Source organism: Acomys minous (genome assembly GCF_964271855.1).
Source record: "Acomys minous genome assembly, chromosome: 2".
Taxonomy (NCBI): Eukaryota; Metazoa; Chordata; class Mammalia; order Rodentia; family Muridae; genus Acomys; species Acomys minous.
The window spans coordinates 136,286,931-136,359,019 of NC_140484.1; the positions used below are offsets into that span (position 1 = coordinate 136,286,931).

General features: G+C 40.2%; 5 protein-coding genes and 1 pseudogene across 7 annotated transcripts in view; 3 read left to right on the top strand and 3 right to left on the bottom strand.

Annotated features, from left to right (window-relative positions):
* LOC311580605 (vomeronasal type-2 receptor 116-like) overlaps positions 1 to 1,140 on the bottom strand; it is a gene marked incomplete at both ends in the record, with an annotated part of 15,005 nt that extends 13,865 nt beyond the window's left edge. The window contains one exon of the mRNA XM_084752265.1: positions 935 to 1,140. Within this exon, the coding sequence (XP_084608391.1) occupies positions 935 to 1,140 (206 nt within the window). The remainder of the gene's footprint in view (positions 1 to 934) is intronic.
* Positions 1,141 to 14,055: 12,915 nt separating this feature from the next.
* LOC311578595 (caprin-1-like) lies at positions 14,056 to 17,535 on the top strand (annotated as a pseudogene). The gene is made up of 2 exons: positions 14,056 to 14,152; positions 16,228 to 17,535. The product of its transcript is annotated as a caprin-1-like (transcript).
* Positions 17,536 to 23,675: 6,140 nt separating this feature from the next.
* Positions 23,676 to 24,632, bottom strand: LOC311581002 (olfactory receptor 52N2-like; the record flags this gene model as incomplete). Its single annotated transcript, XM_084752846.1, has 1 exon — positions 23,676 to 24,632. The coding sequence occupies one exon, from the start codon at positions 24,630 to 24,632 to the stop codon at positions 23,676 to 23,678; it is 957 nt and encodes a 318-aa protein (XP_084608972.1).
* Positions 24,633 to 39,959: 15,327 nt separating this feature from the next.
* LOC311580858 (olfactory receptor 52N1) lies at positions 39,960 to 40,925 on the bottom strand (the record flags this gene model as incomplete). The annotated part of the gene is made up of 1 exon (XM_084752645.1): positions 39,960 to 40,925. One exon carries the CDS (start codon positions 40,923 to 40,925, stop codon positions 39,960 to 39,962), a length of 966 nt encoding a protein of 321 aa, XP_084608771.1.
* Positions 40,926 to 50,508: 9,583 nt separating this feature from the next.
* On the top strand, positions 50,509 to 53,857 carry LOC311578601 (ubiquitin carboxyl-terminal hydrolase 17-like protein B; the record flags this gene model as incomplete). The annotated part of the gene is made up of 2 exons (XM_084748550.1): positions 50,509 to 50,536; positions 51,589 to 53,857. 2 exons carry the CDS (start codon positions 50,509 to 50,511, stop codon positions 53,067 to 53,069), a joined length of 1,509 nt encoding a protein of 502 aa, XP_084604676.1. The 3' UTR covers positions 53,070 to 53,857.
* Positions 53,858 to 66,367: 12,510 nt separating this feature from the next.
* Positions 66,368 to 70,043, top strand: LOC311580737 (ubiquitin carboxyl-terminal hydrolase 17-like protein B). 2 transcript variants are annotated; one of them, XM_084752408.1, is made up of 2 exons: positions 66,368 to 66,671; positions 67,777 to 70,043. In XM_084752408.1, exons 1-2 carry the CDS (start codon positions 66,644 to 66,646, stop codon positions 69,189 to 69,191), a joined length of 1,443 nt encoding a protein of 480 aa, XP_084608534.1. In that variant the 5' UTR covers positions 66,368 to 66,643; the 3' UTR covers positions 69,192 to 70,043. The 2 variants fall into 2 exon arrangements, with proteins under 2 accessions (XP_084608534.1, XP_084608533.1); XM_084752407.1 differs by having other exon boundaries at positions 66,370 to 66,671; positions 67,774 to 70,043.
* Positions 70,044 to 72,089: the final 2,046 nt, after the last annotated feature.

Here is a 72,089-nt window from a genome sequence, read left to right on the forward strand (position 1 = left end):
TAAATTTGAAATGAATATAATAGACGAAAAATAAGCAGCAATATGAGAATGAAAGTCTGAAACCAGTAAATGAGCTTCAGTCTGGGGAAATTCAGCTGAATTTGTAATTTTAGTATTCCTCTCTCAATTGTTAGCAGGTGCCACAGAGAACATCTTTTTATTATGTCATATGAAAATGAAAATATGAAGTCATTGCTTGAAGGGCACCCTCTTTTCTAACACATTAATGGATTCTCTGCTGGAATAGGTGATGTTTCATAAGTTTCTAACATAGAAATTTGAAAAGCATCCTAACATTGTTAATAAATGTGGTTATGCATATGAAACAGAATGTAAAGGAAAGGAAAAACAAAGTTCTCATCGTCAATAAACATAGTATTGCCATACCTACTTTTGGCTGTAGTAGTCATAGAAGAAACAATTTTGAAATTATGATATATGCATTATTCAAACAAAATTTGTTTATCTTTTTAATACTTGTAACTAAAAGGCAGGACAGTTATACCAGCATCAGATGTGCAGGAATTTGGCATACATGCTGAGGGAAGAAAACACTAGCAAACAAACAAATAGGCCAAAAATCCACTTATGATAGCCATTATTAAATAAGTAAAATATCCATGTTTGGTACTGTGTTTCACAGGGACATCACAGACACCATAAGGTAGTAATCTTTCTAGGAGTGAGGAAGATAATGTGAGTCACTGATTCAGCTTCTGTCTGGAAACTGTGACTAAAAAATTACAAACAAGATAACCCCTAAACCATTAGGAAAATGAATGGAAGGAAAATATAGAATAAATTTTAATTGTTCCTGGAAAAGATACAGCCACACAGTCAGTGGATAAATAGAATCATGGTCTACCTCTCATCCTGACTAGAATTCTTTATCTACCATGATAAAATAAAATATGTAAATGTAATATACACTTACTGCTTGTCTAGATTCCCACTGAAATGATCATTGTTCACATCACCATGTTTGGCATAAAGAGAAAAAAAACAATCAGTTTCTTCATCTGCTAGACCATCTTTTTTGTCTTTAATTCTCCAAAAGCTCTTGGGCTCAGTCAAACTACAGAAAAGAAAAGAAACCTTCAGAACTAAGAAGATGAAGATAAGAGAGAACATCATTTTCATGTCCCTAAGAAGGGAGCCTGACCAAAGTGCAGTCGGAAACCTAGTGATCAATTATGCAGGAACACATACAATTGACTCTTTTTTATTAATATAGCTCCTACTAAAGAGCACATGCACTTCTTGTTACCTTTCTGTTCCTTGTTGCCTCTGGAGGATGCTTAATCATTCTCTGGCCTGGGGCTCTGCATCTGAGTTCCTATGTCCAGGTGACAAATAAGTGGTAACAACTTTGTTTATTATTATCCTTCTCTTCCATATCCTTTATGACTACATCCATATCAGGACGTATTCCCATCCCAGACATGATTCTTTTTAGGACATTTTGCTTATAAGCTTAGTTTACTAAACCAGTTTTCTGCACTCCACATGAAAGACTTGACCTGGATTATATCAGATTTTCCAAAAGAGTGTGTAAATGAAAGTGTCAGAAACAGTTTTTTTCCTAGACACAGCTTTTTATTTTTACAGTTATACAGGAAATATGACCAGTAACATTTATGATAGGAAGTAGTATTTTGAAGTATTTGGTGTCCAGCATTCACAGACCATTCACTGTATGATTCATACATATCTGAGTGTGTGCTACGGCACACAATATCCTGGAGCTGCAAGTGTTACAAAGTCTATAATAATTCTGAGTCCAGAACTACTCACTATTTATTCCATATCCAGTCTAGAAACTAAACTGAATATTAGAGTCTAGCACGTAATCATGATCTCAGTTCCCAGAGATGCGTATTTTATGATTTGCCCTTTCTACATCTAAAGCAATGGTGTCCTATATTTTAATGTTTATATTTGAATAGTATGGTAGTTATGAATGGGCTCTGTAATGTATAATAATCTCTCTCTGTCTATTCAAATTTCCAGTAAAAAATGTTTGTAATTGTCACATTACATAAAATGTATTGTCAAGAAGATAGTGTACTTGGACTGACTTAGACATGAACTCTGATGCTCCATATTTGACCACTTCCCCTTGGTGGGGAGGCCTGCTGGCACTCAAAGAAAGAATAAGCAGGCTACCAAGATGATACTTGATAGCCTATGACCATACAGTGGGGAAGAAGGTCCCCCTAGGCCACAGACCTAAGGGAGGGGAATAGGGTGAAAGTGGGAGGGAGGGAGCTGGGGATACATAATTCTAGGCCTGCTGCTGCTGTCTTCCAGGTCCAGGACTACAGATGCCCACCTCTTTTTACCTGTATGAGCATGGGTCCCCAATTCCAGGAGTGCTCTGCTCCAGCAACCAGACCTCAGATTCTTCCTGCTTCCCTGAGTGTAGAGCCTAGATACTCGGGTCAGCATCCAAACCGCAATCCACAATAATATTGGTCCCCCAGTGGAGACCAGCTGAATGATACAGGATCCTGGGTCCAAGATGGTGGAGGCCAGCTGAATCTGATTGCCAGAAGCACAGTACCTACTTGGCTAGTAGGCAGCTGTGTAGCTGAATCCAAACCCAGCTTATGCTCCTGATTTGACTGATCTTCCAGACCTACATGGGACACAGCAAGCAGAGAGGTGAGCTGTTTGCAGGGCTCTACACCCATTGTCCACCATCCTAAGGAGTCTTACTGGGGCCTGAGCAACATTCAGCTTAGAGCCTGTCCCTTCTGATACCTGATCTGCCTGACCCACTTGGGATAAGGCCAGCAGAAGTGAGCTATACATGGGATTAGACCCACAAGTCCAGCTGCCATCATGAGAGGGCCCAGGCAACATTTTTCTTACTCTCAAACTGCCTGATCATTAGGGACCAGCAGGCATGCTAACACCAACAGCCAGGAGGGTAGAGGATGGCATAAGAACACAAGCAACAAAACACAGGGCTATATAATACCACCTAAAACCAGGATCCTAACACAGCAAGCAAGATTCTGTCACACCTCAAGCACAAGAAAACAATATTAAATCTGAAGCTATGAAAATGATACAGGCCTTAAAGGAGGAAAATACTTCCCTTAAAGAAATACAAGAATATGCAATCAGTAAGTTGAAGGAATTGAATAAATCACCTAAGAAATAGAAGTAAATACATTAAAAGGGGAGAAGGAAATGAACACAACTGTTCAAGCCCTACAAATGGAAAGAGAAGCAATAAAGAAAACATAATCTGAGGCAATAATGAGGATGGAAAGCCTAGGGAAGAGAACAGGAACTTCAAACACAAACATCACATACAAACTACAAGAGATGAAAGACAGGGTTTCAAGGGTAGAAGATAAAATTGAAGCAATTGATACATCAGTCCAAGCAAATGTTAATTGAAAAAGGTTCTGCCACAAGATCGCGGCAGCTGTGGCTGGCTTCAACAGCAGCAGCAGCGGCGGCAGCTGAGGCAGGCAGCTGGGAACAGCCACAGAGGTGATTGGCACAGTGACCAGAAGAACTGAACAAGGCTAGTGAAGGGCACCAGAAGCTACCACCCAACATCATAGATAGCAAGATGACTAAAGGACAGCGTAAGAACACAAACAACAAAACCCAAAACAACTCAACATCTCCAGATCCCACCTATCCCAAAGAAAGCAACCCTGTGAACTCAAACACAATCAAAATACAAGAAAATGACATCAAATCCTTAGTAATGAAGATGATAATGGAGGAAAAGAATAAGATCCATAACCAAATGCAGGAAGATGCAGCCAAACAGGTAGAAGACATAAAAGAGGCCTATAGAAAGGCAGTGGAAAAAATTCAGGAAAATACAACCAGATGAAGGAAATCAATAAACCAGCTCAAGATCTGAAGATGCAAATGGAAACAGTGATAAAAGCACACACAGAAGAAAAAGGAGAACTAGAGACCTTAGAGAAGAAAGTAAGCAACATAGAGGTGAGCTTATCTAACAGTTAAGCTCCAATCCAAGAAATGGAAGAATGAATCTCAGGACTAGAAGATAAAATCATAGAACTGGACGCAACCATCAAAGAAATTGCTAATCTGAAAAATTCCTGACACAAAATATTCAAGAAATCAAGGACACCATGACAAGATGAAACTTGAGAATAATAGGCATTGAGGAAAGAGAAGACACTGGACTCTAAGGCCCAGAAAATATCTTCAATAAAATGATAGAAGAAAATTTCCCCAATTTAAAGAAGGAGATGCATATAAACATACAAGAGGCCTACAGAACGCTAAATAGAATAGACCCAAAAAGAAAATCTTCCTGCCACATAATAAAAAAAACCACAAAATATACAGAACAAAAAAAAATATTAAAAGCAGCAAGAGAAAAAGGCCACCGCGTAACATACAATGGCAATCCTATCAGAATTACACCTGACTTGTCAGCAGAGACCATAAAAGCCAGAAGGGCCTAGACAGAGGTCCTACAAACCCTAAGAGACCACAGATGCCAGACTACACTACTATACTCAGCGAAACTATCAATAACCACCATGTGGTGTCACTTGAATTTTTGATCTTAGCCATTCTTAGCCATGGGTATAAAATGGAATTTCAGAGTGGTTTTGATTTGTGTTTCTCTGATGACCAATGGCGTTGAACATTTCTTTAAATGTTTCTCAGCCCTTCGGTATTCCTCTGTTGAGAATTCTCTGTTTAGTTCTGAGCCCCATTTCTCAATTGGGTTATTTGGTTTGGTGTTGTTTAATTTCTTGAGTTCTGTATATATTTTGGATATTAGATCTTTGTCAGATGTAGGGTTGGTGAAGATCTTTTCCCATTCTGTAGGCTGTCACTTTGTTCTGTTGACAGTGTCTCCTGCCTTATACAAGCTTCTCAGCCTCATGAGGTCCCATTTATTAGTTGTTGACCTTAAGGCTGGGCTGTTGGTGTTCTATTCAGGAAGTTGTCTTCTGTGCCAATGTGTCCCAGGCTCTGCCCCACTTTTTCTTCTAACCAATTTAGTGTCTCTGGTTTTATGTTGAGGTCTTTAATCCACTTGGACTTGAGTTTTGTGCATGGTGACAAATATGGGTCTAATTGCATTTTTCTACATGTAGACAACCAGTTAGACCACTACCATTTGTTGAAGATGCTATCCTTTTTCCATTGAATAGATTTGTCTTCTTTGTCAGAAATCAAGTGACCAAATGTGTGTGCATTCATTTCTGCGTCTTCAATATGATTCTATTGATCAACCAATCTATTGCTGTGCCAGTACGATGCTGTTTTACTGTTCCTCTATAGTACAACTTGAGATCGGGTATGGAGATTCCTCTGGAGGATCTTTTATTGTATAGGATTATTTTAGGCCTTTTGGGTTTTTGTTTTTCCATATGAAGTTGAGAATTGATCTTTCTTTTTTTTTTTTTTGATTAATAAATGATCTTTTTATTTCTTCTCCTAATGCAAGGTGGGTATTCTATAGTAAACACAACAGAAAGGATCTAAATATGTACAAAAAGTCAATTTTTTAATAATAAAGAGAAGGTAATTCTCAATACATGAAGAGAACAATTCTAGGTTCCTCATTAAGAGAGAGAGGTAAGGTCTCTTGATTCTCCTTTAATATTAAAGAGAGGGTAATTCTCAATAATATGAAGTGAGCAATTCTGGGTTTTTCATTAAGAGAGAGGTAAGGTCTCTTGATTCCATTAGTCAACACTTATTTGAAACACACCATGTTTCCAGCTCCACTAGAACATTAAAATGTATAAAACTCCACTTCTTTGGCCCAAAGTCAATATCCTTCAACCCATTATTGTGACCAATAGCTTGCTGGTCCTTACTACTTTACAGGATTCAGGGCACTTCTGAAACATTTGAGCGTAGGACCACAAAATGAGAGCCATTCATCAAAGTCCACGGCTCATGAGTTGTCATCATTTTCCTGCTTTGTCCTATTTTTTTTAATCAAGTGTCACAAATTCCTTCTTTTATTGTATTATTTAACCTATACTAATGAACAGACATGTCATGAGTCCAAGACACTAAGCATATTTCAGTTAGTGGGCTTCAACGTGGAATTTCACTCTATCTCCTCCCCTCTCACGTGTGTGAAATAAGGGGTTTCCCCAGTCACCAAAGTGGCTATGTGTCTGACAGGTACAGACATGGCACCACTAAGTGTAAAATCAGAGCTCAGGAGATTACAGATTTGGCATTTTTAATATGGTCATTCTAGAAAGTCTTCGACCAGTTCAGTACCTGAATTTGATTAGCTCTTTCCTCATAATACAAATTGGTAACTACAAGCATACTGAAATATTCTAACCAGATATAAATTAGATTTTTTTTTAGTTCCCTTAAAAATTCTCATTTATTGGTAAAAATTATTTCTGCTTATTAATAAGTTAACAGGAGTTATTTTGTTGCTTGTAGATTTTGAGACAGACTTTGCCTGTGTTGTCCAAGTTGGCTTTTAAACTAGTCTCAAATATCTCTTCAGCCTTTCAATAATTAAAGCCCAGGCTTGTGTCACTGTGCCTCGCTTACAGCTATTAATGTTTTCCAAATGCCTGTGATTTGGAAACTTACACAATTTGATAATTTATTCACAAAGATCCTTTTTTTTTTTTTTAACACTCGGAACATCTTCTTAGAGCAAGGTAGCTAATTTTCTTTTTTTTTTTCCTCCTTTATTAATTTATTCTTGTTACATCTCAATGGTTATCCCATCCCTTGTATCCTCCCATTCTTCCCTCCCTCCCAATTTCCCCTTATTTCCCTCCCCTATGGCTGTTCCTGAGGGGGATTACCTCCCCCTCTATATGCTCATAGGGTATCAAGTCTCTTCTTGGTAACTTGCTGTCCTTCCTCTGATTGCTACCAGGTCTCCCCGTCCAGGGGACGTGGTCAAAGGTGAGGCACCAGAGTATGTGAGAAAGTCATATCCCACTCTCCACCCTACTGTGGGGAGTGTTCTGTCCATTGGCTAGATCTGGGTAGGGGCTTAAGGTTTACCGCCTGTATTGTCCTTGGCTGGCGCCTTAGTTTGAGTGGGACCCCTGGGCCCAAATCTGCCTATCATAATGTTCTACTTGTAGGCTTCTAGGACCCTCTGGGTCCTTCTACTTTGCCTTTCTCCCATGATTCTCTCATCTAGAGTCCCACTAGAATGTTCTCTCCTCTGTCTCAGTTTCCTGGTAAGTGAAGGCTTTCGTGGGACATGCCCCTTGGGCTAATATGCAGATATAAGTGAGTATATACCATTTGAGTCTTTCTGCTTCTGGGTTAACTCACTCATTATGATCATTTCTAGCTCAATCCATTTATCCACAAATTTCGGGAATTCCTTGTTTTTAATAGCTGAATAGTATTCCATAGTGTATATGTACCACAGTTTCTTTATCCATTCTTCTATTGAGGGACACTTAGGCTGTTTCCATGCTCTGGCTATTATGAATAAGGCTGCTATGAACATGGTTGAGCAAATTTTCATGTTGTGTGCTGGAGCATCTTCTGGGTATATTCCAAGGAGTGGAATAGCTGGGTCTTGAGGAAGCCCTATTCCCATTTTTCTGAGATAGCACCAGATAGATTTCCAAAGTGGTTGTACTAGTTTGCATTCTCACCAGCAATGAAGGAGTGTTCCTCTCTCCCCACATCCTCGCCAGCATGTGGTGTCGCTTGAATTTTTGATCTTAGCCATCCTGATGGGTGTAAGATGGAATCTCAGCGTTGTTTTGATTTGCATTTCCCTGATGATTAAGGAGGTTGAGCATTTCTTTAAGTGTTTCTCAGCCATTTGGTATTCCTCTGTTGAGAATTCTCTGTTTAGTTCCATGCCCCATTTCTCGATTGGGTTATTTGGTTTGGTGGTATTTAATTTCTTGAGTTCTTTATATATTTTGGATATTAGACCTTTGTCAGATGTGGGGTTGGTGAAGATCTTTTCCCAGTCTGTAGGCTGTCGCTTTGTTCTCTTTACCGTGTCACCTGCCTTACAGAAGCTTCTCAGCCTCATGAGGTCCCATTTATTAATTGTTGACTTTAATGCCTGGGCTGTTGGTGTTCTGTTCAGGAAGTTGTCTCCTGGGCCAATATGTTCCAGGCTCTTCCCCACTTTTTCTTCTAAGTGATTTAGTGTCTCTGGTTTTATGTTGAGGTCTTTAATCCACTTGGATTTGAGTTTTGTACAAGGTGACAAATATGGGTCCAGTTGCATTTTTTTACACATAGACATCCAGTTAGACCAGCACCATTTGTTGAAGATGCTATCCCTTTTCCATCGAATGGATTTGGCTTCTTTGTCAAAAATCAAATGCCCATATGTGTGTGGATTCATATCTGGGTCTTCGATTCAATTCCACTGATCAACTGGCCTGTTGCTGTGCCAGTATCATGCTGTTTTAATTACTATTGCTTTATAGTACAGTTTGAGATCAGGTATGGAGACTCCTCCAGAGCACCTTTTATTGTACAAGATTGTTTTTAGCTATTCTGGGTTTTTTGTTTTTCCATATGAAGTTCAGAATTGAACTTTCAATGTCTTTAAAAAATTGTGTAGGTATTTTGATAGGGATTGCATTGAATCTGTAGATTGCTTTTGGTAGGATGGCCATTTTTATTATGTTAATTCTCCCTATCCATGAGCAAGGTAGATCCTTCCATCTTCTCATGTCATCTTCAATCTCTTTCTTTAGGATTTTGAAATTTTTTTCAAACAGGTCTTCACTTGCTTAGTAAGAGTAACTCCTAAGTACTTTATATTGCTTGTGGCTAGTGTGAAGGGTGTAGTTTTCCTAATTTCTTCCTCTGCAAGCTTATCATTTGTGTATAGGAAGGTTACAGACTTTTTTGAGTTAATTTTGTATCCAGCCAATTTGCTGAAGGTGTTTATCAGCTGTAGGAGTTCTCTGGTGGAATTTTGAGGGTCGCTTATGTAGACTATCATATCATCTGCAAATAGGGATAATTTGACTTCCTCCTTTCCCATTTGAATACCCTTGATCTCCTTATGTTGTCTTATTGCTCTGGCTAGAACTTTGAGTACTATATTGAAGAGACATGGAGAGAGTGGGCAGCCTTGCCTTGTTCCTGATTTTAGAGGAATTTCCTTAAGTATCTCACCATTTACTTTGATTTTGGCTATTGGCTTCCTATATATAGCCTTTATTATGTTGAGGAAAGTGCCTTGTATTCTCGATCTCTCTAAAACTTTAAACATGAATGGGTGTTGGATTTTATCAAATGCTTTCTCTGCATCCAAAGAGATGATCATGTGGTTTTTTATTTTCATTTTGTTTATGTGGTGGATTACATTGATGGATTTCCGTATATTAAACCATCCCTGCATGCCTGGAATGAAGCCTACTTGGTCATGATGAATGATATCTCTGATGTGCTCTTGTATTCGTTTTGCAAGTATTTTATTAAGTATTTTTGCATCGATGTTCATCAGAGAAATTGGTCTGAAATTCTCTTTCTTTGTTGAGTCTTTGTTAGGTTTAGGTATCAATGAGACTATGGCCTCATAGAATGAGTTTGGTAATGTTTCATCCCTTTCTATCTTTTGGAGTAGCTTGAAGAGTATCGGTATTAGCTCGCCCTTGAAGGTCTGGTAGAATTCTGCACTGAAGCCATCTGGCCCTGGGCTTTTTTTGGTTGGGAGACTATCAATGATTACTTCAATTTCTATAGGGGAAATGGGACTATTTAGCTTGTTTATCTGCTCGAGAATTGATCTTTCAATGCATTTAAAAAATTGTGTAGGTATTTTGATAAGGATTGCATTGTATCTATAAATTGCTTTTGGTAATATGGCCATTTTTACTATGTTAATTCTCCCCATCCAAGAACAAGGGAGTAACTTTCATCTTCTGGTGTCATCTTCAATATCTTTCTTCAGAGATTTGAAGTTTTTTTTTCAAACAAGTCCTTCACTTGCTTGACTAGTGTTACTCCTAGATATTTTATATTGCTTGTGACAATATTTTTTTTATCATTTTTTCCTTTATTAATTTATTCTTGTTACATCTCAATGGTTATCCCATCCCTTGTATCCTCCCATTCTTCCCTCCCTCCTCTTTTTCCCTTATTCCCCTCCCTTATGACTGTTCCTGAGGGGGATTACCTCCCCCTGTATATGCTCATAGGGTATCAAGTCTCTTCTTGGTAACCTGCTGTCCTTCCTCTGCATGCCACCAGGTCTTCCCCTCCAGGGGACATGGTCAAAGGTGAGGCACCAGAGAATGGTGTAGTTTTCCTAATTTCTTCCTCTCCATGATTGCCATTTGTATACAGGAAGGTTACTGACTTTTTTGAGTTAATGTTGTATCCAGCCAATTTGCTGATTGTGTTTATCAGCTGTAGGAGTTCTCTGGTGGAATTTGGGGGGTTACTTATGTTCCTATCATATCATCTGCAAATATGGATATTTTGATTTCCTCCTTTCCCATTTGGATCCTCTTGATCACCTTTTGTTGTCTTGTTGCTCTGGCTAAATTTCAAGAACTATGTTGAAGAGATATGGAGAAAGTGGGCAACCTTATCTGGTCCCCATTTTAGAAGAATTTCCTTGAGTATCTCTCCATTTAATTTTATGTTGGCTATTGGCTTGCTGTATATAGCCTTTAGTATGTTTAGGTATGTACCTTGTATTCCCAATATCTCTAAAACTTTAACATGAATAGGTGTTGGATTTTGTCAAATGCTTTCTCTGCATCTAAGGAGATGATCACGTGGATTTTTTTTTCTTTCAGTGTTTATATGGTGGATTACATTGATGGATTTCCATACATTAAACCACCCCTGCATGCCTGGAATAAAGCCTACCTGGTCATGGTGAGTGATATCTTTGATATATTCTTGTATTTATTTTGAAAGTATTTTATTGAGTATTTTGTGTCAATGTTCATAAGAGAAATTGGTCTAAAATTCTCTTTCTTCGTTGGGTCTTTATGAGGTTTAGGTATCAATGTGGCCCTGGCCTCATAGAATGAATTTGGTAATGTTCTATCCATTTCTATCTTTTGGAGTTGCTTGAAGAATATCAGTATTAGCTCTTCTTTGAGGGTCTGATAGAATTCTGTGCTGAAACCATATGGCCCTGGGAATTTTTTGGCTGGGAGACTATCAATGAGTGCTTCTATTTCTTTTTTAATATATATTTTATTAATTTGTTCATATTACATCTCAATTGTTATCCAATCCCTTGTATCCTCCCATTTCTCCCTCCCTCCTGCCCTACCCCTACTCCCCTCCTCTATAACTGTGACTGTGGAACCCCTACTCAGATCTGGCCAATGGACAGGACATTCTCCAAAGGTGAGTGGAGAGTGGGAATGGACTTTCACATGAACTCTGGTGCCCCATATTTGACCATGTCCCCTGGATGGGGAGGCCTGGTGTCACTCAGAAGAAGGCTACCTCGACTACTAATGGGGGTTGATGCTTTATACTCCACAATAAGAACAGGAAGATAACACAGCTTACAGATTGTAGACAAGTGACATGATGTGACTATTTTCCTTTTCCCCCTCCCAGACACGCAATGGTTCATGAAGAACTATGCCTCTTTGTTAATATCCTCACTGGCTTCCCAGGACAGATAGACAGCCACTACCTAAAGGATAAATTGCGTACAACCAAACCACTCATTTGGTGGATCACTTCTTGCCTTTCTCCTGATCCCCTATCCCACAGGCCAGGTCCCTGTGATATTTACAGATGGGGGTGGTGACTAAGAGCCACCTATGTGATGTATATTGAGAGAACATTGAATCTGAGTCACATTTTCCCTTTCCCAGATAAGTCACTCCAAATTAATAACAGTATGCTATCTTTCTGGTCTTAGCATGCCTAAAGGAACCACTTAATCTATATTCAGACAGCATTTATATGGTCAACCTACTCCCCTTGATTTCCAACTCCTATATCAGAATTGATGGTAACTCTCTTTCCCCACTATTAATAAAGGCTTCAAAAATACTTCAAACTAGAATATGTACCATTTTATTAGCCATATATAGTCACACTCATCCTTCCCCAGATACCTCTCTTACAGCAAGGCATTAGCTAGTTAGACTGACAAGAGTCAGACCTTTATTATGTGATCCCTAACTGCTAAAGACCATCACCTGACCCATATCAATGTAAAAGGGCTACTACAACTTACATTTCCAATTTCCTCCCCCAAAATACTTAAATGTACTCTCAAAACTTGTTCCTCTTGTGCTTCCTTAATATGTACCCTTGCTATACAACAATTGGGCCCTAACTCCAGAGGCTTTAATGCCAATGTCCTGAGGCAAATTGATGTAACCTATAGTCAATTATACATTAGACAAAAGTTTGTATTTGTTACCATAGATACCTATTCCCATTTCACCTGGGCCATGACACAGACTAATAAAAACTCAAAGAAATTAATTAATCATATGCTCCTCATTTTTCTATTATGGAGTCTCACTCCAAATTAAAACTGATAATTGGTTGGCTTCCAAAAGACACTAGTTCCAAAATTTTTGCAAAGCATGGAAGATAGTACACCACACTCATATACCTCACAATCCTCAGGGCCAAGCCATCATTGAAAGGGGACATCAAACACTTAAAAAGCAATTGATTAAACAGATATGTGGCTCCCTACCACCAAACACCCAATTAAACCTGGCATTGTTCATGTGTGATGTGTTAAATGTTTATGCTACCCAGGACAAACCTTCCATTGTCCATCACTGGATTCAGCAAACACATATGCCACCCATTCTGGTCAGGTGGAAGGAGCCACTTGATGTGTAAGGAGGGAGTCTGAACCCTTTGTAACAGTTAGAAAGGGGTATTCTTGTGTCTTTCCACAGAACAGTCTAGGCTTATTTGAGTTCCTGCCAGAAATGTCTGACATCTACACACCCACCAAGATGTCCTGGCTATTGCTGGCAGATCAAGAACAAAAATGGAAGAGGGAACACCACCACCAATGAAAAACAAGATCTCCTGGAAGGATATCCATTATCTGGTGGCTGCTGCTCAGGCCATGTGCCATGGCTTTCCCTTTCTCCTACTCTTATGGCTGTTATTGTTATTCTTTGCTCTTTACTCAGTAATTTCCTAGCCTCTTCCTAACCCTCCCTGTATCTACCCCTGGAGATTCTTTGCTAGGGAGGCATACAAAGGACACAACAAAATCATAGGACTGAACCCAGGACTGATCATTAGAGGAATGCCAAACCAACAAGCATTGAGATTTCTTTACACTCTTATTCTATATTCACGCCCCAAAGCCCTTCTTCTGCTTTCCTTACCAAAACACAGGTGACTGGCCTCCAAGGGGGCTCCACACATGGAGGTTGCAGATATTGGGGATGATTAATTGCACCCTCCAGCCATGATGGCACCAAGTTTGCCAACCTTAAAACTCATTTTCATCTTTGAAACGCTACCCTAATAGATTTGCTAAATACCCGCTAGCTCACCTACACATCTCTTGTCACCTTGTCCCTGCCTACGAGACATTACCACTCTTCAACAGGAAAATCAAACTTGCAAGGAATTCCAAACTACTCTATCCTGCCTACAGTACACCTGATAGACAGCTGGCATCCTTCCCCTAACCACCTACCCTAACTCCTCCCAATGTTCCTCCTGTGGCTACCTCTCTCAGCTGGTACTGGCAATCATTCCCATTGACATCTTACTTCATGAATCCTATCAATCTTTACCCACATGGAGGTTACAATACACTCCTCTCTATAACCTCCCCCTCTTCCTTTGTCTGTCAGGGCCCTTATCCAGATTCAACACTACATGTTCCCCTAACATCACTGACACCAAGCCAGTGTGTGCTAACCTCTCTGATCCTCTATGGTGCAGTAACACTACTGTTTCCTGCATTGAACCTCTTTTTCAGGGTTTCTGCACCCCTGTAATGATTGTTCTACTGGTTTTTATCACTATGAGCTTGAAGCTCTGGCTTCACATCTGGAAGGAGATTGAAAGAAAAGATATGTCTTCATCCCTTTGCTTGTCAGAATGGGTAGTGCTGCCTCACAAGGTATGATGAGAGCTGCTGGAGCAGCCTCCATCCAATCCCATCACCTGGCCATCAACTTCCAGGACAAACTCACCCTGGTGTCTCCACTATGGACTACCGAAAGTACCTTCAGTGACAGAAAAACCTCCCTAGTGTGGAACGTGCTCCAAAACTTTAGACTTAATGATTGCTGAAGTGGAAGGACTTGTATTGTGTTGTTGGATGAATTGCGTTTCTATGTTAACTAGTCTGGATATTTGGAACAGGGCATATAAATGCTCAAAGATCTCTACCGAGATCCCTGAGCATGCTATGTGCCTGACACCCCAACCCCATGGTACTCAAAACCTTTTTGTAGTTTGGCTTCTTTTCTTTGTTGGCCTCATACCGGTTATAGGAGCCCTGATTCTTCTGGAACCCTTCCTGGTCCACTTTTTAAAATGGCAGATAAGGAGCATTGCAAAAATCACTGCCAAACAGGTTCTTTCTCAGTATAAAAACGGAGGACCAAGATGACAGCCCTCCATTGTAAAATAAAACAGGGGGAGATGTTGGAAGACACTCCTATTAAGGTTTTATTCTACCATGTTTATGCAGTGTTCCCAGCTTGACACAAAATGAAGGACCCCTATCTCAGTGAGGCTTCCTCTTCTCCACCAGATCTTATCTGGAGATGACAACCCCATCCTCCACCTGGTGAATGTCACATTGTCCATGGCCAAATTTACAGGTTCAACTTCCTTTCTTTGGGCTGAGAATCTGCCCAGGAAGCACCTAGGATACTGGCTTGCCTCTTCATGTAAATGAGGCATTCCTAGCCCCTTAAGCTTCAGCCAATGATGTATACTCACCCTGGATATTATTACTCACTCACCCCAAACTATATAGCCTTTGTTCGACCTGTATAAAGTTGAGCCTGCTCACCAAAGCTGATCCTAAAAGTCAGTCATCCCACGGTGTTTATGGCTGTCCAAACTTTATGCCCCTCCTCATCTTGCCTCTCCCTTGTGCACCAGTGGTGAACGGCTCCCAAAAGAAGGGGACTGTTGTCTTTATTCTGTCTCTCTTTTTCAAAACTATAAAATATCTGTGAATATATATTTTTAATTTAAAATCTACACACATATGGATATACACATATGTAGTGCATGTTGAGATGTCTTGAGACTGAAATGTGAATAAATAAAATAAAAGACAGATACTTCTCTCAGAATTTTTTGTAGCCTACACCTGGGACAGGATATGTAATTTTGGTATAATTTTCTCCTGGTTTTTCCTGTACTTGAAGATTAAATAAATGCCAAAATTATCTCACAAGTTCCAAAGGATCTTATGTCTTCAACCACAGTCTTTTGTGACACTGAACTATCAAGTGAATACTCCGCAGGCTGGAGAACACTCAGCTCCCAAAGACCAGCTTTAGGATCAAACAAAAGAATGTCTTGGTGGTTCCATGGTAGGGAGAATTGAGCAGGCAGGGAACACCTGGCCAAGGAAACCAACTGTTAGCTATAGTAACTAATTGTCAAGGAAAGATTGAGGAATGGAAGATAAAAGACATACTGAGGACCAGGTGCAAACTAAAAGATCTCCTAGGACAAGAGAACTTTATTTTCCTTCTGCTGCCTTTTGTTACTCCTTTTGCCAACTTCAGTACTTTATTTAAAGTGAAGTTCAGGGTTTTTTTTTATTACAGATTACATCATTTTTCATCTTTTACAATCAATAGAGAATGTAAAAATCAACAGAACAAGAAAACAATCTAACAAAGAAATACAAACAATTCTGCATAACCTACAATAAAGGATATAGCAAAAAAAAAAAAAACTATTTTCAATCAATGATCAGCATGACATGATTTTTATTTCTTAAACAATATTCAGGATGTTTAACCATACATTTTCCAGGGATAAAGGCAATGTGTTTGCATGAGTGTCATAGCAACATAGCTTGACTCTAAATGTCCTTAACTCAGAAAAAAAACTTGACTTACTTCCAGTCCCAAACCAACAGGTGTGCCATCCAAGCATAGGCTAACTGCCAAGGGGTCCTCCATTATAAAATATCTATAAAGTATGATGTTCCGAGCCTACCTTCTACTACTTTCAAAGTAGATTCTAAAGAAACTAGTTTTACTTTTCTATAGCTAGCACTATCTAACCAAGTACTGTTTGTAAAAGTCCTTACTTTTTTTTCAGTTTCTGTTTTGTTTTGTTTTGTGTCAAACTACTTTGACAGCACTCAGAACCACCAAAATGGGCTATGAGGAGCAGAAGGAGGCAGCTTCAGCACCTGTGGGGGTAGACCAGGTAGCTGACGCTGAACTTGAACCAAGTGCAGAATACAAGGAACAAAGTGAGGTTGAATCAACAAAGTATGTCACTAGACAACTCACAGCAGAAATACAGTTCAGCAGTGGTGAGAAGGAGGAAGTGGATGAGACAGGGCCATTGAGATGGTTGAGGTGGTAAACTCACTCCAACAGCAACCTCAGGCTGCATCTCCCTCAGTACCAGAGCCCCGTTCTCCGACTCCAGTGGTTCAGTCAGATCCCCTTGTGAGATGACAGTAAGTCCAAGATCCTATGGCACATACACAGGGGCCTTATAATTTCATACAGGATTCAATGTTGGATTTTTGAAAACCAGACACTTGATCCTGCTGTTGTATCAGCACAACCTATGGACCCCACACAAAACATGAATCCGCCTCAGCTGGCTTGCCCTTGGGTTCATTCTGAATCTGGACTTGCCCAACCTAATCAAGTACCTGTACAACCAGAAGCCACACAGGTTTCTTTGGTTTCCTCCACAAGCGAAGGGCACACAGAGTTTCAACTTCTGTACCAGCCCTCTCATGCTACAGAGCAGCAGCCACAAAAGGAGCCAATTGATCAGATTCAGGCAACAATACCTTTAAATATAGACCAGACTGTAGGATCATCATCCCCTCCTGCTGCTTCTCAGCCTCAAGCGTTCCAGGATGGTACAAGTAAAACGTTGCATAACAGTGGAATCAAGGTAAATGCAGCTACATTCCAATCTCTGCAAGTGGCAGTGTTCAGTATGAATGCCCTAGTTCCTCTTGTTAATGAACAAGAGACCTTAAAACAGCAGAGTCAGTACCAGGCCAGTTATGACCAGAGTTTTTCCAGTCAGCCTCAGCAAGTGGAACAAACAGAGCTTCAACAAGACCAGGTACAAACAGTGGTTGGTACTTGTCATGGTTACCAGGTCCAGCCCCATCAACTGCCTGGTAGGAACCAGCAGAACACTGGGTTTCCATGTAGCACTCAGTCTTATTACAACAGTCATGGTATGTCCCGAGGAGGGTCTCACTGGGCCAGAGGCTTCATAAATGGATACAGGGGCCCTGACAATGGATTTGGAGGAGAATATGATGGTTACCACTCTTCATTCTTGAACATTCCAAACAGTGGTCACACACAGTTTCAGTACAGTGGGCCCTGGGACTATTCTGGCTATCAGTGGCATGGATATCAGTAGGCTTTCAAGTGAGGCTTTGGGTAGAGTGGACCATGGGGAGCCTCGCGAGGTCAGGTAGGGCCCCTAAGATCCAACAGAGGGATGGCGCAAATGAACACTCAGCAAATGAATTAATGTGACTCACAGGAATATGTTTACTTGCTAAAACTACACTGGCTAAAACATACTATGTTACCAGAAGAGTTGTCTATCTGTTCTCGCTTTCAGAAAACTTACTGTAAAGCGTCTGTTTTCATCCCCTAAAGACAGGACTACAATTGTCAGCTTTATATTACCTGGATACGGAAGGAAGCTATTTTTACTCTGCATCCTATCCTAAGCATAATTTTGAGCCTTGCACATGTTACTTAGATTTCTCACCCTTGCTTAGGAATAAAACACTATATACTTATGGGGTGATAATATCTCCATAGTCATTTGAAGTGGCTTGAAAAAAAAAAGCCAGTTTTGCATTTTGACACTGGATAAAATCCACGATCAGTCCTAGAATTATTCAATGGTACTTGGCAAAGTTAAAGCATTTTCCTTGAAAAGGTGGAAGGAGTGGAGTGTGGCTTGGCAGAAACAGCTGCATTTCAGAACTTTTCCCGTGACTGGAGCACTGACCAATTAGAAGCAAACCAAATTATGTGTGGGTCTTAATCACACAAGTGAGGCTGGTTGCCAGCCTTGACATAGCACTAATCATCTGGCCAAACAACTGTGATTAAAAACACACGTAAATTGCTCTTTAATAGTGGATACCATGTAAGACAAAGCCAAAATGCAAATTAGGCTTTGCTTGGCTCTTTTGGAAGATATGCATCAAAAACGGCGTATAATCTGGATGGGCTATTCAATGTGAACTATTTAGATACTTACAGTTTCTCTGAAAAAAAAAAAATGGCTTACACGAGGATTGGTCCTTTTGTCATTCCTCACGATAATGTGCTTTGTCATCACTAATTCTTGGATCTTGCTGTGTTGTTGCCTAAATTGGTAAAGGTACTGATGAAAATCTCTAATGGATGGATAATCATTACACTTTTGGTCACACGCTTTTCTCCTGCCGCCTTAAAGTTCTTAAAAGAAAAATGCATGCTGCTACTGCCCTTTGAAATTGTTCACTTTTGAAAAGCAGCAGTATGTGTTTTCAGTTGATTTCCCTGTTTGGGGGAAATGACAGGCAGTTTCCATTCTGATGGTATAAGCAAAACAAATAAAACATGTTTCAAAAAGTTGAAAAAAAAAGGCTAATGCTATGGTCTTATAGCTGCTGTGTTTATTGGGGGCTTTGATATGGTTTGTATCTCCTTGTCTTATGCCATGATCATCCATGCTGTGGTGAAGCTGTCTTCTGCAGATGCTCGACACAAAGCCTTCAGTACCTGCACATCACACATATGTTCTATTGTTATCACCTATGTCCCAGACTTCTTCAACTTTTTTACTCATCGTTTTGGGAGAACCTCTATACCCCATCACGTCCACATTACTATAGCCAACCTGTATCTGTTGCTGCCTCCCACATTGAATCCAATTGTGTATGGAGTAAAGACCAAGAAGGTCTCTGAAAGAGTGATCAAACTGTTTGTTAGACAAAAGATATTTGACTGAGAGGTAAATCTATGCTAACTAAGTTTGTGTTTACCAAAAATGTCCAGAAAATTTTCAAGGGAGAAAGGCATGAAGAATTCAAACTGTGAGCTCAGTAGAACATACAGGTGAATATTCTGTCATAAAATGCACAAAATGTTACAAAGGTTATTAGATCATTTGGTAGTATTACTTTTACTTTTTGAAGAACTTAAATTTAAAAGAACATATAGTAGACTGTTCACTAAAATGTGGCATATAACCACACTTTCCAAAAGAATATAGCTATATTTTGATCTTGTATCTATGTAAAGTCTATTACACATTGGAAAGACAGTGTAACCACTGGAGGGCTACATGTATAATCAACATTTGGGAGCTTGGAATGTCTTTATAAGCATAGATTTTGTTTTAAACTTGGTCACCTTTCAGCATGGAACATAAAAATCTTATGTACACATTGTCAATAGCAAAAAAATCCAGGGGGGAAGAATATTTTATAAACAATGGAATCACTGAATTTTGTCTGGTAGCTCTTTGTGGTGAGGGGACCCTCCCCCAGGGGCCCCAGTTTGCTTGACTAGTCCAACTCTATGACAGGCTTCAGGTTTTCACTCTGACTAACTAGGCCAAGTTTCTAACAATTGCTGGAAAACCACAACTCATGAACAGCTCATGTGCAGTCAGTCACCTTCAGGTCAAAATGACCAATTACTATGTTTTTATTACTTTATGGCCTAGGTAAAGAACACAGCTCACTCTATCTAATCAAATTAAAGACCAACTCCTGAGTAAGAGCGAGAACCTCAATGACTCAAAAAGTCCTCAGTAACCAAACAGCCGATCCTGAATCCCCTTGTACTCTGAGTCAATTCTGACCAATTAATTAAAACAAATCCCTCCAACTGTCTCTAAATTGAGTCTGCGTGCTCAGTTCAGGTTCGCCCTCTAGAGGAGAGAGGGGATCCTAGCATGCAAGAATAAAACCTCTCTTTGCTTTTGCGTACTGCTGTGGGGTCTTTCTTCAGCAGGTCTCCTGAACCCCAAATGTGGGAGTCACTTTTGGGGTAAAGTTAGAGTTAAAAGGAAGAAATGGTTTGTCACATGATTGTGCACAGTATGGGGCCTTTAAGAATCAGATGGCAGCCTCTTGACTTTTAAAATATTTCATATATTTATTTTTCTTTTCTTTTCTTTATTATTATTGTTTGTGTGGTGTGTACTAGTGTGCACATGCCACGACCCATGTGTGAAAGTCAGAGAACAACTTTCAGGAGTCTGTTCTCTCCTGCCACTGTGAGTTCCAGGGATGGAATTTAGTTTGTCAGGCTCACACAGCAAGCACTTCACACCCTGAGCCCTTTTGTTTGTCTCAAAACACTTATCGCATCACCAAAACCAGGGTTAGCACCAGGGACTTTTCAGCATTAATGCCAGAAACATTATGTTAGTAACCTTTTACATTTTCGGATATAGGGGTAAAGAGTCTAGCATATCTGACTCATTAAAATGCAAGATGCTGGAAGCACACAGCCACTGTAAAAGTCCCAGCTCTGCCAATTGACTTGTTGGTTGTTTTTATTAAATTATTTACCTCTTGCGATATCTTCGTGCCTCAGTTTGCCTAACTATAAAATGTGTGCAAATCATTATCACATTCAAATCTGTTTTTAGGACCAAAGGAATATATCTTTTAAATATATTCTGTAGAAAATATATGTTTGGGTGTTATTGTGGCTGTTGTAACACTGAAAGTCTTTGTGCGTTTTGAAAGACAATAATTTCGGTCCCCAGGAAAGCATGCACTGTCCCGAGGAAGCCCTGCGCCCAACAAGAACCTGTCAGGTACAATCAGAGCACTGGAGTAGGGAGCAGGAACTGGGTAACTGGATTTTTTAGAAATCGAAAACCGAGAAAGCTCCGGAGACTCAGAAAGATGAAGCGCAGACCCAAGAGGCAGAGGCCGTGGCAGAGATCTGAGCCATCAAAGACACTCTCTACTGGGTGGAAGATTAGGGTTAAGTGTTACTCTGAAAACTTTTAAACTCGAATGTGAAGGGCAGAGCTGGCTGTGTCTGGCGTCCTGTGAAAAGCCACACTGCAGGCTCTCCCTGGCAGGCCGTCTTCGTCACCACGGCTTTGTTCTTTCACGTTCTGAAACATCTATAACTGACAATGTTTCCTACCCTTATATTTGGACGCGTACTGCTTATTCGCTACTCCAGAAGAACTTACACACACTCGAGACTTATCTTACATCCCACATCCCCTGTAAATTCTTCACACTCCGTCTCTCATAAGTAACAATGATTATTTATTCGGTTTTAATTATAGTCTTCCCAAGACATCTCTGTCTCTACTAGAAGAAGAACTCAGTACAGTTTGTGTAATCATTTGCCTGTCAGGAAAGGGTATAGAGCCAGGCACAGAGAGGACATTAAAAAATGGTCGCTCATCAGGGAAGCTTCCTCTTGCAGTAGACGGGATTTAAGACAGAGACCGATAATTGGGCAATGCGCGGAGAGCGAACGAGTTTGGAGCACTCAGTCCTAAGTGGAAAGTCTTTAAGCAGGAAAATTTTTTTCCTGAAGGCTCAGAAATCTATGTAGAAGAGGAGGTAGGGAGATCGTAAGAGCCAGAGGAGGTGGATGAATCCAAGGAAACAGCATATTCTAGACACAACAGGACCGATACACATATGAACTCAAAAAGACTGTGAGGGCACGTAGAAGACTTGCACAGGTTCAAACCAGACAAAATTCAAACACTGAGAAGAGGAAGTAGACAGATTCTTCTAACTGTAACCAAAAGGCAAGTTGCAATTAATAACTCCTGGTAAAGAAAAATCAATTTTCTCCAATTGATTGTCACTGGGTGTATGAATCACACTCCAACTGTCCCATGGCAAAGAATGCCATAAAAATGGATTTTGTGTTTTTTGCGCATCTTTTGTTTGGGTGTATTTGGGTTTGGTTTTGTTGTTATTGTCACTGTTGTTAATTGGTTGGTTTTCTTTTTTTATTTTTTCTATTCTTTTCTTTTGAGAAAAAGAACACGAAGTCAAGTGGGCAGAGATGTATAAAGTATCTAGGAGGGGTTGGGAAAGGGGAAGAATATAGTCAAAATATATTCTCTGAAAAATATTTAAATAAGAATAAAACTATTTGGATTATACTACCCTGTGAGAAGCCAATGAAAGCTCATTCACAGAAAACTAATCCTCTACTGAGGAAAGATTTCTCATCAGACACTGGTGTTTAGAATGAATTTGAGTTGAAACTAACTCATAAATAATATAATAGTTTATTAAATGATTAGAATAGACCAGAAACCATATTATGTTACTTCTTTAAGAACTGACATTTAATTATTCAGATACATTTTATTGCTAATCTTCTTCCATATTTGAAAAAAGTATAAAGATGACATTTATAGACATACAGAAACTCATTAACATGACAATGCTTAATCCTTAGAAATCAAAGGTCTTAACCTTAAGACTAACTGAATCCAAAACCAATAAACCATTGTAGTACTTGTCTACTAAAATGTCCTTCTTTCAGACTGCATCTATTTTGAATCATCTCTTCCCTTTTAACCATATATGTTGTTTCATGTTTACCTCAACAGTGTGTCTATTCTCAGTGTCCTGTGTCATGGGATTACTTGACGTTTAGATCTGCCTCCCTCCAATTGAATCCAGTTTGTAGCTAATAGCATCTGTCAGTCATATTTAGTGTCTCAAGAATGAGTGAATAAGTGAAATAATATCAACTACCATAGTAATTTGATGATTTTTACCTCCTTAATAACACAATCACATCTCATAGATCCAATTTTCCTGAAGCTTAAAATTTGCAAATGTAGCTGTTTGTGGTGGTGCATGCCTTTAATCCCAGCACTCAGGAGGCAGAGGCAACCAGATTACTGTGAGTTCAAGGCCAGCCTGGTCTGCAAAGCAAGTCTAGGACAGCCAAGGCTACACAGAGAAACCCAGTCTCAAAACACTAAAACAAAACAAAACAAAACAAAAATTTAAAAATGTATGAAAGCATAGAACACTTGGACATTTAAAAATAGAAGGTAATTAAGAGTCTAACAAACAATTAAAATTTGGATAGTCCACAAAATATTAAAATATAGCTTGTCTTATAGATACTGCAGCATTGAACCCATGCTTTCTACATCAAACAACACACTTGGTTTAAGTAGATTTTGAACTTAATGGAGAGTACAAGACTGTCCCAAATTACTTCAAGTTTATCTTTAAACCCAGAACACTAGATTGACATTTAGCCTACATCCATAATCTTGTTACTATTCCACATATATAGATATTGTAAACAAAATATTTATAAGGAATGAGTATGTTGAATATTAACTTTTACTTTCTATACTTTGGCAGAATTTTCCTTATAATGACTATTTTATAATCTACAATTGCAACGATGTCAGAGATTTTACATGTTAGGTAACTTAAAACTATCTCACGTACCTTTCACGATTTTTTTCTACACTATTTTCCCCATCCCAAGCATTGTAACTGCTCTTAACGTGCATATGTTCTAGGTAATGCCCAATTTGTCTCCAAGTAAAAATTTGATTACACTTTCCCTAATCTGCTTGGTCTTGACTCCATAAACAATTGGGTTCATGGTTGGGGGCAGTAGCAGGTAGAGGTTGGCCACTATGATGTGGACGTGGTGGGGAATAGTGTGTCCTCCAAAACGATGAGTGAAGAAAGTGAAAAAGGCAGGCACATAAGTGATCACAATAGCACAGATGTGAGATGTACAGGTGCTGAAGGCTTTGTGACGAGCATCAGCAGAGGACAGACTCACCACTGCACGCAGTATCATAGTGTAAGACACGGAGATACAGCAAATGTCAAACACACCAATCAATAGAGCCACCATGAGGCCGTAGATTGCATTGACCTTGGCATTGCCACAGGATATCTTGGCCACAGACATGTGATCACAGTAAGTGTGGGGGATAAGGGCTCCTCTGCAATAGGGCAAGCGCTTGGTGAGCAGAGTGAATGGGAAGATGAGCATCACACTCCTCAAGAAAGTAGCAAGACCAGCCTTGGCAATGACAGGGTTGGTGAGGATGGTGGTATACCGTAGAGGATAGCAGATGGCTACATAGCGGTCCAGGGCCATGAGCATGAGCACACCAGACTCCATTCCAGTCAACATGTGCACAAAGAACATCTGGACAAGGCAGGAATTAAATCCAATCTCCTTGAGGTTGAACCAGAATATGCACAGCATATTGGGCACAGTGGTGGTGCACCAGGTGACATCAGTGAAGGAGAGTAAGGCCAGGAAGTAGTACATGGGCCGGTGCAGAGCTTCCTCATGGCCGATGAGGTAGATAAGCCCACAGTTGCCCACTACAGCAATCAGGTACATGAAGCAGAAAGGCAGAGAGATCCAGACATGTGCAGTTTCCAGCCCAGGAACACCGTTCAGGATAAAGAATTCTGGGGTCAGACTGGAGCTGTTGCCTCCAGACATAATGGCTGACAGGATGAGACCATTTTACATTCTTAAATAGTGTCAGTGTCTTGGGAAATAATATAAGTAAAAGATAAGCAAAGGGTTAGAAAATTAATAATATTACAATGAAAAGTCATTAAAATTTTTTTGCAAGATTCTATATAATTTCATAGTGTACTGCCACTTTTAATTTGACATGGTGTGTGATACTGGCCAGTTTATTAACCAATATATGGTTCAGCTTTCACTCGCAACAATGATATAATAAGTGCATCACACAGACTTAGGGGAGGGGAGGGGAATAGGGGGGAAGTGGGAGGAAGGGAGGAATGGGAGGATACATGGGATGGGCTAACAACTGAGATGTAATATGAATAAATTAATTAAAAAAATAAAAATAAAAAAATAAAAAAATAAAAATAAAAAAATAAAAACAATATATAGAAACAAAAAAAAATAAGTGCATCAATCTCAGGATGTTGACAAGATTATGGAAAAGTATAATTTTATACAATGTTCTAAGATCATTGATAATCAATATTGTATTGATATAAACAAGTTATTATTATTATTATTATTATTATTATTATTAATCCTATTATAAAAAGAAATGCTAGTGTCTATAGCATCCAAGCATTTGTTCCTGTGTTTTAAATAGAAAAAAATATAAAAATATCTTTAAATCTGGAACAAAATACAGAGGAACCTTATCAGATTTCCTAAGAAGCTACTGTTACTAAAAGGTGCCTAAGCTAGCATCTACTGGAATTTCTGTAAGAGAATTTCTCTGTGAATTTGGAATATACCTTAAATGTCTCAATCCTAACAGCCGTAGGTTACCAAAGCTGCATCCTCAAAAATGTCAATATGTTTGGAGAGATCTGAACTGTTAGGTCTGCATTCTGTTCACAATTTAAAACAAATCAAGAAGCACAGAGGTCCAGACTGTCTCTCAAGCATAGTAACAAAAATCTAACCACAATCTCCAGTCCAACACAGACAGACAAGTCAAATACAGTGTTTTCTTTGCCTTTTTCAGTAAAGAGGATTTTGTCTTAAAATTCCCATGCCATGTTTCTGGGCTTCACGGTGACTCTTTTCTGCACTATTCGTGGTGTTTAAATATATTCCAAAGAAGAAAAACTAGTTTGCTAAGAGTCTAGTCTGTAAAAATAGAAGAGTTTTTTTTATATAACATACTTACAATAGAGATGTAAGGACCCTGACTATGAATTAAAGCTTCTTTGCAATATAAAACAAGAAAATATACTTGAATTTGAAGTAAATGATTCTATATAAAATTTTTATAAATCTTAAAGGGAAGAAATCTCTAGCACTGTAAACTATAGATGAGTTCACACAGGAAAAAGAAAATTTCCACAGTACCTATCATTTAGCAATTGATGTATATTAGCTCTTACATTAATTGTAATACATGTGATAAATCATAAACTATTCATTATCTTGATAATTTGATTGCCTTAGACACTCTTGGCACCATTCTAATTTGGGGAAATATATTACTTAGACAACTAGGAAAAAAAAAACACCTACATTTAAGTTACTAAAATTTCAGAGCAGGCTTGAATTTTCAACCACACATCGTTTGGTCTGTGACCTTGAGTGACAGATCCTGATACTGATGGGTAGTTTCATAAGCTGAGTGCCACAAGTTTAACAAATCATGATGACATAAGAACATAATTTTCAAAGGCAAGACAGAGAAACCTTACCATCAGGGCAGAGACAGGAGAGGTGTGACAAGTCAGTGAGCGTTAGTCTCTCGCTGAGGGAGCTCTCCACACAGCAAGTTTCTGTGAGATAGCTGCAGTCTCTTCTTGGACTCCTTTGCAAAAATGCTGTGTGGCCTCCAGCTGTTTGGATTTTTTGCAGTGGAGCCCCTTCAGCAAATGCTCTCAATATCTTATATTCAAATCTTGCTTTGTATACTTTCTACACCCCCCCCCCCACACACACACACTCGAAAAGGACAGTTCAGCTGGAGGAAATCTGAATACAGCTATCCACTAATCAAAGTAAAGAAAATAAATTTCACTCTTGTTTCAGCCCTTGACTGTTTGGACAAATTCATTGTCTCTAACGGACCATGAAGTCATTTTACTGCTGCTTTACAACTATGGAAGCCTTTCTTCTCTTTCCTCCCAGAAGAATGAAAATGTATTCTTGGTTTCAGTGGAATTTCGGTTATCTAGGTTTCTTGGACTTAAACATTTTTTTTTCATTTTCTGAAAATAAGAGTCATTACAAGTCCCTCAAACTTACCTCAGTGACAGGAAAGACCAGAGCTGTGCACATGCCGCAGAGCCTGAGCATAAAGGAATCTATGTCCGCACAGCATTGCGGCCTCATTTTTTACTGTTCTCCAGCCTGGAGCATATGAACTTGATTGGGTGTTTGTAGCTCAATGTCTCAGAAGACAGGGCTGAAGAGATAAGATCCTTTGGGACTGCTGATAATTTTGGTATTTATTTAATCTTCGCTGAAACTAGGGGAAATTGTGCCAAAGCTACACGTCTTCTCCCTTGTGTGGATTATGAAAAAATTGTGATAGACAGATATACTTTTAATTTAATATACCTTGTTCACATTTCAATTTCGTGACTTCTCAACACCCACTACATATCTGTATGTTTGTATGTGTACACTCTAACTTATACATATATGTTAGTACATTTATATTCATATGTATCTTATAGTTTTGAAAATGAGAGACACAATAAGACATAGTTAGATATAACAAACCAGGGTGTGGGTCTCACTTTTTGAGTGGGCTCTTGGCCTCAGGCCAACCAGGCCAAGTGCTTGGCCAAGTCTTGGGGAGCAGGCTTTGGATGACCATACATACAATAGAATGCCTGATTTCTGGGATCAGCTTCAGTGAGACAGTTGAACTGTATTCAGGGTGAACAAAATTTATATAGTTTGGAGGAGTGGGTAGTGGTGTCTAGGATGGGTGTACATTCTTGTCTATGGCTTAAGGTGCTGAGAATGCTTCATTTATACCAAGAGGCATTCCAAGAATCCCAGGTACATGAAAGGCAATTTCTTATTGTAAGAAAAGACATTGAACCTTTCATCTGGCCAAGGACTATGTGACATTCTTCAAGTGGAGGATGTGTGGGTCATGCTCTTCAGATAAGTTCAGGCAGAGAAGAGGAAGCCCCAATGAGAAAGGGAGTCCTCCATATTGCACTGAGCTCAGAGAACTGTACAGACATGGTAGACTGCAACTTTTGTAGGAGGGTCTTCCGATATCTCCTCCTGTTTTATTTTACAAAGTTTTATTGTATAAAGAGGTCCTCAGCCTCTATGCTGGGAACAGCTGGGTATTGAACCAGGACATTGTTGGCAGTGATTTTTGCAATGCCTTTATCTGCCCTCTTAAAAATCAGGCAAAGCAGGGTGCCAGAAGGATCAGGGATCCAACGACCAGTATGAGGCCAAGAAGGGAAGGAAGCAACAATACAATAGGTTTGCGGTAGTGTGGGTCTGGGGTGTCAAGCATATAGCATTCTCAGAGACCCTAGTGTAGATATTTGAGCATTCGTATGTCCTGTCCCACCAGCCCAGACTAGTTAACATAGAAACAGCATTCTTCCCTCAACACAAGGCAATTCCCTCCCTCTCTGGCAACCATTAAGTCAAATCCTCTCTGGTTCTAGAGCACCACCTCCACTAGGGAGCTTTTCTGTTACTGAAGGTGCTTGAAACTGTCCAGAGGGTTTTCACCTACTTGCTTTTGTCCTTGAAGCTGCTGGCCAAATGATGAGATTGGATGAGGGCTGTTCCAGCAGCTGACGTCACACCCATCAAGGGGTTAAGACCCAGTCTGACAAGCAGAGGGAGGAAGAGCTAACTTTTATTTCAGTCTCCTCCCAGCTGTAAACCAAGTTCTTCAAGCTCATAGAGATAAACCTGGAGAACAATCATTACAAGGGTGCAGAAGCCTGGAAAATTCCATTTAATGCAGGAATCCGGGGTGTTACGGCAACAGAGAAGAGGCTTGGGGTTAGCATATATTGGGTTAGTGACAGTAACGTAATGGGAACATGTAGGACGGGACCTTGATGAGGGTCCTGTGAGGCAAATGGGGAGAGGTAGGTTGTTGAGAGAAATGTTTTATAACCTCTGCATGGGAAAGGGCCCGTGGGGTTCATGAAGCAAGATGTTTATGGGAAAGGCTACCAATAGGAACCAGGAGAGGAAGGTGCAGAAGAGAATTTGGGAGGAGTTAGGAGTTAGGGTGAGTGTTTAGGGAAATGAAATCAGATGTATGTTGTATTACTGTAGCGAAGAGAGGGTGGTTTGGACTTTGTTCTGAGTTTGATATTCCTGTTTAATAAAGTTTAAGGCTGATTTGGAGTTAGGAACAAGCTGACAGGATATGTGTGGGTCAGCTACAGGATATGTAGTCAATCCATTAGGGTACAGCTTACCCATGGTTCCTCTTCACCATAGTTCATTCCAGGGACCATTGACGGAACACTGAAAATGAGTTTTAGGGCTGCAGAACACAGAGACATCATGGCTGGAGAATTCAATTCTGCATCCCCAATATCTGCAGCCTAACTATGTGGAGGCCTGTGTTGTGGTAAAGAAAGCAGAGGCATGACCTGGGGATGGTGACGGTAGGATCAGAGTGTAAAGGAATCTCAATCCTGGTCTGGCATCCTTCCAGTGGGCAGTCTTGGTTCCCATGATTTTGTTGTGTCATAGCATCTCTCCCTAGCGAAGAATCTCCAGGGGTGTGTATTTAGGGGGTTAGGAAGAGGCTGCTCAGTAGCAGAGTTAGAGTGAAGAATAACAAAGACAGTCATAAGAATAGATCGAAGGGAAGCCTGTGGAGGGCACATGGCTTGGGCAGCAGCCACCAGGTCATAGATGTCCTCCCAGGAGATCTTGCTGTTTCATTGTGGGTGGTGTCTCCTTTACCTTGTAGCCCCTCCCCCTAATCTGTAAAAGTCATGAGGGCCTGTGGGATAGGAGATCAAGAGAACAGACAAAGAGGGAGCCACCGTAAAAGTGGTATGGTTGTCAGCAATTTATCCTTGGGTTGGGGCTTTCTCTCTGTCTTGGAAAGTCAAGAAGGCCTTTATCATAAGAGGTGTGGTTCATAAAGAGCATTCATTGGATGGCTGGGAGGCAGAAGAGTAAAATAATCATATCAGGTTCCTTGCCTGTAATCTGTAAAATATGCTCTCTTCTTGTCCTTGTCTTAGTGGATAAAGCATCCCCCTCCATTAGTAGTTGAAGCCCTCCCCCTAGTGTTGGATGGAGGCATTCTAGGATTCCCTGAGACTGATAAAAGCTCCAGCTACCCTGTGGGGAGGAATTGACTGTAAGAACCTGGGTAAGCTGCTGTGGATCATAGCAAGCCAAGGAGATGTTTTTAATGTGGTTTTCAATAAAACCAAATGCCTCCTGGCTCCTGATGTCAGGGAGGAGAGGAGGGGGGTCTTTGGGACACTTAAGTAAGTCAAATAGAGATTGTTACTGGCTAGTGAATCTGGGGAATGAAGGTCTAAGCCAATTAATGTTGCTTTGGAAACTTTGAAGTGTATTCAGGATTAATGGATTTAGCTGGCTGGACTGAATTTAGGGTAATTTCATTTTTATTATTATTAACTTATTTACTCGCTTTACATCCTGGTCAAAGCCCCATCCTTCCTCTCCTCACTGTCCTATGCTCCCTTCTTATTCCCCCTCTTCCATCCCCTATTCCTCAGAAAAGGAGAGCCTTCTTCCCATCCACCCCAGCTCATCAAGTCACATCAAGACTGAGTGTGTCCTTTTCCCCTTTGGCCTTGTAAGACAGTGCCACTAGGGGAATCAAAAAGTTGTCAGTAGAGTCCACATTAGGGACATCCACTGCTCCTCTTATTAGAGGACCTACATGAAGCCTAAGCTGCCCATTGGAAACATCTGTGTAGGGGTCCAGGCCATGCATGATCATTGGCTGGTGTTTTAGTCTTCATGGGTACCCCTGGCACTGTTGGTCTTCTTATAGAGCTGTTCCCTCGGGGTCCTTCTATCCTTACCCTGACTCTTCCACAATACTACCTATACTGTTTCCCATGTTTAGTTGTGGGTCTCTGCATCTGTTTACACCAGGTGCTGGGTAGAGCCACTAAAAGGGCAGCTATGCTTGGCTTCTCTCTGCAAGCATAGCTGAGTATTATTAATCATGTCAGGGGTGGGCTTTCTCCTATTAGTTGAGTCTCAGGTTGTGCCAGTCATTGGTTGGACATTCCCTCAATCTCTGCTTTATTTCTGACCCTATCGATGTTGCGGCAGGGTAAATATTGGGCCAAAGGTTTAGTAGATGGATCTCTAGATCCTCACAAGACAGGACCAAACAGATTGTAGGAATATTTAGAAGGCCTCATGATCCTGTAACTTAACTCTTATCTTTTTACCAAGTGTACTGTTTCCTCTTTAAGAAACCATGGACAAAAATTTAAACATTTGTTTACTGATTAGTTTTATCCCTCGTGTTTGAAGTATTGGCTCTAAATCTCTGTCTGAATACATCTTTATTATGTTCTGTCTCATGTTTTCATGGCTACCTTACCTCCTTTCCACAAAGAGGGTCACTTTGGCAGCAAAACTTTTTTTCCACTTTACTTCCCTAGAGCGTGCTCACAATCGACTTCTGTCACTTTAATCCCTTGTGTTCAATTCCTGTGTTCGGGCGCCATTTGTCCCATCCTGTGATACATATGAACCCAAGGCCCATCTGAAAAAGGGGGGTGCGGATGGGGGGGAAAAGGCAGAGACACAAGAGAGACATGAATGTCAAGATGAAATCTCCGATCAAGGCTCCTGCTTTATTGCAAGTGAGTGCAGCTTACATAGTGAAGACTTGTTACAAGGCCCCTCCCCTATTCCCTTAGGCAGGCTGAAAAGAAGGCATTCCCCTGCAGGAGCTCCTTTGTGTCTCTCAGTAATAGGTAATCCAAACATCCAGGTAGAGCAAAGGTCCTCCAGCAAAGGATGAACATCTTTTTTGTTGTTGTTTTGTTTTGTTTTGTGTGTTTTTTGTTTTGTTTGTTTGTTTGTTTCTTTGTTTTGTTTTGGTTTTTTGGTTTTTTGTTTTTGTTTTTGTTTTTGGTTTTTCGAGACAGGGTCTCTCTGTGTCAGCCTTGCCTGTCCTGGACTTGCTTTGTAGACCAGGCTGGCCTTGAACTCACAGCGATCCACCTGCCTCTGCCTAAGGATCAACATCTTAAGCAACACAAAGGATTCTCCCAGCAGGGGTCAACAGCTCAAAGGTCAGCAGAAGGCGTGGCTTCTGCTCAGCTAAAGCCACAGCACAGGAATATGGCCTCTGACAGTTACAGTTATTTTTATCCAACTGTGTTTGTTTCTCTTAGTTTCTTTCTTAACCCAGCTATTATACACTTTTATACTTGTTTATAAATAATTGATACACTTTTATACTTGTTTATAAAGCTTTACAACGCAATTGTGAGCAGTTTAAGTCTGTTCTTAAACCTCCAGGTTATCCCGACTCCATATTTGCCAAAATCCCAAAGTTACTTGATTTGCAGTCCTTTCTTTGTTGCACCTGAATCGTCTCAGTCTCCACTTCGCCTTTGCCTATGGCTCCTGCTGAATCTCCTACTTCCTCTTCTAACTCCTCGTCCTCTGCATGGCAGGAAGTCAAGCCCTATTTTCTCCTCTGCTCAGCTATTGGCTGTACGCTGCTTTATTGACATATCACAGGGACAATTGGGGAGCAGAGTTTATACAACCTTGAGAGCGACTCAGAACAAGGCCTGTGACCCAGATATGAGTGATACAGAAATCAGCATTGGAATTCCACAATAACCTTATATCAACATAGGCCTCTTTTGGAAGGATTTTTAAGTCATCTTGATTTAAGCAATCCTTTATAGGAACAAATTTGGAAATCCCTCTGGTGGGATGTTGAATTTACCATGATAGGAAAAAGTAGAAGTGCTGCTGGTGAGGGTCAACCATCCCAAGGCAATTCTGGCATGTCCTAACGAGCACGGGGCTGTTTGCAGATTTAGGAGAACAACAGCCATCCTAGGAACCCTCACATGGCTGCTGCATTAACAAGTTCTTTATGAGAGGCTTTAAAGTATATTACCTACACCCAGTTTGTCTGTCTGTCTGAGTCCTGGAAAGGGTTAAAGAAACCTTCCACTGATATCACCAAGCTGCTCTGACCAGGAGGTGTCAGATGTTCCGTAAACTGTATCCACTTCCATGTGAAGGCCCAAACTGAAAGAGCAGCAAAGAAGAGAGTAGGTGACATATGGCAATGTCTGGATGGCCAGGCAAAAGCACCGCTACTTTCTGGGGGTAGAGGTCTACTCACAAACTCCTTATCTTTCAGGGTTTCCTTATGTAGGTACCAGCTATGTACGCCCCTTTCCTCAATGGCCATTTGCCACAGGCCCACAAGGGCAAAGAGAGGAATGGGGCATGCTGGTTTCAGATGGTCATGAGTATGACAGAACGACAGACTTCTGGGATCAGCTTCAGTGAGACAGCCCAAATTTATTAGAAGTTAACAATGGCTAATACAGTTTTGAATGAGCCGGGAAGGGATTTCCAGGGTGAGGGTACGTCATTGGCTAGAGTTTAAGGTGCTGCTGGGAATGCCTTTTTTTTTTACACCAAGAGGCATTCCAGGAATCGTAGGTGCTTGCCATGCAGGCTGTTATCCAGAGAAAGGAATTGAGTCTATAATTTTGCCCAAGGACTACTTGACATTCCTCAAGTGGAGCATGGAGGATCTTGCTTTCCTGATAAGGTCAAGGAAAGAAAAGGAAGGCCCACTGAGAAAGAGAGCCCTCCATTTTGTGCCAACCTTGGAGAGCTGTCTGGACACGGTAGACTGTGTCTTTAATAGCAGGGTCTTCCAACAAAAGAGTAATGTGGACATTTTTCTCTAGTTGTGCTTTATATTTGTTGACTGCATTAATGAATAGGACAGGCCATGCCTGCCACCAAAGGGCACAGGCAAGGAGTGGGTTCTACTATGACGAGAAGGATGTGGTAGAGAGACAGGAAAGAAAGAGAAGCTGAGGAGCCTGTGCAATACGAAGGGACACAGAACTGGAGACATGAGAATGGCGAGGAACAACTTAATATGAGAGGCCTGTGCTGCTGCCTGAGGACATTTTACATTCTATTTCTTTATAAATAAATGATTACAATGGAAATATGTAAGAAAATTGTGTTCCCCAATACCTTCACGTGATCAAATGTTTTACATATTATATGCGAAAGATAAATGTGAATAAAGAAGTTATTCCCAAGAACCCACATACATTTGTAAGTAAGCAACCTGTTACATATTAACAGAGTAGAAGCAAGCAAGGTAATTTATCAGCCAGCTTTTCTTTACTGGCAGGCTGCATTTGTGGTTACAAAGAAGGAATCAATTATCTTAAAAAGTAATCTTATAAAGGTCCTTAAAAGAATCACAAATCTAAACTTCTGTATAAAAATAATCAGCCCTTTCTACTTTAAATCCTCGATGTGTTCATCTATTCGTTAATATGTTTTATTAAATCACATTAGGAAGCCGAGAGCAGAAAAATAGAATAAGGGCATCAATTGTCATCTCAGTCACCAGCCCAGCTTTGAAAGAGTCACATCAGCCAAAGCATTCTTGCTTTGCCAGCCTGAAAAAGACTTTATTAATAAGAGTGTGTGTTCTCTTAACTTCAGTTGTACCCTAAGATTTCCTGCATGAGGCCAATAGTAAAAACAACTTTACTTCAATTTGCTAAACAATCTATTTTTCCCTAAGACTTTCTACATCAGAGCCACTAGCAAAAAACAAAACAAACAAACAAACAAAAAAACAACAAAAAAGAAACCAAACAAAAACAAAAAAACTTTATCTAACCTTATTGAACAATCTATTTTTCCAAATTCATTCTAAGGGCAATAATCATTGTTAGCAACCTACATCAGTGGATTGTTTTCAAAGGTGGTGGGTGAATCATTAATCTGCTCCAGTAGCAATGCCTGAAAAAGATCAAGCATTGCTATTGTGTATGCCAATGATCCCGCTCAGTGAGGGGCTGGGAGCCCCCTTTATAGTACTCACACAATTCACATATTAAGGGAATTATAAGGACCACAAAGGTGACAAGCCGAGCTATGCTCCATAACAGCATGAAGTCCTCAACACATAGTTCTTGGGGGTTATCCCTCTCCAAGACACACGTTGTAGGTTTGCTAGCCAGTGGGCTGTATTTCATGAGCTCTAGAGCTGTTTTGCTGTTCCTCCTGCATAGCCCCCAACACTAGGTTGACAGCATTTCATTGGCTGTGTCTAACATACTGGTGATGCTTTATTTGCATCTATGTGCCAGCTACATGACTAAATACCTGAACTCCTTGGGGATCTTCAAGCTACATGCTCAGAGGCAGGCATGGAAACAGGGAGGGAGCTAGTCCATTCCTGCTGTTTCAGGATGAGATTTTAAATCACAAGTCTGAGATACTCAGGGTTTGAGCATGTGCCACCTCTTCAGATGCTTGCCAGTTCTCCTGGTGACATTGACCGTGTACCCCACAAAACAGGGAAAGGATTGCCTCTTTGATAATGATGTTAAGAAATATGGGTGTTTCCGCTTAAAGTTAGGAAATTACATACTTACATGGCACATACATAAAAGGCAAACCCAAATAAACTACACAAGCTAGAGTGCCAAAGTGGTGTATTTAAAACAGTAGGATGCCAATTTTTTCGATTTTATCAATAAAGACTCAGGAGCCAAAGGCTGGGGTGAAACTTGCTAGCTCAGAGGGTCAGAGTACGCACCCAGCTGATCTTTCTTTGCAGCCTACTTCCCAGAAGAAAAACATCTTTCTACTTAGCTCATGTCCAAGAAGAAAAAAGCAAAAGCTCCTTTAGCTCAATGCCCCGTCTTTCTGTTCACTCCATGTCAGCTGGTTTACACTCTGCCTGATGGTTTAGGACTAACTTTATTTAATCCTGCGCATAGAAAGTCTTGGATTAAATGGGTGTTTTAGGGCCAAACCACACCATAATCACTGGCTTTTACAAAAAACAAAAAGTTCTTAGATTAAAAGTGTGTGTTAGGGCATAGGTGTTTACAGTTCACAATGGGATCAAATATCCTGCCACAAAAGTCTTTCGAAGAACAGACTAGAAATAATCACAAAGCATTTCAATTAGTCAAAGCAACTGTGGGCAAAAAGAACAAAGCAGGGAAGTCACTGTTTGACTTCAAACAAAGTACATGTTAGAGTTACCCAAGGAGCCTGATAATGTCATAAAAACAGAGAGATGGGGCTGGGCACGGTGGCCCACGCCTTTAATCCCAGTGCTCTGGAGACAGAGGCAGGCGGATCACTGTGAGTTCAAGGCCAGCCTGGTCTACAAAGTGAGTCCAGGACAGCCAAAGCTAACACAGAGAGACCCTGTCTTGAAAAATCAAACCAACCAACCAAACAAACAAAAACCAAAACCACACACACAAAAAAACCCATAAAGGTGGATGAATGAAACACAATAGAAAAGTACAAATAAATCCACACCATTATAGCCAATTTAATTATTAATAATTATTATTATTATTATTATTTTTTTTTTTTGGTTTTTCGAGACAAGGTTTCTCTGTGTAGCTTTGGCTGTCCTAGACTCACTTTGTAGACCAGGCTGGCCTCGAACTCACAGCGATCCACCTGCCTCTGCCTCCCAAGTGCTGGGATTAAAGGCGTGCTCCACCATGCCTGGCTAACCTTATTATTTTATTTTTATGTGCATGAATATTTTGTCTTCATGTATATGTGTGTGTATGTGCACCACATGCACACCTGGTGCCTAGCACCAGGATAGCAAATCTGACAGAACTGGAGTTAGAGATGGTTGTGAGCTTTCATATGGGTTCTGGAAATTGAACTGTGCCCTCCTGAAGAGCAGCCAGTGCTCTTAACCACTGACACATCTTTCCAGCCCAGAAGGTGTTTTTTTTTATTAATTAGTGAGTATGATAAAACAGGAAAAGAATAGTCTCTTTGATAATGATGTCGAACAATATGGGAGTCTACATTCGATTTTAGGAAATTAGACACTTATCGACACATTAAAAAAAGCAATGTCAAAAGAACTAAACTCTTGTATGTTGTATACTTATCTTTGACCATGAAGACAATACCATTAAATTCCCTGCTGAAATTATGTACATACAAGCACTATTATATGGACAGAAAAGGTTGTGTTTATGTATTTAGAAATATGCATACCATGCCTGTGTAACTAAAATTATGGAAAAGAGGCCACTGACTTGAGAAATAACAAAGGAGTAGTTTTGGGGAAGGGTAGGAAAAACAGGGGAAGAGAGAAAAGGATATAATTACATTTTAGTTTCAAAACTTAAAAAGTCCATGCTGTGAGAGTGCATTTAATTTGCTTGTCCAAAGCTACTTATGATTAAGTCAGAACAAATTTCAGATTCTCTTGTGTTTGTATATATTTCATTAAACAAAATCCTCTAATAAGGCAATTTATATAAGACTTGTGTACTAACAAGAAGTGGACTAATAATTCATCTTTTTATCCAATGTAGTGTTTGTTTTTTGTGTGTGTTAATTTTCTCTGGAGGAAGAATATTGCATCTCTCAAGATCCTTAGATCCTTACAAGGCTACCTTTGCCTACAACTCCAATCATCCTGGGGTGGAGGCATTTTTTGGGTGGAGGAATTTTTTTTTGTTTTTCATCCAGGGTAAAGGGAATTTGGTTAAAAGCACCACTCAGACTTGTTCAGAGCCCCTCTGCCCTCCATATACTTTGCTCTTATTGGAGAAAATGAAAAAGAAAAATTTAGAAGTCTGTTAAAAATGTAATAAAGGTAATGAAAAACAACATCTCAATATCTCATGTTACACACTGGCTAGAAACTGAATCAGCCTGAGCATTCACCAACAGACAAATGAATTTTAAATATATAATGTATATATGCAATGAACGTGGTTTGTCCATCACCAAGGGATGCCTTACCTTGGCAACATAAATGACCTTGGAGGACATTATCCTGGGTGAAGTACACCAGTCAGAAAAAGACAAGGACTCTATTGTGTGTGCTACAGCAGAAGACACGATGAGCCAACACCTACCAATCCATAAGTACAAAGAATAGTATCTGTAGCTCCGCTATAGAGTTGGGAGATGGTAAGATTTTTTTTAGTGTTGTTTTGAGAAAGAAATGCTGTGTAAAGTGACAGACGTGCTCATCAATGCAATTTGATCATTTAACTATACATGAACTGTGACTTCACATTGTATCCTGTAAATATGACACCTCTGACTTATCAGTCAACCCTAAATTTGTATTGAAAAGAAGATATTTTATGGTATTTCAGTCAGAAAAAAACTTTTCTTTGTAGACATAACATCAACACATGCTCTGAATATTCTGTTTGTCTGGTTTTTAAACCACCTCTCAGTATGTATCTAGGCTGCCTTAGACCTCACAATTCTCTTACTTCAGTCTAACGAATAAATGATATTATGGATATACACAATTTGGTCAGACGTACTTTAAGTTTTTATTCCTGTGGTTTTTCCTTTCTATAACACCTTTGAAATTTTGCTATCCTCTCCTGAGGTAGTTTAACCATCACTTGTTCTTATACACGATGTTATTTCTTAATATCTTAAATTGTCTACTTTATCCTATTCCATCCAAATGTCTCTATGTTTAACTAGCAAAATATATTGTCAGACATCACTGAAAAATGTGGATTTTTGAATACTTTTAAAAAGATAGGGGAATATCACTGGACTAATAACAAAGGGATCAAAATGCTGGTTTGGTTGTAAAGTGATCAATGTTCATCTTTCACACTCATTCATGTTCATATGTTGGTATCAATTCAAAAATACTTTATTAGTCTTCAATTAGTACACATTATAAATAAATTCAGGAAGAGTCCCATAACACAGCACTAAACATTGTTAAGATCCGAAAAGTCAAATATATGACCTCCTGATACAGATGATGGAGAAACAGCAATCTGCTCACACATACTCTGTGAACCACACAGGTTACAGAACACAACATTTTTGTACCAGATGGCTTGTACACTGACTAGAGAGGAGAATAGTTCCAGATATAATAATTGATTCAAATTCTCATTGTATGCAACAGACAGATTAATGATCTCTTCAAAGTTCAAACATTCCTTGGAGATGAAACATCAGAACAGCGTAAGCACATACATGTGAACACAGTCTCTTTAAAAGATCATTCTGCGTAGGAATAAGATAAAGGAGATTTTGAATGGAGAGAATTTTTCATTGTGATTCTAGTTAAGTTTTTATTATAATTTGAACAAATATGCAAATATAACTTATTCAAATGTTAACACTCTTCTGAAAGAAAAGAAAATATGTACAATTCATAAACCATGCACAGTTACCGTAAGAAGTAAAAAGAAATGCTTCAAAGATTGGACAGTCAAGCTATTGTTCAGTTCATGTTATCAGAAACAAAAATTAGATTGAAGTAAAGTAGATATGAAGGAAAAGTTCACATCATAAATAAATAATTCATGATATATCATCTGTCATTCATATCAAGGACCAAATCAAAAGTCTTTCAGACACTTTCTTCCTTACATGTGCCTTACTCCCAAAGGTAAACATTACACTAATATCTACGGACATAGATTAGTTTGTCTACCTCTGTGTTTTATACAAACAAAAGCATATAACACATTTCCTGTCTTTCATTCATTATATTTGATTAAGCCCAAACTAATTATACTTTGTTTGATACTGATGAATAATACTATCAAACCTACCTCTGCAAAGTATAAGCATTTGGTGATTCAAATCTCTTAAAAAATTTAAATGAGCATGTGTGTGAATTATAAATTAATATATAGTTGGGAAATTTGGGATTAGAAAAGAGATAACATAGGAAATAACAATAAACTCCAAGTGATTTTGTGAGCAGGAAGTTGAGATAATAAGCACAAATTTTACTGAAGACAGGCCATTGGATGCCAGCTATCAACATTTTTGAAGCAGTCAACTCGAGGCCTAGTGATCCACCCACTACACTGCCATTCTTGGAAGATTATAACTCAGAAGAGAGATACTTGCCTGTGAAAATTGAAAGCAGTGAACTTACAGAGAAATCAAGGGAAGAGATTCTCTCTACTTACATGAACATGATTTTACTTGTCAAAACAAGAAGAAGACCCAAGTCACATGGATGGACTTCTTGGAGCCACGTGCATGGTTTAAAATGTCTCTGGCATAAAGCAAGCTAAGGGAAGTATGGCTTCTTATAAGTGTCCATTAAATTTTATGAGAAGAGTTTTCTTTCCCTTTAAGCAAGAACCTAATGACACTCTCACGTATCTGTTTGGTTTTCACTCCATACACAATGGGATTCATGGTGGGAGGCATGAGAAGATAGAGATTAGCCATAATGATGTGGATGTGAGGGGGAATGGTATGTTGCCCAAAGCGGTGTGTAAAGAAGGTGAAGAAGGCTGGGACATAGGTGATGACAATGGCACAGATGTGAGCAGTGCAGGTGCTAAAAGCCTTCTGCCGAGCATCTGCTGAAGACAGACTCACAACTGCCCGTAGGATCATGGTGTAGGAGACTGTGATGCACAGGATGTCAAAGCCCCCAATCAGGAGGGCGACCATTAGACCATAGATGGCATTGATCTGAACATTGCCGCAAGATATTTTAGCGACAGACATGTGGTCACAGTAGGTGTGGGGGATGACATTACCCCTGCAGTATGGCAGGCACTTGGTGAGGAATGTGAAAGGGATGACAAGAATCACACCCCTAAGAAAAGTGAGCATCCCTGCCCTGGCAATGACTACATTTGTGAGGATAGTGGCATAGCGCAGAGGGTAACAGATGGCCACATAGCGGTCCAGGGCCATAAGCATCAGCACCCCAGACTCCATCCCTGTGAAGGTGTGCACAAAGAACATCTGGGCCAGGCAAGCCTTAAAGTCAATCTCCTTGAGATTGAACCACAATATGCAGAAAGTGTTGGGAAGGGTGCTGGTGCACATGAGCACATCTGTGAAGGAAAGAAGACCTAGGAAGATGTACATAGGTCTGTGTAAGACCTCTTCAGAGTAGATAAGATATATGAGTCCAAAATTCCCTGTAAGAGCGATGCTGTACATGGTAAACAGCGGGAAGGAGATCCACAAATGAACCCCTTCCAGACCAGGGATGCCATTGAGGATGAATGAAGCTGGGGTTAGGCTGCTGACATTTAGAAGTGACATAATGAGTGTTGGGAGCTCATCGTAGACTAGTCCATAATTGTTTCTGTAAACAGAAAAAAATACCCGTAAATATCACAGACAACATGACAAACATAATTTTCTTCCCATAATGGCTATGTTTCTTGTGGGTCTGTTTCTATATGATTATATGTGCTCCCACGAGACTTTGTGGTGTGGTACATACAGTTTGTGTCCAAGCCTTTAGTGTTAGATGGTCAGAAGGTAGCAATTATCCATGTATCTGTGTTGTTATCATGTCATCCATCCCACAGATTACAATGGCCACTTATAGATTAGCTCGATTGACAAAACATTTCTTATGCTCCAGCCATTACTCATTAACATGATGCCTGATCTGTACTGAAATGTCAGTAAACATCAGTAGTTCTTATGTATTTCACTTTAAAAGCTTTTACTTTATAGTTGTTATGGCAATGATTTCAACTACTTTTTAATCTTAAACTCCTTCATTATGACTCATAGAAAAAATGAAACATCCCAGAATTTAAGCAATCTATTTGTAGCAATGTATTCCTTAAATAAAAATTACTGAACCCTAAGAAAAGTAAATATGAAATATTACCAATAGTAAATTCCTTTCTAACCACTGGCAGAAGACTGTTTACATGATGAACAAAGTTAGACATAAGGTAATGAGTCAGTAGAAATATAACTTCAAAAGCCAACGTTTTCCTCACATTGGCTTCTAGTTTAGTGGACTTTGTAGTCAATTGGATGAGAATGTAGATGATTCACATTATAAACCAAAGCAAATGACATTCCCATAACAATATGGTATTTTATTTTCTGCCTGTATCACAACTTCACAGAAGCATAGATTCAGGGTTTTTTTTTTCATGCCATGTAATCAAGCTAAGCTTTTGTATGTAAAGTAGACACTATATCTTCATACTCTGTGGCAAAACTGACTAAATATTAGGATCAGGGTTTACAAATTAATATACATAGCAAGAGAGGGAAATGCTGGAAGTAATAGTATGCTTAGATGGAATCAAATGAAGTTATGGCCATGAAATGGGTTTAGTTTGGAAACTCAGGTATGAAGAAGTGGCAACGTTGACTTAGATGTGGTGGCTGAAAGTAGCAACAAAAGAACAAATGCAAACATTGGAGTGGTTATGGTTCCATGAAAAGGCCATTGTAGGAAAGATAATACAACCTTTAGTTCAAAGTTGTTAATTTTAAATTCAGAGTATCTTGTAGGTAGTTTGGAAGAGACACACATGTCACTCCAACAGAAGTCTGTACTATAAGTTTGAGGTTTATGTAACTGATTTGCCTTTCCTCACATCTGTTATTTAGTCTTATATAGTCCTGTCTATTATATAAATTCTAAATTATTCTAGGAATACTTTGAGTTGAGAAATAATTCCTAGATAGTAACCATGAGTAGAAGCAGTTTCCTAAAAGTAAAGAAAGTATGAGAAATAGAAAATTATAAAATAAAGCCATGATATTCCTTTTTCCCCCCTTTACTTGCCACATCATAAATATTTCTCTCCATAATTGTTTGTTGGCTCCTCTGTGCTCTTTGCCCAAGAGCTTCTTTTTATAACATTTTCTGTTGGAATTATGCTTTAGAAGCCGATAGCTGAATTCTTAAATCAAAGTGAAATCTGAGCATACAGGACGGAGCTGTAGGATTTTAGGAAGGTCCATTGAGCTTTTCAGTGTTAGGATAGAAGACTCTGTGGAAGTCGTTATGGCCTCCTTCCTTAGTGTCATGACCTGTATTTATTTCTCTCCTGATAAGAACACAACCCCAATGTAGAAATCTGATACTCACCCTAAAAATTAGTGATGTTCCACGAGAAACAGAATGTACAAAGGTTAAGTCTTATTCACTTCCTTAGGGTTCAGGCAAATAAGACCAATATTGAGACCTTTGGAGACAAGCAGCAGAAGGAACACACTAGTCTCTTAGTCTCTCTCCCTCTTTCTCCCACTTTTTCCTCTTCATGTTTGTATGTTTGTATGTGTGTTCATGTGTGTGTGTGTGTGTGTGTGTGTGTGTGTGTGTGTGTGTGTGTGTGTTAGAGAAAGAGAAAGAGGGGCTCTGAATTGGGAAGGAAAACTCAATTGGGGCTCTCTCTCTCTCTCTCTCTCTCTCTCTTTCTCTCTCTTTACTGTAACCTCCAAGGAAAAGTGATTTCCCATATGTGTTGGGTGCATGTGGCCCAAGAATCAACTATATCTGCATACTAAGGGCAAGAGCTGAGATGCTGGGAATTGAACCACTGGGACTTGTCTAATAAACAATATTTATCCTCCATCAGGGTCTATAACTCCTGAGGGAGGAATCATTACTAAATACACAATAAACTACAACTTTCTATGCAATTTAAAATTTTTAGTGTACTATACATAGCAGTGACATTAAATTATTTTAAAACTTAACTCCAATATACAACTAAGTGAGATATATGAAGTATTTAGTGTCCCTACCTGGGATTACCTGGATGTACATCTGCATGTCTGTGAAAAATGAGAATGTTTCTTTCCTATTTAATGCCCTTTTTCTTAACTTTGTGTAATTCTAGCATGTCTCTGCTGTGAGATATTTCAGAGAAGCAACAGTAACAGATATCTTTGTTATTGGTGAGGGTTTGAATGAGAAATGTTCCCACAGGTTTGGATATTTGAACAACTTGTCTTCAATACTCCTCAACTAAGAGTCTCTCCTGCTCCTTAATCAGGGTCAGCTGGTTTCTTGCTCTGCCTCTTAACCTAGGGTTAATTTTGTTGACTTCTGTGGCCAAATAGCTCTTGGATTAAAGGTGTGTGTAAGGGTGGTTGAACCACACCTTAATCCCTTGTTTACAATAAAGACAAAGTTCTTGGATTAAAGGTGTGTTAGAGCTCAACCACAAGAAACAGGGATTCAAGCCCAGGGATCCCAATGGGATCAAAGATCCTGTAACAAGTCCCCAAGAATGTTAGGAAAAAAACCTATGCTGCTAAAAGGAATGTTGCCTCAGGGCATTTCCCCAGCCCCTGCATTCTGAAAGCTACTTCAAAACAAAGTTATATCCCATGCTTTATAATCTGAAGTACGCCTAAAACTTCAATGGAAATCTGACTCCATCTTAACATCAGAAGCTATCTTGTAACAAGGTGAAAATCCCTTTTTTTTTCTGTAAAAGGTAAGTTTCTATTTCTTAGAAGTTGCCCTGACCTTACCTTGAACCTCATGGAATTCAACTTGGTCCACATCATGACTATACCTTGACCTACATCTTCCCAAAACCAAAGAATGTTCTGGAAAATAATCCTAAAACTGCTATATGCTTTTGGACTTTACTTGCCAATCACTGATGTTTTCAAAATTTCTTCTGGAACCCCAGAAGAAGGCGCCTAGAAAGTTAACTTGTAGCCCTTCTGCTGTGCTTTATTTTTCTTTTCCTTTCTTTTCTTTTTCTTTTTTGGTTTGGTTGTTTTTGTTGTTGTTGTATTGTTTTGTTTTTCCAGACAGTGTTTCTCTGTGTGTATATGAGCATATAAAGGGGGAGGAGGTCCCTCTCAGCCACAGTCATAAGGGAGGTTATTCAGGGGAAACTGGGAAGGCTGCCCACGCTCTCCATATCTCTTCAATGTAGTATTGGAAGTTCTAGCCAGAGCAATAAGATAACAAAAGGAGATCAAGGGGATCCAAATGGAAAGAGAGGAAGTGAAATTATCCTTATTTGCAGATGATATGATAGTGTACATAAGTGACCCCCCAAAAAATTCCACAAGAGAACTCCTACAGCTGATAAACACCTTCAGCAAAATTGCAGGATACAAAATTAACTCAAAAAAGTCAGTAGCCATCCAATATACAAATGACAATCATGCAGAGGAAGAAATTAGGAAAAATGCACCCTTCACCTTAGCCATAAGCAATATAAAATATTTAGGAGTTACTCTAATCAAGCAAGTGAAAAACTTGTTTGGAAAAATTTTCAAAATTCTGAAAAAAGAAAATGAAGATGACATGAGAAGATGGAATGGTCTTCCTTGCTCATGGATTGGGAGAATTAACATAGTTAAATGGCCATCTTACCCAAAGCAATTTACAGATTCAATGCAATCCCTATCAAAACACCTACACAAAAATGTAAAGATATTGAAAGTTCAATTCTCAACCTCATATGGAAATACAATAAATCCAGAGTATCGAAAACAATCTTGTACAATAAAAGATCCTCCAGAGGATTCTCCATACCTGATCTCAAGCTGTACTATAGAGCAATAGTGATTAAAACAGCATGGTACTGGTACAGCATTAGGTTGGTTGATCAGTGGAATAGAACCGAAGACCCAGATATGAATCCACACACATATGGTCACTTGATTTTTGATAAAGAAGCCAAATCTATTCTATGGAAAAAGGATAGCATCTTCAACAAATGGTGCTGGTCGAACTGGATGTCTACGTGTAAAATATTGCAATTGGACCCACATTTGTCACCATGTATAAAACTCAAGTCCAAGTGGAACAAAGACCTCAACAGAAACCCAGAGACACTAAATCAGAAAAAGTGGGGAAGAGCCTGGAACACATTGGCCCAGGAGACAACTTCCTGAACAGAACACCAACAGCCCAGGCATTAAGGTCAACACTTCATAAATGGGACCTCATCAGGCTAAGAAGCTTCTGTAAGGCAGGAGACATTGTCAAGAGAACAAAGCGACAGCTTACAGACTGGGAAAAGATCTTCACCAACCCTACATCTGACAAAAGTCTAATTTCCAAAATATATAAAGAACTCAAGAAATTAAACACCACCAAACCAAATAACCCAATTGAGAAATGGGGCTCAGAACAAAAGAGTGAATTCTCAACAGAGGAATATCAAACGGCTGAGAAACACTTAAAACATTCAACCTCCTTAGTCATCAGGGAAATGCAAATCAAAACATCTCTGAGATTCCATCTTATACCCATCAGAATGGCTAAGATCAAAAATTCAAACAACACCACATGCTGGTGAGGATGTGGAGATAGAGGCACACTCCTTCATTGCTGGTGGGAATGCAAACTAGTACAGCCACTTTGGAAATCTATCTGGCGCTATCTCAGAACACTGGAAATAAGGCTTCCTCAAGACTCAGCTATTCCACTCCTTGGAACATACCCAGAAGATGCTCCAGCACACAACAAGAACATTTGCTCAGCCATGTTCATAGCAGCCTTATTCATAACAGCCAGAACAATGAAACAGCCTAAGTGTCCCTCAATAGAAGAATGGATAAAGATACTATGGTACATTTACACTATGGAATACTACCCATTTCTTAATTGGATTATTTGGTTTGATGGTGTTTAATTTTTTTGAGTTCTTTATATATTTTGGATATTAGCCCTCTGTCAGATGTAGGGTTGATGAAGATCCTTTACCAGTCTGTAGGCTGGCTCTTTCTTCTGTTGACAGTACCCTTTGCCTTACAGAAGCTTTTCAGTTTCATGAGGTCCCATTTATTAACTGCTAGTCTTAGAGACTGAGATGTTGGCATTCTGTTTAGGAAATTGTCTTCTATGCCAATGAGCTCAAAGCTCTTCTCCACTTTTTCTCTTAACAGATTTAATGTGTCTGGTTTTATGCTGAGGTCTTTGTTCATCTTGAACTTTAGTTTTCTGTAGGATAATTTGCATTTGTCTACTCATAGACATCCAATTAGACCAGCACCATTTGTTGTAGATGCTTTGTCTTTTCCTCCATATGGTTTTGGCTTCTTTGACAAAAATCAACTCTCCATAGGCATGTGGTTTTTTTTTTAATTTTTGGTTCTTCATTTGGATTCCATTGATCCATCTGTCTGTTTCTATGCCATTGCCATGCAGTCTTTATTATGACTGTTCTACAGTACAGCTTGAGATCAGGGATGGAGATACCTCCAGGAGATCTTTTATTGTACAAGATTGTCTCAGCTATTCAGTGTTTTTTGTTTTTCCATATGAAGTTGCGAATTGTTCATTCAAGATCTGTAAAGAATTATGTCCGCATTTTCATGGAAATTAAATTGAATCTGTAGATCACTTTTGATAAGATGTCATTTTTACTATGTAAATCTTACTGGCCCATGGACATGGGGGATCTTTACATGTTCAATTCCTTTCTTCAGAGACTTGGAATTATTTTTATATCAATCTTTCCTTTGTTTGGTTACAGTTACAGAAAAATACTTTATGTTTTTCGTGACTATTTGAAGGATATTGTTTCCCTAATTTATTTCTCAGCCTGTTTTTTGCTTTTGTATAAAGGAGGGCTACTGATTTGTTTTAGTTGATTTTGTATTCAGGAACATTGATGAAGGTTCTTAATAATCTCTAGGAATTTCTTTTGTAGAACTTTTGTCTTCATTTATTTCTATATAATTTGGTATCATATATCTGATATATATAATTATGTATTATATCATCTACAAATAGTGATCTTTGACTTCTTCCTTTCCAATTTTTATCCCTTTTATCTCCTTTAGTTGTCTTATTGCTCCAGCTAAAACTTCAAGTATTATATTGAAGAGATACACATTGAGTGAAAAGCCTTGTTCTGTTCCTGATTTCAGTGGAATTGATTTAAGTTTCTAACCATGTAATTTGATGTTTGCTATTGGCTTACTATATATTGCCTTTACTATGTTTAAGTATGTGCCTTGTATTCCCACTGTATCCAACAATTTTAACATGAATGGAAGTTGGGTTTTGTGAAAGGCTTTTTGGGCATCTAAGGAGATGATCATGTTTTTTTTTCTTTCAGTTTACTTATATGATGGATTACATGATGGATTTCTGTATGTTGAACCACGCCTGAATACAGGGAATGAAGCTTACTTGGCCATAGTGAATAATATTCTTGATGTGTATTGTATTTGTTTTGAGAGTATGTTGTTGAGAAATGTGTGTCACTGTTCATAAGAGAAATTGGTCTAAAATTCTTTCTTTATAGAGTCTTTCTATAGTTAAGGTATTAAGGTGACTGTGGCATCATAGAATGAATTTGGTAATGTTCTTTCTGTTTATATTTTGTAGAACAGTTTAAAAAGAATTGGTATTAGGTCTTCTTTGTAGGTGTGGTAGACTTCTGCATCATCAGGCCCTGGGCTCTTTTTTGTTGGGACACTTTTGATGACTGCCTCAATTTCCTTAGGAGATATAGTACTATTTAATTTGTTTACCTGATATTGATTGAATTTTGGTAGTTGGTATCTATCAAGAAAATTGTCCATTTGTTTAGGTTTTCAAATTTTTTGGCATATAGGCTTTTGAGGTATGACCTAATGATTCTTCGGATTTCCTCACTGTCTGTTGCTCTGTCTCCCTTTTCATTTCTGATTTTGTTGATTTGATCACTCTCCCTTTGCCTTTTAGATAGTTTGGCTAAGAGATTGCCTTTCTTATTGTCCTCTAAAAAAAAAAAGCTCTTAGATTTGCTTATTCTTTGAATTATTCTCTTTCTAATTTATTGCTTTCAGCCTCAAATTTAATGATTTCCAGGCATCTACCCCTTGTTGGTGAGTCTGCTTCTTTATGTTCTAGAGCTTTCAGGTGTCTTGTAAAGTTGGTAGTATGGGATCTCTCCAATTTCTTCTTAAAGGCACTTAGTACTGTGAGATTTCCTGTTAGCACTGCTTTCATTGTGTCCCATAAATTTTGGTATGTTGTGCCTTTGGATACTTTGAATTCTAGGAAGCTTTACATTTCTTTCTTTCTTTACATTTCTTACCCAGACATCATTACATAGGGAGTTGTTCAGTTTCCATGAGTTTGTAGACTTTCTGTTATTTCTCTTGTTGTTGTTGAATCCCAGCTTTAATCCATAGTGGTATGATAGGATGCAAGGGGTTATTTCGATCTTTTTGTATCTGTTAAGGTTTGCTTTGTGACCAAGTATATGGCCCAATTTGGAGAAAGTTCCAATAGGCGCTGTGAAGTAGGTGAATTCTTTCGAGTTTGGGTGAAAAGTTCTGTCTGTATTACTTAGGTCCATTTGATTCATGACGCCTATTAGTTCCATTGTTTCTCATTTAGTTCCCACATGATTATCTATCTATTAGTGAGGGTGGGGTGTTGATGTTTCCCACTATTAAAGTGTGGGGTTCAATATTCAACTTAAGCTTTACTAATGTTTCTTTTATGAAGATAGGTGCTTCTGTATTTGGGGCATAGATATTCAGCATTGAGATATTATCTTGGTGTATTTTTCCTTTAATTAGTATGAAGTGTCCTTCCACATCTATTTTGATTAGTTTTGGTTGAAGGTCTACTTTATTAGATATCAGAATGCCTACTCCAGCTTCTTTCTGGGCTCTGCTTGCCTGCAATAAGCTGAGCTTCTGGGAACTGAACCACTTGGAACTGTCTAATAAACAGTATTTGTCTTCCATCAGAGTCTATAACTCCTGAGGGAGTAATCATTACTAAATACACAATAGACTACCACTTTCTTGCAATTTAAAATTTTTAGTGTACCACACATAGCATTGACATTAAATGATTTTAAAACTTAACTCCAATATACAACTAAGTGAGATATATGAAGTATTTTGTGTCCCTACTTGGATTACCTGGATGTACATCCGCAAGTCTGTGAAAAATGAGGATGTTTCTTTCCTATTTTAATGTCCTTTATCTTACCTTTGTGTAATTCTAGCATGTCTCTGCTGTGAGATATTTCAGAGAAGCAACAGTAACAGGTATCTTTGTTATTGGTGACTGGGTGTGAAGGTTTGAATGAGAAATGTTCCCACAGGTTTGGATATTTCAACAACTTGTCTTCAATACTCCTCAGCTAAGAGTCGCTCCTGCTCCTTAATCAGGGTCAGCTGGTTTCATGCTCTGCCTCTTAACCTAGGGTTAATTCCGTTAAATCCTGTGGCCAAATAGCTCTTGGACTAAAGGTGTGTGTAAGGGTGGTTGTCCCACAACCTTAATCACTTTACAATAAAGAGAAAGTTCTTGGATTAAAAGTGTGTGTAAGGGTGGTTGTCCCACACCTTAATCACTTTACAATAAAAAGAAAGTTCTTGGATTAAAGGTGTATTAGGGCTCAACTACAAGAACGGGGATTTATAGTCAAGTCCAGGGATCCCAGGGGGATCAAAGATCCTGTAACAAGTCCCCAAGAATGTTAGGAAGAAACCTATGGTCCTAAAAGGAATGTTGCCTCAGGGCATTTCGTCAGTCCCTGCATTCTGTTGTTACAAGGAAAACCAAACCTTGAGACACCTAGGAATAGTAATTGGGATGTAATCTGAATAGCCTGTTTTTTTTAAAATAAGAAATTACATTATTTGAAAAAAAAAAAGCCTAGGCAAATGGAGCTGTATCCTGGAAAATGGCCTCCATAGAGATCAGATTTCAGAGAGGCTATCTAGAAGCCACACCTAAACTGCCTGATTCAATTCAAGGATTCTAGGGTGTGGCTGTTCTGGCATGGGTTAGTGGGCGTGGCCACAGAATTAGATATAAGACTGAGCATTCAGGACCAGTATTCACTTGCAGGCAGGTTCAAAAGAGAAAGACATCCTTCTGCTCCCTTAGAGGACTCCAGCCCAGTACTTGGAAGAGGCTTCTGGTGACATGGAGGCTGCTCAGCTGTTCTTGGAAGGTAAGTCTCACTGGATGGACTTTAGGGGTCTGATGAGCTGCTGATGACAAACCCCAGACTCAGGCAGTTGTAAAAGCAAGGAGTGTTTCTTCTCCAGAGATTCCAGTATGCAGGGATCACCCCCTTTTCCAAAATGGCAACCTTGAAATGAGGTCTTCAGGCTTAATTTATAGATAGTCAAAGGGTCTTGTAATGACTTTAAAACTGATTGGTTAGAAGCAAAACAGAGTTACAAGGGGATTGAGGATTTGGGTACTTGTTTGGGGATTCTTCCTATAATCAACTCTGTTTATTGTAAAATAGGTATTTTGTAGTCCTTAATGTTTGCCTTCTACTCATGGTTGATGTTTACTTTGATTGGATAGCGCAAGCTGTGTTCTTTTCTTGAAACACCAAGGGCATAAAGGAATATACACATACTTTTTGGTCACCTGATGGCCAGGGTCTGCCGGCAAACTCTAACAGTCCCTGAGTTGGGGAGTGAGGATTAGAAAAAAGTCAGAGAGGACAATACGGATTACTGAGAAACAGGAGAAAAGATTTAAGGGGACCAGCAGTCAATACTGCAGCCCTGAGTTTATTGGTAAGAACATCTTTAATCACTTTCCAGACATGGGAAGAAGATCAAACATCATTCTCAGGACCCACTAGAGACCCCTGCACAAGTTTTCTCAAGGATTCACACTGTCCTAGAATCAGTAGTTGTTGAGTGCCTAGATGGCAGAATATCTTACTGTCCTTCTCAGGGGGTCCCTTTAACGTTTAAATACTGTCAGAGAGCATGAGAGCACAACCTGTAGACAGAGAGAGCCTTTTCCAATTGGGCCAAACAACCTTACCTGAAAGCTAATTGCTTGTTGCCCTAGAGCTGTGGTTTTTCCAGGAACTGTTTTCCTGAAGTCTGAGAAACAGAAACTCAGACCTAGTCAGGCAAAGCAGAAAACTGAAGCCTGACATGGAGTCAGGCTACCTTATGAAATATTTGTTCTCCTCGGCATGTCCCCCATGAGTGCTGTTGACTTTAAATTCCCTTTGTGTTCTTGTTCTAAAAGCAGAGCCAGTCGTGTTTTCACCTGCCGCTGTTGGCCTACACCAGAAGAAAGTTCAAGTGGCAGCCAAGCTGGGTGCCAGTGGGAAGGACAGTCCGAGGAGGGAGAAGTTCCATGGCGTGGGAGCCGGGCTCAAGAACATTGGCAACAGCTGCTACCTGAATGCAGCCCTGCAGTGCCTGACGCACACGCCACCGCTGGCCACCTACATGCTGTCGAAGGAGCACTCTCAGAGCTGTCTTCACCAGGAAGGCTGCAGGATGTGTGCTATGGAAGCTCATGTGGCCCAGAGTTTCCTCCACTCCGGGGATGTCATGCAGCCCTCGCAGGAGTTGACTGCCGCCTTCCACAAGTACATGCAGGAAGACGCCCACGAGTTCCTCATGTTCACCCTGAATGCCATGGATGAAGCCTGCCTTCGAGGGAGCCTGTGCTCGGAGCCCCACTCTCAGGTCAGCACCCCAATTCTGGAGATATTTGGAGGTTTGTGGAGATCTCAGATCAAGTGTCTGCACTGCCAGGCCACCTCAGACTCCTTGGAGCCTTTCCTGGATATCCCCCTGGACATCTGCACAGCTCAGAGTGTCACCCAAGCCTTGGAGGAGTTAGTGAAAGCGGAAGAGCTCTGTGGAGAAAATGCCTACTCTTGTGGTAGTTGTCGGGAGAAAATGCCAGCTTCCAAGACCCTGACAGTTCAAACAGCCCCGAAGGTTCTTCTGCTTGCGTTAAATCGCTTCTCAGGCTTCATGGGTGACAAAGTAGACAGGAAAGTGAGCTACCCCGAGTCCCTTGACCTGCGGCCATACATGTCTCCACCTAATAGGGGACCATTGGTGTACACCCTCTATGCCGTGCTGGTCCATGATGGTGTGACTTGCCTCAGTGGACATTACTTCTGTTGTGTCAAAGCTGGCAACGGGAAGTGGTATAAGATGGATGATTCTAGGGTCACCCTGTGCGATGTGGCTTCCGTCCTCAGTGAGCCTGCCTACCTGCTCTTCTATGTCCAGAGGACCGATCTCAAAAGTAAAAGTGTCAAGGAACCTGGAAGCAGAGTCTACCAGGCTCTCTGCCCCAAACCCCAGGTTAAGAAAGCCTGCAAGAGAAAACTCAACATGGGCCCTGCCGTAGAAGCAGCTGCGGGAGAGGAACGGTGCCTCACAGAGAATTCAGCGACCAAGGAACCCTGCTTAGACCAATGGGAAGCGCTTCAGGAACGCAACCATCTCAATCCTGTGCCGACCCTCGGGAGACCTCATCCTACTCTTCCAGCCAATGCAGTTATAATTCACCAGTCCAGACACAGAGGGGACTTGGGCAGGCATCCTCTTGACAAGGATAATTTCCTACGTCCCAGTTCTGCCAAGCTCCTGAATGCTCGGGGCCCTATGAACACTGGACAACGCTTCAGTCAGGGAGGGAGGCAAAGGTCTAAGAAGAAGAAGAACAGCAAGCAAGGGTGGAGGCTTCTGGTTGCTTACTAAAGCTCATTCCACTCCTGGATCCCGAGTCCTGTGGATGTTCCTCGAACATGAGGCCCTTGGAGCGAGAGATTTGGATTTGCACCCGAGGCAGGACAAAATGGCTCACCCTCCATGTGTGGATCTACCCTGTCTTTGTGTCCTCCTCTGCCATTGGAGAGACTCTGAGGCTCAGATAGTTTGCATGTAGAAAAAACTGCCCAGGGTCCTAGAACAAGCAAAATACCTGAAAACTTCTAGATTCCTGGGGGAGGAGTGCAGTGCCCTCTACTGGAACTCATGGACTCTGAGAAGAGTAGAGTCTAACTCACCACCCAGGATTTCCATTTAATCAATAAAGTACAGAGGGTCCTAGAAACTTACAAGAAGAACATTATGAAGGACAGATCTGGGCCCAGGGATCCTGCTCAAACTATGACACCAGCCAGGGATTATATCTGCAATTAACACCCAACCCTGACCCAGATCTACCCAATGCACAGAACGGTCTCCACGGTGGAGTGGAGAGTGAGGACTGAATCTCACATGAGCTCTGGTGCCCCATATTTGACCACCTCTCCTTGATTGTGAGGCCGGGTGGCGCTCAGCAGAAGGATCGCAGGCCACCAAAACCAGACTTGATACCCTATGAGGATATACAGGGGGAGGAGATCCCCCTCCGTTACATTTATAGGGGAGTAGATGAGGGCTATAGTAGGAGGGAGGGAGGAATGGGAGGACACAAGCGATGGGATAATGGTAAAGATGTAATATGAACTAATTTTTTTTAAAAAAGAAAACAAATAAAGTGCTGGCACCTTTTATAACTGCTTTCTGTAAAGTTTTTCTTTGAGGTTTGCGCTATAGAACATATGGTAGCGATGATTTCTTGCTTTGCTTTGCTTTGGTGTGTCAAGACAGGGTCTCTCTGTGTTAGCCTTGGCTGTCCTGAATTCACTTTGTGCACCAGGCTGGCCTTAAACTCACAAAGATCTGCCTGCCTCTGCATACAGAGTGCTGGAATGAAAGGTGTGTGCCACCACGCCTGGCTGTAGGGCATCTTTCATTCAATGTACTTGAGCAGTAGTTCTTTTTTTTACCAAAAAATTCTATTACTTCACATTCTTTGTTGGTCTTTTATTTTTTATGTCATGAATACAGATCTGTCAGTGACATGAGGATAAGACGTTGAGGCTTTGCTTGGTTTGACAAAGTTCTAGAGATTTCTGACTGTCCAATATGATCTCTAGACATCTAGAACTGCTGTTGAGGTTTTGGCTTGACAAAGTTCCAAAGATGTCCAGCTGATCACCACTGGCCCTCGATCCTGTTTGTTTGTTTGTTTGTTTTTCTTTTTCTTTTCTTTCTTTCTTTCTTTCTTTCTTTCTTTTTTTTTTTTGAGACTGGATATCTCTGTGTAGCCTTGGCTTTCTTGGATTCACTTTGCACACCTGGCTGGCCTTGAATTCACAGAGATCTACCTGCATCTATTTTCTAGTGCTGGGATTAAAGGCATGGGTCACCATACCCTCCCTTTAAATCTTAATAGTGGACTAGAAGTAATGTTCAGAATTCTGATATTTCTCCTCAAACTATGTTTTCTCTTTATTTCTTAGCCCTAGAAAAATCATACAAAGAAAAAATTTCCCACAGAGGCTCTGGCTAGACTTGGAACGTGGTTTGGGCCTAGAATTCTACCCCCCTTTTGAGGCCAGAATCCCTCGCTGGACCTTGGGGGCAGTTTGGGCCTAGAGAACCTAGCTGAACTCGGTGGGCATTTTGGTCTCTGAGACTCTAGATGAGCTCAGTGCACGGTTTGAGCACAGAGTCCATGGCTAAAATTGTCAGGCAGTTTGGGCCCAGAGATTCTGGCTGACCTGGCAAGCTCAGTGTGCAGTTTGGGCCTAAGACCCTGGTTGGACTCAGTGCTAACTGGGCTAATAACAGGGATTAAGCCCTGAGACCCACTTGGGTCCAGAGATGTGAGCTGCACTCAGTGTGTGTACAATTTGTGCCCTGTAACATTAACCTGGACTGTTTGAGCAGTCTGGGTCCCAAAAGGCTACCAGGAAACACAGACCAGCGGAGCATCAGAGATGCAGGATTATGGAAATCTCGGGGGACCAGAGAGTAGAGTGGCTATCAGACCACCTACACTAGACCTGCTACAGCCCCTGGAGAGCTCCAGTGTCATAAGAGAACCCAAAAGACTGTGGACACACTGGCCTAATCCAGCGCATGTTCTGAGACCAGGGCCAGTACAGGGGAGCTGGGGATCACTGGCTGTGAGAGACCCAAACTACAGGGCAGGCCTCCTGCCATCCAGACAAGTGAAGCATCAGAACTTCCAGCCTCAGGAAATCAGGAGATATCAGGTGAATCTATCCTTGGACTCCCTCCACCCAAATCCAGAGGCTACCTGCTAATAACATAGATGGCAAGATGACTAAAGTACAGCGTAAAATCATACGCAAAAATCCCAAAACAATATGGAATCTCCAGATCCCAGCTATCCCAATAAGCAACCCAGAGAAGGCAAGTACAGCAGATATACAAGAAAATGACCTCAAATCCTTACTAATGAGGATGATAATGGAGGAAACAAATAAAATTCATAATCAAATGCAAGAAAACGCAGACAAACCGGTGGAAGACATAAAAGAGGCCTATACAGAGGCACTGGAAAACAAATCAGGGAAATGCAAGCAACCACATGAAGGAAACCACTAAAACTGTTCAAGTTCTGAAGGCTTATAAAGATGCAATGGAAGAAAATGAGGAATATACACACAAATCAAAGAAATCAATAAAACAGTTCAAGATCTGAAGAAGAAAAGGGATTCAATGATAAACACACAGAAAGAGGAAAAACAGGAAAATGAGAGCTCAGAGAAGTAGGTGAGCAACACATAGGTGACCCTGTCTAACAGAATCCAAGAGATGGAGGAACGAATCTCAGGTCTAGAAGATACAATCATAGGTCTTGAAGCAACCATTAAAGAAAACGAAAAATCTAGAAAAATCCTGACACAAAACATCCAAGAAATCAAGGACACCATGCAAACAAGACATCTGAGGGTAATAGGCATTGAAGAACAAGAAGATGCCAGACTCTAAGGCCCAGAAAATATACTCAACAAAATCATAGAAGAAAACTTTCCCAATCTAAAGAAAGAGATGGCTATAAACATACAAAAGGCTTACAGAACATGAAATAGAATAGACCAGGAAAGAAAAACTGCCAGTCAGATAATAATCAAAACACATAGCATACACAACAAAAAAAAATATTAAAAGCTGCCAGAGAAAAGGGCCAAATAACATGTAATGGCAAACCTATGAGATTTACACCAGACTTCTCAGTAGAGACCATAAAAACCAGAAGGGCCTGAACAAAGATCCTGCAAACCAGAAGAGACCACAGATGCCAGGCCAGACTACTTTACCCAGCAAAACTATCAATAACCATTGATGGAGAAAACAAAGTATTCCATGACTAAAACAAATTCAAACAGAACCTATCCACAAATCCAGCTTTACAGAAGGTACTAGAAGGACTACTCTACCCCATAGGGACAAGCTACAACCAAAACTACACAGGAAACAGATAACTACACCATCACAAAAACACAACCACACAAACACTCTACTGGAACCAACATCAAAATTAAGACTCTAAACAGTAACTGGTCGTTATTATCTCTCAACATCAATGGTGTCAATTGTCCAATACAATGACACAGACTAACTGAATGGATGCATAAACAAGATCCAACATTCTTCTGCATTCAAGAAACATATCTCACACATAAAGATACACATTATCTCAGGTTAAAAGCCTGGAAAAATATTCCAAGCAAATGGTCACAAGAAGCAAGCACGCATAGCCATTTAAATATTGAACAGAATAGACTTTCAACCAAAATTAATCAAAAGAGATGAGGAAGGACACTTCATACTCATCAAAGGTAAAGTCAACCAAGATGACATCACCATTCTGAACACCTATGCTCCCAATACAAGGCCACCCACATTTGTAAAATAGCTGTTAGTGAAGCTTAAATCACACATCAATCCCCACACAATAATAGTCGGAGACTTCAACACCCCACTCTCACTGAAGGATAGGTCATTGAAACAGAAACTAAGCTCAGAAATAACATCATTAACCAGTGACATGAATCAAACGGAGCTAACAGATATCTACAAAACTTTCACCCAAACAAAAAGGAATATACTTTCTTCTCTGCACCCCATGGAAACTCTACAAAATTGATCACATAGTAGGTCACAAAGCAAGTCTCAACAGATACAAGAGGATTGAAATAATACCATGTATTATATAAGATCACCATGGTCTTAGGCTACACTTCAATAACAACAGAAATAACAAGAAACCTACACATATATGGAAACTAAACAACTCTCTAACTAATGACACCTGGGTCAGGGAAAAAAATGAAGAAATTAAGGAATTCCTGAAATTCATTGAAAATGAAGGAACAACATACCCAAATTTGTAAAACACATGGAAAGCAGTGCTAAGAGGAGAGTTCATAGCACTAAGGGCCTTTAAAAAGAAATTGGAAAACATCCCACATAAGCAACTTAGCAACACAGCTGGAATCCATAGAAAAAAAGAAGCAGAAACACCCAAGAGGAATAGATGTCTGGAAATAATCAAACTCAGGGCTAAAATTAATAAATTAGAAACAAAGAAAACATTAAAAAAATCAACAAAACCAAGAGCTGGTTCTCTGAGATAATCAACAAGAAGGACAAACCGTTAACCAAACTAACTAAAAGGCAGAGAGACAGTATCCAAATCAACAAAATCAGAAATGAAAAGGGAGACATATAAACAGACACTGAAGAAATACAAAGAATTATAAGATCCTACTTCAAAGGCATATATGTCACAAAATTTGAAAATCTAAAAGAAACGAATTATTTTCCAAAACAACTCCACTTGTCAAAATTGAGTGAAGAACAGACAAACAAGCTAAATAGTCCCATTTCCCCTATAGGAATAGAAGCAATCATTGATCGTCTCTCAACCAAAAAAAGCCCAGGGCCAGATGGTTTCAATGCAGAATCTACCAGACCTTCAAGGGTGTGCTAATAGCAATACCCTTCAAGCTACTCCAAAATATAGAAATGAATGGAACATTACCAAATTCATTCTATGAGGCCATAGTCACATTGGTACCTAAACCTCACAAAGACCCAAGAAAGAAAGAGAACTTCAGACCTATTTCTCTTATGAACATTGATGCAAAAATACTCAATAAAATATTTGCAAAAGGAATACAAGAACACATCAAAGATGTCACTCAACGTGAAGAGGTAGGCTTCATTCAAGGCATACAGGGGTAGGTTAATATATGGAAATCCATCAATGTAATCCACCATATAAACAAACTGAAAATAAAAGACCATATGATCATCTGCTTAGATGCAGAGAAAGCACTTGATAAAATCCAACACCCCTTCATGTTTTAGGTTTTGGAGAGATCAGGAATACAAGGTATGTACCTCAACATGATAATGCCTATATACAGCAAGCCAATAGCCGAAATCACATTAAAGGGTGAGATACTCAAGGAAATTCCTCTCCAATTGGGAACAGGGGAAGGCTGCCTACTCTCTCCATATCTCTTCAATATAGTACTGACAGTTCTAATCAGAGCAATAAGAAAACAAAAGAGATCAAAGGGACGCAAATGGGAAGAGAGGAAGTCAAATTATCGCTAATTGCAGAGGATATGATAGTGTACCTAAGTGACCCAAAAAAATTCCACCAGTGAACTCCTACAGCTGTTAACACCTCCAGCAAATTGCATGGATGCAAAATTAACACAAAAAAGTCAGTAGCCATCCTATATACAAAAGACAATCATGCAGAGGAAGAAATTAAGAAAACTACACACTTCACCTTAGCCATAACCAATATAAAATATTTAGGAGTTACTCTAATCAAGCAAGTGAAGGACTTGTGTGGAAAAAATTTCAAAATTCTGAAGAAAGAGATTGAACATGACATTAGAAGATGGAATGATCTTCCTTGCTCATGGATAGGGAGAATTAACATAGCTAAATGGCCATCTTACCCAAAGCAATTTACAGATTCAATGCAATCCCTATCAAAACACCTACACAAAAATTTAAAGATATTGAAAGATCAATTTTCAACCTCATATGGAAATACAAAAAACCCAGAATAGCGAAAACAATCTTGTACAATAAAAGATCCTCCAGAGGATTCTCCATACCTCATCTCAAGCTGTAGTAATTAAAACAGCATGGTACTGGTACAGCATTAATCTCTTTCATCAGTTGAATCGAATCCTAGACCCAGATACGAATGCACACATATAGTCACTTGATTTTTGATAAAGAAGCCAAATCTATTCTATGGAAAAAGGATAGCATCTTCAACAAATGGTGCTGGTTGAACTGGATGTCTTCGTGTAAAATAATGCAATTGGACCCACATTTGTCACCATGCATAAAACTCAAGTCCAAGTGAATCAAAGACATCAACAGAAGCCCAGAGACACTAAATCGGAAAAAGTGGGGAAGAGCCTGGAACACATTGGCCCAGGAGACAACTTCCTGAACAGAACACCAACAGCCCAGGCATGAAGGTCAACACTTAATAAATGGGACCTCATCAGGCTGAGAAGTTTCTGTAAGGCAGTAGACACTGTCAAGAGAACAAAGCGACAGCTTACAGACTGGGAAAAGATCTTCACCAACCCTACATCTGACAAAGGTCTAATTTCCAAAATATATAAAGAACTCAAGAAATTAAACACCACCAAGTCAAATAACCCAATTGAGAAATGGGGCTTGGAACTAAACAGTGAATTCTCAACAGAGGCATTTCAAATGGCTGAGAAACACTTAAAGAAATACTCAACCTCCTTAGTCATCAGGGAAATGCAAATCAAAACATCTCTGAGATTCCATCTTATACTCATCAGAATGGCTAAGATCAAAAATTCAAGCAACACCACATGCTGGTGAGGAAGTGGAGATAGAGGCACACTCCTTCATTTCTGGTGGGAATGCAAACAATTACAGCCACTTTGGAAATCTATCTGGTTTTATCTCAGAAAACTGGGAGTAAGGCTTCCTCAAGACCCAGCTATTCCATTCCTTGGAACATACCCAGAAGATGCTCCAGCACACAACAAGAACATTTGCTTAGCCATGTTCATAGCAGCCTTATTCATAACAGCCAGAACAATGAAACAGCCTAAGTGTGCCTCAATAGAAGAATGGATAAAGATACTGTGGTACATTTACACTATGGAATACTACCCATTTCTTAATTGGATTATTTGGTTTGATGGTGTTTAAGTTTTTTGAGTTCTTTATATATTTTGGATATTAGCCCTCTGTCAGATGTAGGGTTGGTGAAGATTTTTACCAGTCTGTAGGCTGGCTCTTTCTTCTGTTGACAGTACCCTTTGCCTTACAGAAACTTTTCAGTTTCATGAGGTCCCATTTATGAACTGCTAGTCTTAGAGACAGAGATGTTGGCATTCTGTTTAGGAAATTGTCTTCTATGCCAAAGAGCTCTAAGCTCTTCCCCACTTCTTCTTTTAACAGATTTAGTGTAACTGGTTTTATGCTGAGGTCTTTGTTCATCTTGAACTTTAGTTTTCTGTAGGATGATATGCATTTCTCTACTCATAGACATCCAATTAGACCAGCACCATTTGTTGTAGATGCTATGTCTTTTCCTCTGTATGGTTTTGGCTTCTTTCACAAAAGTCAACTCTCCATAGGCATGTGGGTTTTTTTATTTTTGGTTCTTCATTTGGATTCCATTGATCCATCTGTCTGTTTCTATGCCATTGCCATGCAGTCTTTATTATGACTGTTCTACAGTACAGCTTGAGATCAGGGATGGAGATACCTCCAGAAGATCTCTTATTGTACAAGATTGTCTCAGCTATTCAGTGTTTTTGTTTTTCTGTATGAAATTGAGAATTGTTTTCAAGGTCTGTAAAGGATTATGCTAGCATTTTAATGGAAATTGAATTGAATCTGTAGATCACTTTTGACAAGATGCCATTTTATATGTAAATCCTGTGGGCATTCCTTTTGTAGAACTTTTGTCTTCATTTATGTATAAAAAGCTTGGTATCAATTATATGCTATATAATTATGTATTATATCATCTACAAATAGTGATCTTTGACTTCTTCTTTTCCAATTTTTATCCATTATATCTCCTTTAATTATCTTATTGCTCTAGCAAAAACTTCAAGTATTATGTTGAGGAGATACACATAAAGTGAAAAAAGCCTTGTCCTGTCCCTGATATCAGTGGAATTGATTTAAGTTTCTCACCATGTAATTGGATGTTTGCTATTGGCTTACTATATATTGCTTTTACTATGTTTTGGTATATGCCTTGTATTCCCACTCTATCCAAGAATTTTAACATGAATGGGAGTTGAATTTTGTCAAATGTTTTTTGGGCATCTAAGGAGATGATCATGTTTTTTTTTCTTTTGGTTTACTTATGTGATGGATTACATGATGGATTTCTCTATGTTGAACCACCCCTGAATACAGGGAGTGAAACATACTTGGCCATAGTGAATAATATTCTTGATGTGTTATTGTATTTGCTTTGAGAGTATGTTGTTGAAAGCGACAGCCTACAGACTGGGAAAAGATCTTCACCAACCCTACATCTGACAAAGGTCTAATATCCAAAATATATAATGAACTCAAGAAATTAAAAACCACCAAACCAAATAACCCATCTGAGAAATGGGGCTTGGAACTAAACAGAGAATTCTCAACAGAGGAATACCAAATGGCTGAGAAACACTTAAAGAAATGCTCAACCTCCTTAATCATCAGGGAAATGCAAATCAAAACAACTCTGAGATTCCATCTTACACCCATCAGAATGGCTAAGATCAAAAATTCAAGCGACACCACATGTTGGCGAGGATGTGGGGAGAGAGGAACACTCCTTCATTGCTGGTGGGAATGCAAACTAGTACAGCCACGTTGGGAATCTATCTGGTGCTATCTCAGAAAAATGGGAATAGGGCTTCCTCAAGACCCAGCTATTCCACTCCTTGGAATATACCCAGAAGATGCTCCAGCACACAACATGAAAATTTGCTCAACCATGTTCATAGCAGCCTTATTCATAATAGCCAGAACATGGAAACAGCCTAAGTGTCCATCAATAGAAGAATGGATAAAGAAACTGTGGTACATATACACTATAAAATACTATTCAGCTATTAAAAACAAGGAATTCTCAAAATTTGTGGATAAATGGATTGAGCTAGAAATGATCATAATGAGTGAGTTAACCCAGAAGCAGAAAGACTCAAATGGTATATATTCACTTATATCTGCATATTAGCCTAAAGGGCATGTCACATGAAAGCCTTCAATTACCAGGAAACTGGGACAGTGGGGAGGACATCCTACTAGGACTCTAGATGAGACAAACATGGGAGAATGGCAAAGTAGAAGGATCCAGAGGGTCCTAGAAACCTACAGGTAGAACATTATGATAGGCAGATTTGGGCCCAGGGGTCCCGCTCAAACTAAGGCACCAGCCAAGGACAATACAGGCTGTAAACTTTAAACCCCTACCCAGATCTAGCCAATGGTCAGAACATTCTCCACAGTAGAGAGGAGAGTTGGATATGACTTTCTTACATATCTGGTGCCTCATATTTGACCATTTTCCCTGGAGGGGGAGACCTGGTGGCACTCAGACGAAGGATAGCAGGTTACCGAGAAGAGACTTGATACCCTATGAGCATATACAGGGGGAGGAGATCCCTCTCAGGAACTGTCATAGGGGAGGGGAATAGAAGGAAAATGGGAGGGAGGGAAGAATGGGAGGATACAAGGGATGGGATAAACATTGAGATGTAAAGAACAAATTAATAAAATAATATATATCTTGAAAAAAAGGAGAGTATGTTGTTGAGTAAATGTGCGTCACTGTTCATAAGAGAAATTGGTCTAAAATTCTTTCTTTATAGAGTCTTTCTATAGTTAAGGTATTAAGCTGACTGTGGCATTATAGAATGAATTTGGTAATGTTCTTTCTGTTTATATTTTGTAGAACAGTTTAAAGAGAATTGGTATTAGGTCTTCTTTGAAGGTGTGGTAGATTTCTGCATCAAATTCATCAGACCCTGGGCACTTTTTGATTGGGACACTTTTGATGACTGCCTCAATTTCCTTAGGAGATATAGTACTATTCAATTTGTTTACCTGATATTGATTAAATTTTGGTAGTTGGTATCTATCAAGAAAATTGTCCATTTGTTTAGGTTTTGAAATTTTTTGGCATATAGGCTTTTGAGGTATGACCTAATGATTCTTTGGATTTCCTCACTATCTGTTGCTCTCTCTCCCTTTTCATTTCTGATTTTGTTGATTTGATCACTCTCCCTTTGCCGTTTAGATAGTTTGGCTAAGGGATTGTCTTTCTTATTGTTTTCTAAAAAAAACAGACAAACAAACAAAACAGCTCTTAGATTTGTTTATCCTTTGAATTATTCTCTTTCTTTGTAATGTATTGATATCAGCCTCAAATTTAATGATTTCCAGGCATCTACCCCTTGTTGGTGAGTCTGCTTCTTTATGTTCTAGAGTTTTCAGCTGTCTTGTTAAGTTGGTAGTATGGGATCTCTCCAATTTCTTCTTAAAGGCACTTAGTACTATGAGATTTCCTGTTAGCACTGCTTTCATTGTGTCCCATAAATTTTGGTATGTTGTGCCTTTCGATACTTTGAATTCTAGGAAGCTTTACATTTCTTTTTTTTTTTTTCATTCCTTACCCAGACATCATTGAATAGAGAGCTGTTCAGTTGCATGAGTTTGTAGACTTTCTGTTATTTCTGTTGTTGTTGAGTTCCAGCTTTAATCCATGGTGGTCTGATAGGATGCAAGGGGTTATTTCGATCTTTTTGTATCTGTAAAGGTTTGCTTTGTGACCAAGTATATGGCCCAATTTGGAGAAAGTTCCAATAGGCGCTGTGAAGTAGGTAATTCTTTCGTGTTTGGGTGAAAAGTTCTGTCTGTATTACTTAGGTCCATTTGATTCATGATGCCTGTTAGTTCCATTGTTTCTCATTTATTTCCCACACGATTATCTATCTATTAGTGAGAGTGGGGTGTTGATGTTTCCCAACATTAAAGTGTGGGGTTCAATGTTTGATTTAAGCTTTACTAATATTTCTTTTATGAAGATAGGTGCTTTTGTATTTGGGGCATAGATATTCAGCATTGAGATATCATCTTAGTGTATTTTTCCTTTAATTAGTATAAAGTATCCTTCCACATCTATTTGATTAGTTTTGGTTGAAAGTCTACTTTATTAGATATCAGAATGGCTACTCCAGCCTCTTTCTGGGGTCCTCTTGCCTAGAATAAGCTGAGCTTCTGGGAACTGGACCACTGGGAATTATCTAATAAACAGTATTTGTCTTTCATCAGAGTCTATAACTCCTGAGGGAGTAATCATTACTAAATACACAATAGACTACCACTTTCTATGCAATTTAAATTTTTTAGTGTACTACACGTAGCATTGACATTAAATTATTTTAAAACTTAACTCCAATATACAACTAAGTGAGATATATGAAGTATTTAGTGTCCCTACTTGGGATTACCTGGATGTACATCCGATTGTCTGTGAAAAATGAGAATGTTTCTTTCCTATTTCAATGCCCTTTTTCTTAACTTTGTGTCATTCTAGCATATCTCTGCTGTGTGATATTTCAGAGAAGCAACAGTTACAGATATCTTTGTTATTGGTGAGGGTTTGAATGAGAAATGTTCCCACAGGTTTGGATATTTGAACAACTTGTCTTCAATACTCCTCAACTAAGAGTCTCTCCTGCTCCTTAATCAGGGTCAGCTGGTTTCTTGCTCTGACTCTTAACCCCGGGTTAATTCTGTTAAATCCTGTGGCCAAATTGCTCTTGGATTAAAGGTGTGTGTAAGGGTGGTTGAAACACACCTTAATCCCTTGTTTACAATAAATAGAAAATTCTTGGATTAAAGGTGTGTTAGGGCTAAACCACAAGAACAGGGATTTACAATCAAGCCCAGGGATCTCAGTGGGATCAAAGATCCTGTAACAAGTCCCCAAGAATGTTAGGAAAAAAGCCTATGGTCCTAAAAGGAATGTTGCCTCAGGTCATTTTCCCAGCCCCTGCATTCTGAAAGCTACTTCAAAACAAAGTTGTGTCCCATGCTCCCTAATCTGAAGTCCTGCCTAAAACTTGAATGGAAATCTGACTCCATTTTGACACCCGAAGCCATCTTGTAACAAGGTGAAAATCACTTTTTTGTTTGTTTGTTTGCTGTAAAGGTAAGTTTCTATTTCTTAGAAGTTGCCTTGATCTTACCTTGAACCTCATGGAATTCAACTTGGTCCACATCATGACTATACCTTGACCTACATCTTCTCAAAACCAAAGGATGTTCTGGAAAATAACTGCTATATGCTTTTGGACTTCAGTGCCAACCACTGATGTTGTCAAAATTTCTTCTGGAACCCCAGATTTTTCACTATAAAAGGACCCTAGAAAGTTAACTTGTAGCCAATCTGCTGTGGTCTGTTTTTCTTTTCTTTTCTTTTCCTTTTCTTTTTTCATTTTCTTTTTTGGTTTGGTTGTTTTTGTTGTTGTTGTTGTTGTTGTTGTTGTTGTATTGTTTTGTTTTTCCAGACAGGGTTTCTCTGTGTGTATATGAGCCTATACAGGGGGAGGAGGTCCCTCTCAGCCAAAGTAATAGGGGAGGATAATGGGGGGAGGGGGAAACAGGGAAGAGGGGAGGAAAGGGAGGATATAAGGGATGGGATAACTATTGAGACGTAATATGAATGAATTAAATTTTAAAAAAAGGAAAAAAATTAAGTGCTGACCAATGTACCTTTTATAACTGCTTTCTGCAAAGTTGTTCTTTGGGGTTTGTTCTATAGAACGCATTGTAGGGATAATTTGTTGGTTTGGTTTGGATTGATTTTGGTTTGTCAAGACAGGGTTTCTCTGTGTAGTGTTGGCTGTCCTAACTTCACATTGTAGATCAGGCTGGCCGCAAACTCACAGTGCTCTGCCTGCCTCTGCTGCACAGTGCTGGGATTAAAGCGTGTGCCACCATGCACTCATCCTTTCTTTATTTGGTTTTATACTGTTGTTACAAGGAAAACCAACCCTTAAGACACCTAGAAATAGCAATTGGGATGTAATCTGAATACATTGTTTTTTTAAATAAGAAAATAAATTAATTTTCAAAATTACAATACACGCCTCGGCAAATGGAGCTGTATCATGGAAAATGGCCTCCAAAGAGATCAGATTTCAGAGAGGCTATCTAGAAGCCACACCTACAATGCCTGATTCAATTCAAGGATTGTAGGGTGTGGCTGTTCTGGCATGGGTTAGTGGGCGTGGCCACAGAATTAGATATAAGACTGAGCATTCAGGACCAGTATTCACTTGCAGGCAGGTTCAGCAGAGAAAGACAACCTTCTGCTCCCTTAGAGGACTCCAGCCCAGTACTTGGAAGAGGCTTCTGGTGACATGGAGGCTGCTCAGCTGTTCTCGGAAGGTAAGTCTCACTGGATGGACTTAAGGGTTCTGATGAGCTGCTGACGACAAACCCCAGACTCAGGCAGTTGTAAAAGCGAGGAGTGTTTCTTCTCCAGAGATTCCAGTATGCAAGGACCACCACCTTTTCCAAAATGGAAACATTAAAATGAGGTTTTCAGGCTTAATTTATAGTCAAAGGGTCTTGTAATGACTTTAAAACTGATTGGTTAGAAGCAAATCTGAGTTACAAGGCAATTGAGGATTGGGTACTTGTTTTGGGACTCTTCCTACTGTCAACTCTGTCTATTGTAAAATAGGTATTTTGTAGTCATTAAGGTGTGCCTTCTATGTAACAAGAATAAATTAATAATAAAAAAAAAGGAAAAAAAAAGTGTGCCTTCTACTCATGACTGACCTTTACTTTGATTGGATAGGGCAAGCTGTGTTCTTTTCTTGGAACAGCAAGGGCATAAAAGAATATACACATACTTTTTGTTCACCTGATGGCCAGGCCATGCCGGCAAACTCTAACAGTCCATGAGTTGGGAAGTGAGGATTAGAAAAAAGTCAGAGAGGACAAAACGGATTACTGAGAAAAAAGGAGAAAAGGTTTAAGGGGACTGGCAGTCAATACTGCAGCCCTGAGTTTATTGGTAAGAACATCTTTAATCACTTTCCAGACATGGGGACAAGATCAAAAATCATTCTCAGGACCCACTAGTGACCCCTGCACAAGTTTTCTCAAGGACCCACGCCGTCCTAGAATCAGTAGTTGTTGAGTGCCTAGATGGCAGAACATCTTACTGTCCTTCTCAGTAGGTCCCCTTAACGTTTAAATACTGACAGAGAGCATGAGAGCCCCACCTGTAGACAGAGAGAGCCTTTCTAATTGGTCCCAACAACCTTACCTGAAAGCTAATTGCCTGTTGCCCTAGAGCTGTGGTTTTTCCAGGAGATGTTTTCCTGAAGTCTGAGAAACAGAAACTCAGACCTAGTCAGGCAAAGCAGAGAACTGAAGCCTGCCATGGAGTCAGGCTAGCCTATAAAATATTTGTTCTCCTCGGCATGTCCCCCATGAGTGCTGTTAACTTTAAATTCCCTTTGTGTTCTTGTTCTAAAAGCAGAGCCAGTCGTGTTTTCACCTGCCGCTGTTGGCCTACACCAGAAGAAAGCTCAAGTGGCGGCCATGCTGGGTGCCAGTGGGAAGCACAGTCCGAAGAGGGAGAAGTTCCATGGCGTGGGAGCCGGGCTCAAGAACATTGGCAACAGCTGCTACCTGAATGCAGCGCTGCAGTGCCTGACGCACACGCCACCGCTGGCCACCTACATGCTGTCGAAGGAGCACTCTCAGAGCTGTCTTCACCAGGAAGGCTGCAGGATGTGTGCTATGGAAGCTCATGTGGCCCAGAGTTTCCTCCACTCCGGGGATGTCATGCAGCCCTCGCAGGAGTTGACTGCCGCCTTCCACAAGTACATGCAGGAAGACGCCCACGAGTTCCTCATGTTCACCCTGAATGCCATGGATGAAGCCTGCCTTCGAGGGAGCCTGTGCTCGGAGCCCCACTCTCAGGTCAGCACCCCAATTCTGGAGATATTTGGAGGTTTGTGGAGATCTCAGATCAAGTGTCTGCACTGCCAGGCCACCTCAGACTCCTTGGAGCCTTTCCTGGATATCCCCCTGGACATCTGCACAGCTCAGAGTGTCACCCAAGCCTTGGAGGAGTTAGTGAAAGCGGAAGAGCTCTGTGGAGAAAATGCCTACTCTTGTGGTAGTTGTCGGGAGAAAATGCCAGCTTCCAAGACCCTGACAGTTCAAACAGCCCCGAAGGTTCTTCTGCTTGCGTTAAATCGCTTCTCAGGCTTCATGGGTGACAAAGTAGACAGGAAAGTGAGCTACCCCGAGTCCCTTGACCTGCGGCCATACATGTCTCCACCTAATAGGGGACCATTGGTGTACACCCTCTATGCCGTGCTGGTCCATGATGGTGTGACTTGCCTCAGTGGACATTACTTCTGTTGTGTCAAAGCTGGCAACGGGAAGTGGTATAAGATGGATGATTCTAGGGTCACCCTGTGTGATGTGGCTTCCGTCCTCAGTGAGCCTGCCTACCTGCTCTTCTATGTCCAGAGGACTGATCTCAAAAGGGACAGTGTCAAGGAACCTGGACGCAGAGTCAACCAGACTCTCTGCCCTAAATCACAGGTTAAGAAAGCCTGCCAGAGAAAACTCAATATTGGCCCTGCGGGAGAGGAACAGGGCCTCACAGAGAATTCAGCGACCAAAGAACCCTGCTTAGACCAACAGGAAGCACTTCAGGAATGCAACCATCTCAATCCTGTGCCGACCCTCGGGAGACCTCATCCTACTCTTCCAGCCAATGCAGTTATAATTCACCAGTCCAGACACAGAGGGGACTTGGGCAGGAATTCTCTTGACAAGGATAATTTCCCATGTCCCAGTTCTGCCAAGCTCTTGAATGCTTGGGGGCCCTATGAACACTGGGCAACGCTGCAGTCAGGGAGGGAGGCAAAGGTCTAAGAAGAAGAAGAACAGCAAGCAAGGGTGGAGGCTTCTGGTTGCTAACTAAAGCTCACTCCACTCCTGGATCCTGAGTCCTGTGGACGCTCCTTGAACATGAGGCCCTTGGAACGAGTGATTTGGATTTGCACCCGAGGCAGGACAAAATGGTTCACCCTCCAAGTGGGGATCTACCCTGTCTTTGTGTCCTCCTCTGCCGTTGGTGAGACTCTGAGGCTCAGATAGTTTGCATGTAGAAGAAACTGCCAAGGGTCCTAGAACAAGCAAAATACTTTAAAGCTTCTAGATTCCTGGGGGAGGAGTGCAGTGCCCTCTACTGGAACTCATGGACTCTGAGAAGAGTAGAGTCTAACTCACCACTCAGGATTTCCATTTAGTCAATAAAGTACAGAGGGTCCTAGAAACTTACAAGAAGATTATTATGAAGGGCAGATCTGGGCCCAGGGATCCTGCTCAAACTATGACACCAGCCACGGATTATACCTGCAATTAACACCCAATCCTGACACAGATATCCCCAATTGACAGGACATTCTCCACAGTCGAGTGGAAAGTGGGGACTGAATCTCACATGAGCTCTGGTGCCCCATATTTGACTACCTCTCCTTGATTGTGAGGCCGGGTGGCGCTCAGCAGAAGGATCACAGGCCACCAAAGACAGACTTGATACCCTATGAGGATATACAGGGGGAGCAGGTTCCCCTCAGTTACATTTATAGGGGAGTGGAGTAGGGCAAAAGTAGGAGGGAGGGAGGAATGGGAGGATACAAGGGATGGGATAATGGTGGAGATGTAATGTGAATGAATTTTTTTAAAAAAAGAATAAAAGTAAAGTGCTGGCACCTGTTATAACTGCCTTTTGTAAAGTTTTTCTTTGGGGTTTTTGCTATGGAACACATTGTAGTGACGATTTGTTGGTTTGGTTTGCTTTGGTTTGTGGAGACAGGGTCTCTCTATGTTAGCCTTGGCATTCCTGAATTCACTTCGTGGACCAGGCTGGCCTTAAACTCACAAAGATCTGCCTGCCTCTGCATACAGAGTGCTGGAATGAAAGGTGTGTGCCACCACGCCTGGCTGTAAGGCATCTTTCATTCAATGTACTTGAACAGCAATTCTTTTTTTTTACCAAAAAATTCTATTACTTCACATTCTTTGTTGGTCTTTTATTTTTTATGTCATGAATACAGATCTGTCAGTGACATGAGGATAAGACGTTGAGGCTTTGCTTGGTTTGACAAAGTTCTAGAGATTTCTGACTGTCCAATATGATCTCTAGACATCTAGAACTGCTGTTGAGGTTTTGGCTTGACAAAGTTCCAAAGATGTCCAGCTGATCACCACTGGCCCTCAATCCTTTTTGTTTGTTTGTTTGTTTGTTTGTTTTTCTTTCTTTCTTTCTTTTCTTTTTTTTTCTTTTCTTTTCTTTTTTTTTTTTGAGATTGGATATTTCTGTGTAGCCTTGGCTTTCTTGGATTCACTTTGCACACCAGGCTTGCCTTGAATTCACAGAGATCCACCTGCATCTATCTTCCTAGTGCTGGGATTAAAGGCATGGGTCTCCACACCCTCCCTTTAAATCTTAACAGTGGTCTAGAAGTAATATTTAGAAATCTGATATTTCTCCTCAAAGTATGTTTTCTCTTTATTTCTTAGCCCTAGGAAAATCAGACAGGGAAAAATTTCCCACAGAGGCTCTGGCTAGACTTGGAATGTGGTTTGGGCCTAGAGTTCCTAACTGAATTCTGCCCATCCTTTGAGTCCAGAATCTCTCGCCGGACCTTTGGGGCACTCTGGGCCCAGAGAACCTAGCTGAACTCGGTGGGCAGTTTGGTCCCTGAGACTCTAGATGAACGCAGTGCATGGTTTGGACACAGAGTCACTGGCTGAAATTATCAGGCAGTTTGGGCCCAGAGATTCTAGCTGAACTCAGCAAGCTCAGTGTGCAGTTTGGGCCTGAGACCCTGGTTGGACTCAGTGCTAACTGGACTAAGTGCAGGGATTAGGCCCCGAGACCCACTTGGGTTCAGAGATGTGAGCTGGACTCAGTGTGTGTACTATTTGTGCCCTGTGACATTAACCTGGACTCTATGAGCAGTCTGGGTCCCGAAACGCTAGAGACGAGTGGAGCATCAGAGATACGGGATGATGGAAATCTTGGGAGGGGGGTACAGGGAGTACAGTGGCCATCAGACCCTCTACACTGGACCTGCTACAGTCCCTAGAGAGCTCCAGTGCCATAAGGGGACCAAAAAGGCTGTGGACACATTGGCCTAATCCAGTGCATGTTCTGAGACCCAGGACGAGTACAGGGGAGCTGTGGATCACTGGCTGTGAGAGGCCCAAACTACAGGGCTGGCTTCCTGCCATCCAGACCAGTGAAGCATCATAACTTCCAGCCTCAGGTAATCAGGAGAAATCAGGTGAATCTATCCTCGGATGCCCTCCACCCAAATCCAGAGGCTACCTGCCAATAACAGAGATGGCAAGATGACTAAAGTACAGCATAAGATCATACACAAGAAATGCCAAAACAATATGGAACCTCCAGATCCCAGCTATCCCAAAGAAAGAAACCCAGAGAAGTCAAGTACAACAGAAATACAAGAAAATGACCTCAAATCCTTACTAATGAGGATGATAATGGAGGAAACAAATAAAATTCATAAACAAATGCAGGAAGATGCCACCAAACCGGTGGAAGACATAAAAGAGGCCTATACAGAGGCACTGGAAAACAAATCCGGAAAATGCAAGCAACAAAATGAAGAAAATCAATAAAACTGTTCAAGTTCTGAAGGCTTATAAAGATGCAATGGAAGAAAATGAGGACTATACAAACAAATCAAAGAAATCAATAAAACAGTTCAAGATCTGAAGAAGAAAAGGGATTCAATGATA

Excerpts from the sequence above, each read along its gene's own strand:
- LOC311580737 (XM_084752407.1), top strand. The coding sequence starts at position 66,644 with ATGGAGGCTGCTCAGCTGTTCTCGGAAG. Across the intron at positions 66,672-67,773 it reads TGCTCAGCTGTTCTCGGAAG|CAGAGCCAGTCGTGTTTTCA; the intron begins GTAAGTCTCACT and ends TTGTTCTAAAAG.